Here is a 72089-nt window from a genome sequence, read left to right on the forward strand (position 1 = left end):
ACGACCTCTAGTCCTATGATGATGATAATCAGAATTAAACTTTAAAAATCTCTAAAATATTCAGGAGATAATCTATTAAGCACTTGGTAAGTAAACACTCCCGCCTGATGGTCCATGATCTGATGCACATTTAAAATTCTAAAACTCATAAAACATTCACGCGTGTGCTCATACTGAACAAACTCACCCAGTACTCGAAGCGCCTTATTCTGAAGAATCTGCAGTATTTTAATATTTGAAGAAAAATTAGATGCATAAATACAGCAACCATAAACAATAAAAGAATGAAAAACAGTATGATATATATTTCTTAAAACAGTTAAAGGTAACATGTGTTTCAAACGCCCGCATCACTCCAAGACCTCATGCAAGTTTAGAAAAAATCATATTTATGTGTTTCTTCCAACTAAAATTATTATCAACATAAAATCTCAAATATTTATTTTCAAAAACCTGTGAAAGCGACAAAATTTTCAAATACTATAGGAGCACTATTTACAATTTTTCCTACCCGACTAAAAATTATATAATTTTTCTTAGAAGTATTAACAGCAAGATAACTCAAGGAGGTAAGCACCAAAAGGTTTTCCAGCGTTTGGTTTGCTTTATCCACTAGTTCTTCCAGTGACCGTGCAGAAATCGTCAAAGCAGTATCATCTGGAAATGCTGTAACAGTTCCTTCAGGCTTGTAGAACCTCAGACTTCGACTAAACAAGAAAGAGTAAGGGACCCAGGACTGAGCCCTGTGGAACTCCACATTTTACAGGATAGACTCCACTAACGATGTTACCTAACATTACTTTAGTTGAACTTCCATACAAATATGATTTAAACCAATCCAAGCAAACATCTTTTATCCCCGGACTAGACAGGCGACATAGCAACACTTCAAAATCCACAGTGTCGAAGGCTTCTTTGAAGTCGACAAAAGTCGTTAAAGGAATAAAACCTTTTTCCAGAGCTCCATTAACTACATCCAGAAGATGGTGAACAGCATGGCTAGTATAATGTTTACTAGGGAATCTGAATTGGCTTTCACACAATATTCCTAGTTTATCCAAATATTCATAAAGTATCCTGTGAATTATATTTCCGTAGATTTTAGAAAAAATAGGCAATAACGAAATCCGTCGCCAATTTGATAGTTCTTGTTTGTTGCCTCTTTTATACAATGGTATTACCTTTGCCAGTATAAGACCACTAGGGAATTCACCGGTCTGGAGTGATCGATTTATCAAATGAAGTAGACAAGGTAATATGTAAACTAGGATAGCATTTACAGCCCTACGACTAAGTCCATCTATTCCGGCCGAGTTGGATTCAGTCCTTTCACTGTGCTCTCGATCTCTTTGGCTGTGCTCTTCTCGAACGAAAAACTGCGCCCTTCGCTTCGATTATCAATAAAGACTTTTCCAGATCTCTTCCAGACTTTTTAGCTACTTCTTCCTTAATACTTGCACCTATGCTCGTGAAATGTTTTCTGAATTCATCTGCCATTTCCTGTTTATCAGCGATTTCACTTCCATTCACTAAAAGACTCTTTACTCCATCATTATCATTAGTCTTCCTTTTTAAAACCTTATTTATTAATCGTCAGGTTCCTTTTGCATCACCACTTTTACTATCAAAAGTAGAAGTATAATATGTTTTTTTCTCACTGCGACAATTATGGTTAACTTTGTTTCTCACTCGCTTAAATTCTTCAAATAAACTCACATTTTCCGGGCTTTGTAAATGTTTTTCAAAAAGCTGGTTTCGCAATTACATCATTTCAAGCAATTCTATGGTCATCCCTGGCTTTCTTCGCTCATTTTTCTTTTTCCTCGTTTTCTTCAGAAGCCAAAACACCTCATATACCGGTAAGAGAATATTCATAAGCCTGTCGAACGCTATAGTTGCATTTTGCTCTTTGCTAACTTCATCCCATGCTATAGTACTAACTTGCTCTTTCAGCTTTCTCAAGTTAATATCTCTCATATCTCTATAAAATCTCTTACTTACGTTTTTAGCCGAAGTTGTAATACTATATATCATACAAACAATCAGGAGGTGGTCAGAAGCAGGTTGAAGGAGAACATCACAGAATGCTTGCCTCAGTAGATTTGAAGAAACAAATATGTTATCAATTAATGTTGCCGACTGAGCAGTGATACGGGAAGGAATCAGATTCACTGGGTACAAGTCATGAGATAATGCAAGATTTAAAAATTTTAACTTAAAACCATTTAAATTTAGTGAATCAAAGTCAAAATTACCTAGAATAATGCACTCCGATCGACTAGACTTTTTCTATTTCAATCTCAATAGAAAAAATTTCATTCTTACCTTCATTCCATAAATAAAGATCCTCCCTTTCCTTAAAAACCAATCCCTCTCTCACCAAAAATGCAAGTCCCCCGCGCCCCATTGACTGCCGCTACTTTGATAGCAGTTGTTAACCTGAAAAAGAGTAGGAAGATCGAAGACTGTACATACTCAAGAATGATTCACAAATTCCAAAAACATCAATCACACTATCAATATTACTTAAAAGCTGAACTATTTCTTCAACAGAAGACGTTATGTGGCAATTCCATTCAGCAACACAGAAACTATTCATCTCTTTTTTAATTTGACCAAACTCTTCAAAACGAACGCAGTGGCTAGGACGGAGTGGCTATAGGCATTCATCAACTCGAACTTGAAAATGAAGACCTATCTGATAAAACATCATCAACTGAGAGCGAATTTTTTTAAGCAACTCTTACCGAGATATTGGGAGTAGACTAACCATAATAAAAAAGTAAAATAAAAAGCCACGATCTTATTTTCATTAGGGATAAAACCCATACATAAGTGGAAAAAAAGGAAATAGGAAAAATTGAATAAAAATAATATGAATAAATAAACATATAAAAAGACTCAAAATTAAAATACAAAATAAAACAACAAAAAACAACAAAAAACAAAAACAGTCACTCAATCACGATCGAATAAGTCATTCAGAGACGAAAGTCTACGAGCAGAAGTTGTATTCTCCGGACGGACATAAATCCGACCTTGGTTTGACCACACGAACTTATTACCGTATTTTTCCCTTGCAGCATTCAACAATTCTCTTTTTTTCTTTGTTAGGTTCTCAGCCACAAAAATCTTGGGGTCACAAGTTTTTTTTTTTGCAAGCAAAAACTTTCACAGCTGTGTGTCGGTCTTTGAACTTCACTCAAACTGGAGCAATTTTATCAGAGCGGCTATCATCGGAGTTCAGCCGAAACCTATACACAGATATAACATTGCTATCAGCAAGACCTGAGAACGCCATCTTACTGCGTATAATATTCATTGTTGCATCTTTTACTTCATAACCGGGGGTCGCTTGACACCATTGAACAGTAGTGTATCCATTCTCAACTCTTGGTACACAGATATAACATCGCTATCAGCAAGACCTGAGAACGCCATCTTATTGCGTGTAATATTCATTGTTGCATCTTTTACTTCATAACCGGGGGGTTGCTTGACACCATTGAACAATAGTGTATCCAGTCTCAACTCTTGGTCAGCATCATCAAGCTTGGCTTCAACTCTAGCAATTCGATTTTCAAGTAATTCTAGTTGATTTTGACATATTTATCATTTTCAATCCTGTCAAACCTCGGAGTAAATTCTAATATTATCACATCGTGAACTACACGAATTATCTTTTCAATTTCAGCAGCGGATGGTGCGGTCGAGGGGTGAATTTTAAGTGCTTCGTTAACTTTCTGCGCAATAGCCCATTTCTTACTTTCTTTTGTTACTGCTACATCTTTAAGAGTTCGCTCAATAAGCCCCGAAGTATCTGAACTCGTGGCCGACTTTTTATAAACAAGCAGGCTGAGAGCAGGTTCCTCAAAAGCGCCTTTAACTCCCTTTCCAAGTTTTTTCATAGCTTCGGTTTTGTTTGCTTGGAAATTTTTTAAATTTTGTTCCAAAACCGTGTCAACTTCATACGATCCGTAGCAAAATACTTGGTACTTAAATCGACCAGATTTATCTGCGACAGAACGGAGAATTCTGACTGGTCATAAAGGATATCCTGCAAAGCTTTCCAGGGCATGGTCATCATCCTGAAACAAGGGCATCACGGCTTCGAAGAAAAGGCAAGAAAAAGAAAAAAAGGCAGGAAATACACTTATCTTTACGTGGGCAGGCCCACAGCTGCAGTGGCTATCAACTCTATGGAAAGCTGGCCCAGTGATCTGTGGAACCTGCTATGCTTCACCACCGTGACCTTTACTGAAGAAAATATAAATTTTTTTACTTTTATAACTTTAATAAATCAAATAATATTACCATTTTGATTTCTAAATATTAGTATATGTATATTAAACTGACAATGCCCATTCATTTGTATTTTTTCAGTAAAGTGCAAATTTTGTTCTGGCCTTAAGAAGGCATAGGGGTTTTGTGCCCAACTTATGTTAATTTCTGCTCCTTTGGAGTTTGACTTGGTTATTTATTGTAATTTCTGTTAGTTTTGGGTGTTATTTATTTATCAATGCTGATTTGTGATAGTTTCACGCTGGGTATATTATTTGATTTTATTTTTGCTCATTTTTTGTTTAATGGAGTTCTTTCTTTTCTGTGAAAAACTTATTTTGTGGAAAAAGTTTTTTTTAATTAATTTCTGTTCGTTATATATTGACAGCCTTTTCAGGGAAAAAGAAAATAATACTTTAGATCTTTTCGTTTTTTTTAGACTTTATAGTTTGGCCTGTTATTTGTATGCTGGAGAAAAATTTTCAGCACTTTTTAACAACATATACCCTTCTAAAAATCTGGACACAAATAGTACTATTTAATTTAGTTTCATAACTCGTCTAGTTTACCTGAAATGGAAAACTTGATACCATTCGCAAAAAAAATCTGTTTACTTCTTTTAATAGCTTGAATACTCTTACGCTATTTTTATATGATTAAATTTTAAGAGCAGAAGTAGCCCCGAAAGCTTGAACATAATACCCTCAGTCGTTCTTGAGATACTGCTGAGATGCCTTATTGGGAATTAGCATTAACACAGTGCATTTTGATTTAATCTTGAGCCAACATTTAGTTTTTATAAACAATAAGCAAACTGGAGGGTGGGGGTGGGAGGGGGATTAGTTGCCATCCAATCACTTTCGACTATTAAAAAGGGCATCAGCCTTTTCTATTTTCAATCGAATGAGTGCTTTTCGAAGTTCCCACGACAACTCCTTCGATACGAAGTGCCCTGGTATAAACAACAACAAACAACAAAAAATAACACATTATCAATTTTTACTATAAAAAATTCAAACCTTCCAATCACTTTCGACTATTAAAAAGGACACTAGGCCTTTCGATTTCCAATCGAATGAACCCTTTATGGAACGACAACGCTTTCTATAAACACCTTATATGCCCCCAGGGCATACATTAAAACCTTTACTCTAAGGTCTGTTACAATGTTTGTCATCCTCTAAGACCGAATTTCCAGAACTTTCAACTATGTTAACCAAAATAACTATCTCAAAATTTTGATTGGATGTGTTTGGGGAAATGGTGGGCGTGAGAGGGGTGGTAGTTGCTCTCCAGTCACTTTAAACTATTAAAAAAGGCACTAGCTCTTTCAATTTTCAATTGAATGAACCCTTTTGAAGTTTCTACGCTTTCAATAAAAACCTTATATGCCCCCAGGGGCATAACTTATACAACCCTTAGCCCTGACGGGGCTGAGTGGAGGGGGGGGGTTATCATCCTTAAAGATCTAATTTCCAAAACTTTCAATTACGTTGAATAAAATGGCTATCTAAAATATGGAGTGGATGTGTTTGGGGAAAATATGGACGTGAGGGGGGTTTAGTTGCCCTCAAATCACTTTCGATTACTATAAAGGGCACTAGCCCTTTGAATTTCCAATAGAATGAGCCCTTTTTTATGTTTCTATGACAAAGATTTTAATAAAAGCCTTATATGCCCCCAGGACTTAACTTATAACCCTTGCCCTGAAGACTGTGGGGGGGAATGTCCTGCTCAAAGGCCTAATTTTCTGAACTTTGAACTGCGTGGAACAAAATGGCTATCTCAAAATCTTTATTGGATGTGTTTGGGGAAATGGTGGGCGTGGAAGGGGTGTTAGTCAACTTCCAATCACTTTCGACTATTAAAAAGGGCACAAGCCATCCAATTTCCAATTTAATGAGCCCTTTTCGAAGTTTCTACGGCAACTTCTTCGATATGAACTGCCTTGCTCTAAAAGAATAAATTAATAAATAATACATTGTGCCAACATCGTTCTTATATGCCCCCAGGGCATAACTGAAAATCCTTGCCCTGAGGATTGTGGGGGAGTTTTCTCCCCAAAAGCCTATTTTCTATCTGGAAATAAACTACGCTGAACAAAATGGCTATCTCAAAATTTTGATTGGATGTGTTTGGGGGAATGATGAGCATGGGGGGGGGGCTAGTTGCCCTCCAATCACTTTCGACTATTAAAAAGGGCACTAGCCACTCCAATTTACAATCGAATGAGCCCTTTCCGAAGTTTCTACGACAACGCCTTCGTTAAGAAGTGCCCTGGTATGAAAAAAAATACACTGGGCCAACTTCGTTCTTTACTTATGCAGCTCGATTGTACTGCCTATGATTTATACAACAACTTTCTATATAAACCTTATATGCCCCCAGGGAATAACTTACAAACTTTGCACTTAGGGCTCTGAGGGGGTTATCCTCCTAAAAGACCTAATTTCCAGTACTTTCTACTACGTTGAACAAATGGATATCTCAAAATTTTGATTGGATGTGTTTGGAAGATTTGTGGGCGTGAGAGGGGTGTTAGTCGCTATCGAATCACTTTCAACTATTAAAAAAGGCATTTGCCCTTTCAATTTCCAATTGAATGAGCCCTTTGGAAGCTTCTACTACAACGCTTTCAATAAAAACTTGATATGCCCCCAGGGAATAACTGACAAACCTTACACTGAGGGCTCTGAGGGGGTTATCATCCTAAAAGACCTAATTTACAGAACTTTCAACTATGTTGAACAAAATGGATATCTCAAAATTTGGATTGGATGTGTTTGGGAAAATGTTGGGCGTGAGAGGGGCGTTAGTCGCTATTGCGCTGCCTATGATAAACTCACGGTCATTTAAATTTGCAATTTGTCTCACAGTAACACTCTAAATGGAGGTTTTCTAAATCTTTAGGAATTTCATGGAAATGTTTTTTTGCTATTCAGAGTAATGACTTTCTGGTGCATTCACCCCTATTTTAGAAAAGGTTGCCAACGACTTAATCTGACAGAGAACCTTACCATCATAGCTCTAGAAAACACTTGAAAATTCTTGGACTATGAAAGCTGTAGCTCACTTATAACTGCAAAATTTTAAGTTTTATACCACTCTGTTAACCCTATATTATAAATTACTTTTTGTCTTTAAAGGTATTTTAAAAGATAATTTTGTTCCTTAATCGCTACTTTATCCGTCCTAAACGTACATAACAATTGCATTCGAATACCGTTTATAACAAGATTTTGAATACCACCTCTTTTTAGAATTTTCATAAGGAAAGTTTGAAAAAAGGCCCCCTCCCCCTTGCCTAGCTTTATTTTTTTGTATCTTCATTAAAAAATGGTAAAAAACCTTGTACCCCCTCCCTTGAATTATTTTCTTAAATTGACGTTCCTGTTTGTATACTCACGAGAGAGAAGGGATACCTTAAATGTCTTACCTTCACCTTCAAAAACCAAATGCATACAAAAAAAACACATTTTTGACAATTTGAGTAATATGACACTTCTCTTGTTTCTTTTTTTATCAAATATTTATGCTATGCTCCATTAAAACTCTTTGTAAGCTAGATTTACTCCTTCTGGTGTCATTTTCAAAATACAACAATTTGTGTTAATTGATGTGTCTAACATTTTGAGAGTGCAATCGCATTAAAGCTATTCTCTCCTTCCCCTCTAACTCTTCTTCATGCGCTTTATCTCTATCTCACTTTTATCTTCTTTCTTTTTCACTCTCTCATTTTTTCTCTCATGCAGAAATTATTTATGGTCTAGTCTAAGTCTCTGCTTCTATTCCTTCTAAAACTTTATTGTTCCTTTAAATCAAGAAAAGTAAAAGCAATTGGTAAAATATCAACTTGAAGTCTCCAATGTAAATTTTGCTTGGTTTCTCTTTTTTGTTACGCTTCTCAGTCAAATTCACTTACTGGATAACAATTGGAAAGACCATGCATAAGTTAAAGCCATTTCCATCAAATCTCCATTTTACGTTATACTTTCTCTGAAAAAAAAAGAAGAAAAAGGTTTAAGCATTGAAAAATATTTCTAGCATCAAGGACAGATAAACAAAAAAATAAAATATGAAAAAAATTCAATTTTAAGTCATAAACTGCCCTAAATCAATAGATTCTAGTGTTTTACTGAAAAGCAAAAGACTAAGAATGAAATCAGTACAATTTGTGCTATCGTTTCTCGGCCTTTCTAGTGTCACAGCCCCTCTTCAACCTCCTCGAAGTTAATCATCTTTGTGTAATGAATAGTATTTTAAGTCGAATTATTTTTTTAACCTATTTAACCCCAAAAGTTATTTATTGATTGGCATTACGCAGCATGGAATTAATTCCCCCTGCGCAAGGCTAGGCAACAGGCTTGCAACTAGTCCATGTAAAACAGGACCCAGCAACAGAAACACTAATTTGAGGCCCTTAGCAACGTCAACGACTCTCCAGGATCTTCATTCTTTTATCTAGTTATTGATTGATACACAATCCTTCATTCTCTTAGTGTAGATTTGCACTAACGTGTTGGAATGACTGAAATCCATCATGGGTGCCGAATAAGACGCAAACCCCATCTCAAGGTTGTGGCGTTAGATTCAGCCTAGTAAAGAACAGACTCTAGCTCATAATAACCGATAATATAAATTTTTTTTTTAACAAAAACAGAACTGTAAAATGAGCATGAGTCGCCCTTTGAAGGTGATTCAGGAACAATAACTATTATATCAATAAATCTTAATAGTTTATTGCGAACAAATTTTCAAAAAGTTTCAAAAAATGGCATGGAACCCCCGAAAATGGCAACGTATCGTAATGAGCATCATACCATGGGAATCATCAGAGCCAAAAACCATCTTAGGAGAGTCATATTTCCCCATCTTGAGCAACAAGAAAAATCACTTTTTCGCATTGTTAGCAGTGGTGTATCTCTTTTTTCTTTTATGTTCTTCTTTTTTCTTCGCCAAAAGCGGGGCACAGAAAAATAATCGGAAGAAAAAAGGGTTTATTTTAAGGGTTTATTTGAAAGCTAATTTCTATGTCTAGTGCCTTTTGTAAGTAGCAAAAATTAATATTAAAATAAAATGGAATTTTTGACAAAAACTGCATTTTCCATATTCAGGTTAATGTAACACACGTATCTTTTGAAAAGTTACTTTTTTGGAATATTATATCATATTTGAGTGACTCCGCAACCTGATTTCAGTTGGTTTGTTCTTCACTGGTTTTCATCTAAGAGAAAGCTGAGGGCTTTTTCCTGTGTGCAATATATACACTAAATCATGGTTGCAGCGTCAGATGCAACCTAGTAAAAACCGAACTCAAGCCCATAGTAACAGACAATTTGAAAATACATTTTGTAAATACTTAACAAGGGTGGGCCAGGAAGTGACCCAACTAACTACTGACCAATAGCTTTGTTTTCTATGTCTAGCAAAAATATTGAAAGGAAAACTTTCTCGCTTAATAATTTTCTAAAATCAAAGGAATTTGGTCATTATTTTCAATTCGATTTTGATACATGACAATAAAAACACTCACTTCGTACTACCTCAGCATCCCAAGCATTGCACGATCACTTTTCATTCAAAAGCAATAGTGGGGCATTTCATTTGAAAGTTCTTAAAACTTTCTAAATACAGAAAAAAAGTTATATAAGATTTTAAACTTACAAACAACACAAATAGCTACGAATCGAAGGCATTAAACCTAAAACAGACAGACATTGCAGTGAACAATGAAGCCGAACAGGTAACCACAAATATGCACGATATTACAACTCTATGACCCCGCCCCTCCCTAAAAATATATAGAGTGCCATTCGCGGATTAATATGACATGAGAATGATAATTTACAAGTGTGCAGCCAAGGAAACTTTGATTAAGTTTTTTGGGCCGTTGACTTGTACGGCCATGAAGTTAGTAGAGTTCTACTAATAGCCATAACAGCCATCTACTACGTCAGCCATTACAGAATCACGTACTTAGCTAATTGTTATACCTCATGTTAGTTAAAAGTTAATTCAACTAGCCTGCTGCTATTACTAACATTATCCAGTTAGAGGTTATGTCTCTGCTTTAATCTGTACAAGTTATTAATCTGCAGAATTGTTCTGATTGTACTCTGCTTTTCCAAATATGTTATCATACTTTTTGCCACATTCTTTTATCATACTGGAAAGTTTGTTCACTAGCATAAATATTGCAAGATTTAAGCGTTTTGTATCAGAATTATTTTGGTCGTATCCTTGAACATCTAAAAAAAAAAAAAAAAAAAAAAAAAAAAAAAAAAAAATCATAAACCGTTATAAAGCAACTAGGTATTAATAACGATAGCCTAATATCTAAAAACTAGAAACAAATTTCTTGCCCTCTTCTGTAAAATTAATATTAAATGACTTAATGTCTTTTGAAAAATTCCGTTTTTATTCCCGTGAACAATCTTGTGTATTAACGAATTTATAATTTTTAACATCCATGTAAACTACATCATCTCGCATGATGTAGTTGCAGTTTTTTTTTTGTCAAAAATGCATTTTTTAACAATTCAAGCACTTCTGGCTCTTAAAAAGGGCACTAGAAATTTCGATTTTAAATCAAATGAGCCGTCTCCTATGCCTTTGCGAAAACAGCTTCTACACAAAGTTGCTGGAAAATAAAGGCCACTGGCTTAGATTACAAGATTACTTTTGGAAGGGAACTAGCTCAAACTGAAAATGCAGAAGATTCGCAAATAATTAAGTAAGTGAGATAGAATTCTAAATCTGTTGTAATTTCAGACTTACCTGCCATTTCGGTTCAAATTATTGTTCATTATTGCCTATCAGTGAGGAATTTCTTATTGGATTCAAATATTTTTGGCTGTTATCCTTTTTGCTTTTTAGGGGAGGCAGTAATAATTTTTTGTTGCTATGTTTTTTTTCAATAAATCTTCTTCTTCTTCTTCTTCTTCTTCTTCTTGATGAAATGGTTGGTGATTGAAAATGATGTGGTCTTGCATGGACTAAGACATGCTCTTATGACAAGTTGACCTAATGGTAGTAATTAAAAATGGTTGTTTTACTATGCCTTTGGCAATTACGTATCTCATACCAGGCACAGACAAAGGAATATATATTCGGGGATTGGGGCAAAGTTCATTCAGAACCCCCTACAAAGCATTTGAACTGGAAAAAGACATAGAAATATTTATAAGAATAGGGGCACCTTAGTGGGGGAGGATGGCTCATGAAACTATTTCCCACCGAAAATTTGACGAGACAGATTAGTCAGATTTGTGTGTACATGTGCTTGAATAGTCCTTATGAAACATATTTCATTTCTAAATGGGACTGATTTCTCATTAACCTGATACCTAATTATAAGCCCTTTTGTTTAACCTTTATTCATATAGCATGTTTCCGTAAAAAAATATTATCTGGGCCAAACTGAAGAATATATCTTGCTATTTATAGCCCTAAGACTTCCTCCATGGGCATATTTTTTAACTTTTTTATCAAAAACGTTACAGCCTGACGAGAAAATACGTTTTTGGGTGCCGTATCTCTGGCAAAAAAAATTTGTACTTACAAAGCTGCGAAACAAAGTCGTTTTCCCCGTAGATCCCATTTATGTATTTTCAATTTCGAATGGGTGAAGGAGCTTCCTCAGATAAGAGTTTTTAAACTCAAGAAAAGAAATGAGCGTTTAGTTCTCTGACTGTATCATTTCTGAATTAAATATATTTTGCCACAATAGCACCGCAACTTGCCACAATAAATACTTTTGATAAAGTTTGTCACAGCAAATTAGATATATTTGCCACAATATCACCGCAACTTGCCACAATAAATACTTTTGATAAAGTTTGTCAGAGCAAATTACATATATTTTGCCACAATAGCACCGCAACTTGCCACAATAAATACTTTTGATAAAGTTTGTCACAGCAAATTTGAAAACCAAGCTTATAGTAGCGTAAAATTACTTTCTAATGAGCCCTCATATAAATTTCTAACATTCCTATACCATAACACTAAAAAAAAAAAAAAAAACAATAATAAAGTGAAAAAGGTGGCAGCCAGTCACAATTAGCGGAAAATACTCTTAATAAAAGACTTAAAGACTTACTTTGGGATATGACTTTGCAATAAGTAAGTTGAACTTGTAGCTTGCTGGTTTACCATTTTCAAGTGGACAATCAGTAAAAGCACAGCCGTTTGCGTCCATGTTTGGCAAGGGAATGTTGCCAAACAATTTTGTGGCCCAGGCTGCTTTGGCTTCAAATTCATGAACGGTCTCTACAAGTAGAAAATCAAAATGATTTCATTGTTTTGCTTTTCCTTGGGACACTAAAAACGACGTGTAAGCAGAACTTTGATTAAAGAATGGTATAACTCATCTGCAAGACTATCAAAAACTGTTTAAAAAGCCTTAGAGTTTAGGAGGTCACACTCTCATGTAATAGCACTACTGTCCCTAAAAATATATGCTGTTAACTCAAGATGAATAAGGTATTGTACACAAATATTTGTAAGCTTCATTAAACTGAGTGGATTTACTTGAGGCGTAATTCATTTAAGTATAGTATTGCTTGAATACACGAGCTATTTGGTGAGGGAGTAGTTGCTATATTTTGAAGCCATGACAAATTTATTTACATGTTCACATTTTCAAACTTTCAATAAGGGGTTCTTTTGTCCAATAAGCAGGAGCAAATTCATCCTCTATACTTGATTTTGAAGAATATATTTGAACTAAGTATGCAATATGGGGCTGGAGGGAGTATCTCCCTATTATGTGCCAATTAGGGACGACATGTCCCTATTTTGCTGTTTTTTAATGTCCCTCTTTATCTTAATTCAAAAGCAAACTGGTTTATGTAATTTAATTACGTTTTAGAACATAAAAAATGCTGTTTTTTATTATTCTAATTGATTTTTTTTCGGCACTTCACCAGCTATTAAATGCAGACCATAGTTTTGAAAATTTGTTACTCTACTTAAAATATGAACTTATAAAATATTTCACTATGAGGGCTTGATATTGTTCAATGCCCTCCGGAAGAAACAGTTCCTAGTTTTGAGGTTTAAGCCTTGTCTTGAGGTTTTTGAATACTCTTCAGAATACTATTTCACTATTGAAAGTCCGTTTTTGTTATTTTTATTTTGTACCTGCAAATAAAATTTAACTACAAGTGTTTTAATTGAAAAACTCGTAAGAAAAACTAGATTAGATTTATGACATGTTCAAAGTGTAACTGATACAAACATATCTAATGCTTCTTCGAACTGCCTTGAGACATTGCAAGATATTCTGTGATTCAATCTTAACCAAGAGTAACGTTTAAAGCTGCCACTGAACTTAATAGCTAATTTTTTCAAATATCGATTATTTAGTTACTAACTTTCATGAGGAACTAAACAATGAACTACCCTACATGCCAACAAGGGACCTTGGAACTACTTCTGATGACCACTTTGACCTGTCGGCTGCACCTTCTTTGCCGAGCTTTAGCCAGTCTTTCTTCCATCTCCCAGCATGTCTTCGAAAGCTATGACATAGTTCAAAATTCTCGTTAAATTTTTGCCAGATATTTTCCCTTTGCCCTCATAGCTTTGTTTCTAGAAGGCTACTGGTTCACAGGCTAGGAAATATTAATATATTACACCCAGAGAACAAAGCAAAGGCTATGCTCACAAACTCAGTTATCAAGCATGATAATTGATTGTTTGCTATTATTTTCGTTCCAAGACAACGGATAACACAAAATTGTGACTACTTTGTTTTACTATAGGTTCAGGAAGGATTGCAATCTCAGTTTCTCAATACAAGTATTACAAGTATTTTAGGGAACAAATATGTTGTTATCTGCTATTTTAAGCAAAGGATAGATAGGGTTAAGGTATTAACGATAATTAATAATGACTGAGTTCTGGAAAATCCCCAAAGTGTGACCAGTGAAATTACGCTGATATCTTTTGATGATGAGCAATAGATCTTCCAAATGACCACAACGGCTCCCTATTTCGCTATTCGAAATACTGTCCTAACTATCAGTGTGCAGGATATATCAAAGACAGGATGGTTCACCGTGTTTGTTACTTAAAGACGATTGTTTAGTCAAGAGATGTTAAATATCCGCATCTTTTTGCAGATAAATAGTTGTTTCGGAATAACAGTCATTTGCCACATTTTGGAAAATCTTAGGGTTTCAGAAGATTGGGTTTGATACCTCCTGAGAACGTTACTGACCTTCAGTAAGTTCTTCATGGATCTTTTTTTCATCATCTCCTTTGCAGTAACCTCTAACTTCTTCTTGCACTGCTTATTGTACTTCTTCTGGCTAGTAATTTCTGTTAGTAATTTCACATCCTCTTCCAGAATATGAAACTATATCATAAATATCTTTTCTTGTCAAAATAAAAGTGAGGAAGGGATCCATTTAATCCTTGTAGCTCGTTAGATCAATAGAAAAAAGCGGTTTAATGTTATATAATTAATATGTTCGAATGTTATGAACGGTCTTCTTTTTAGTGCGGCAAATTCCTCCAGATTCAGAATAATAGTTTATCCCATGCTTGGAAATAGTCCTTTTCTGGGTAATTTCGGGCTAGAAGTCTATAAATCCTTCAACAATTCTTTTTATCTTTATTTTTGGACCTAAATTCAAATCGTCTTGTCGTGAAGCATTTAATAGAACAATAACATTCTACAATTTATTAAAAGATTTTCTCATGGAAATGTGCTTTGACTTGTCAAATGTATCTTACTGACATGTATTTACTGGAGAGCGAAAACCTGAAAAACTCAACTTGGCTTTTTTATGTGTTATTTACGGATAGTCCTCTGTGTACGATTCGTTTCGTATTGTTCTTCAAGATAGGACGAAATAAAATTTGACGCCAAAGGCTCAAAATTATAATTATTTCCACACATGAAAAAAGCGTTTTTATGTTATAAACACGTTGGTTTTAGATTTACTTCTCCCAGAAAAACATGTGGCATTGTCAGGTTTGACGTGTAGACCTTTTTGTTTTTTATCCTTTTCCTTTAATAATGACAATAAGCTTTAACTTTTATCTTGGAACCTTCTTCAATGTTAGGAATAATTCCTGCTGTTACAAAAGCTGTCGACAAAAGATTGTTTGAAGAGGAATAATAGCCTGTGGCAATACTTTGAAGAAGCAAAAATAATATTTAATTTTGTTATGAAATACCGTGTGTAAAATTGTCTGCGATATATACGGTATCTTGTCTCTTTGAAGGAGCAATAATTGTTTATTTATGTATGCATTTTTCTCGAAGATGTCTCCGTATTTTTTTGGGGGGGAGGGGGGGAATTGGCATCCTAAGACTCTCTGGCCTAAAGAACGTTCTATATAGGTCATGAGTTTGAGAAAATTCGGTAAGAGCCTTAATTTTAGACAAAAAATCCTGTGAGTGACGTCATATTTATGATTAAAATGAGGTAGACAAAAAAAAGAAGATAAAAGTCTAAAAGAGAACAAAAAATTACACATGTCTAGTATCTATGTCTAATTCAAATGAAAACTGAGCCTCTAAGATGCCACATAAAAGGAAATATGGTTTTAAACTTTCAAGTTATAACTCATCTCCCTGTTTAATCTTTTTTTCCTCTTTAATCCTACAGCAATATCGTTTATTAGGTCTTGGATTTTGAGGCATATTGAAATTCCCTTTTACAAACCTTAAACTTCATTTGAAGGAATTTCAACAATGTGGTATTTGAAGCATAAAAGGGAGGACATATGAACAAAACATTAATCTGATAATATTTCAAACTGTTCGTGGTAACAAACTGTAAGTAAGGAGTGACTCGGCAAATAATAACCGAAACTATAAAAAACAGAATTTTGAGAACAATAGATACATCAAAAGAGTCGGCTTTTAATAATAATTTCAAATATATAAAATTAATTAAGTTTAATGTGGCCCATCAAAAGCTACAAGCCTTGAAAAGTTTGTGTGGTTTTCGAAAAAGGAAAGAAAAAAAACAAACAAACAAGCATACAATTAATCTTAATGAAAATTGTACCAACAGATTTATCCCATCAGAGAGCCATACTATAGAGGTTTCAAGTTCCCTTCTGTATATAATATTTAATTTTGAATTTTTTACCAGAAGAAACATCATGGATGCGTGTTTATTTGTGTTTTATTGTTTTCCTTAGGTGAGATCTTATTGAACCGATTCGAACCGATTATTTAACCGCTCCGGGCCTTTCTTTCTAAGTAATTTGATCAAAAATTTGGGATAGCCATTTTGATCAACATAGTTGAAAGGTCCAGTAGCTATGCCTCTGGGAATGAAATGGCCCCCCGACAGCCCCGGGTAAAGGGCCGTAAGTTATGAAATTTACCAATTATTTTCATATAGGACTTTTTATTGGGGTGTATAGAGACATTTATCAGGGAGGGGGGGGGTAATTTCAGAAGAGGGGGATTTTCTATGGGAATAATTTTCTTCGGGGAGGAAAGTTTTTAGGGGTGAACACTCCAGGGGAAATTTTAGACAGAAGAATTTGCCAATATTCCTAAATGAAATTCTTTTCATTTGTCTTATTTTCTCTCTGGCGACTCAATTTTACATGTAGAGATGTTCCGGGGGGTATTTTCAGTGGGATTGGAATTTTCTGGGGAATTTTTTCACTGGGGACAGGGTATTTTCCGCGCGAAAATTTTCCATGGAGTATTTTATGCGGGAAAAATTTGCCATAGAAAATTTTCCGCGGGACAAACTATCTATTAGGCGGAGGGGATTCCAGGAAAAACTTCTCACCAATAGTGGGGAGAGGAGGGGTTTCTAGCATGATTTTTAAAATTATTAAACATTAAATAAAACTACAATATGTTGATCAAATGAAAGTAGGCCAAGGAGAATTTTCAAAGCGGAATTGTCCGTGGGAAATTTTCTTTGGGAACGTTTCAGCGAGGATGGAATTGTCCGGGGATAGGTTTCTGGGTGGGGGGGGGGATTTCACGTGAAAGAAAAAAATTACGTTTTAGAATTCTTAGGTGAGGGGGGAATTTTTGAGGAAGGATAAGTGGATTTCCAGGCAAAATTGGAAAACCATCAAACCATTATTTAAAAAGTTTTAATGTCGTTCCTTACTTTCGGTTGAAAAACTTGTCGTTTTTCATTAATAAAAAAATAAACTCATCGTTAAAACATGCAAGTTGGCTATACAACATCCCCAGGTGAATCAATTGCATATGCTAGAATCAGTGGAAATAAAAGGACTATTTACCAAAAAAATTGCCAGGTTTCCTGTTTTCTTGTCCCTTTGATTAGTTTTAGTTAGTTTCTGGGTTTGACACAAGTAAATCCATTATACATTGAGTTTTGGTGTATTTTGGTTAATTTTATATTGAACACAAATCACTACAATGTAATCCATTGGATTTAATTTACTGGAAACGTTCTGTATTGGATAAGAGTTACTATATTGTTTTGTCTTTTTACCTTTATTTTGATATTCCTTCGTAAATTTGTTTCTAATATTTTGACTCATATATCACAGGAGGGCAAAAAAAGAAGAAGGAAAAAAAACTCATAAAGAAGAGTGGAAAAAATTGATGAAGTTGTTAGCATTTATTATACGATTTTTGTCAGGGGCTCTTAACTTTATACTTGTCATGTCCATCAATTCTGTAAAAATCTGGATCTGTAAAAGAAGTAAATAAAAAAAAAATCACTATAACAAAGATTCATTATTCACCGGGGATACAAAAATAAAGATTGTACAGAAAATGATCTATATAATTCAGACAACTTTAGACACCTAACATTTTAACATACAAGACACCTAAAAAGAAGTTTTCAACAGGGTAGGCTCATTTTGCTCAAGTCAACTTCTATTTTTTCTTCTTTTAATCCCAATATACTAATAGCAATAATTTTAAAATGCATCTAAAATTAACCACAATCAGATATAAATTCTCTAGATGAAACATTGTTTCATATAATAAATAGCTTAGCTTTCATAGAACTTTCAAAGAATTACGTTTAAAAGGGTTTTGAGTCAATATATCACGGTACCCACCCCACTAAGGATGTGCAAATAATACGACCAGCCCCTGTGTTGGTGACTGTAGCCATTTGCAACAGTAAGAATAAGTACTAGTTCTGCTACAGGTTATTTCTACGCCTCGTTTTATCATTTCAGAGCATTCAATTTTGTTATTTTTCCGATGACTACCTTATGACTATTATAAATCCATTACTTTTGATATTTGGCGTAAAATCCAATTCAACAGTAACATTGTGTCCACGTTTTAAAACACACATCTTCCTCTTCTCTGCCTGTGGACACGGACTCACTCGAACTTCATTCAGTTTCACTGTGCCAAATGCTAAAATTAGAACCAGGTTGAGAAGTAGACCGAAATAACAGAGGTTTCTTAGTAAGAAAATAAAATAGGGCTAGTAGCGAAGCCTGTTACATGGATCCAAGAGACGAAAAACTTTTCAATTTCAAGTTATTGGTACCAAAACTTCCAAATATAAAGAAAAATATTAATTCGAGCTAAGGTACATGGATCCAAGAGACGAAAAAATATTTTAAATTCACATCCTTGGTAGCAAAATTACCAAATATAAAGAAAAATATTAGAAAATTACAGTTTTTAGGTATGATTGGACCCAAGAAACGTGGTTCCAAGAGATGAAACTTTTTTTTTTAATTTCATGTCCTTGTTACCGAAACTTCCAAATATAAAGAAAAATCTTAATTGGACCTAAGACACATGGATCCAAGAGACGAAAAAACTTTCATATCATTGCTACCAAAACTATCAAATATAAAGAAAATCTTAATTTGACCTAAATCACATGGATCCAAGAGACGAAAAAACATCATAATTTCATGTCCTTGATACCAAAACTTCCAAATATAAACAAAAATCTTAATTCGACTAAAGGAACATGGATCCAAGAGACGAAATAACTTTTTAATTTCATGCCATTGGTACCAAAACTACCCAATATCAAGAAAAAATCTTAATTTGGCCTAAGGCAATATGATCCAAGAGACAACATTTTTTTAAATTTCATGTCCTTGATACCAACACTTCCAAATATAAAGACAACTCTTAATTGGTCCTAAGGCACATGGATCCAAGAGATGAAATTTTGTTTTAATTTCACGTCCTTGGTACCAAAACTCCTAAATATAAAGAAAAATCTTAGAAAACCACAGTTCTTAGGCATGATTGGACTTAAGACACATGGGTTCAAGAAATGAGACACTTTTTAACTCCATGTTCATGGTACCAAAACTTCCAAATATAAAGAAAAATCTTAGTTAGACCAAAGGCACATGGATCCAAGAGAGGAAAAACTTTAATTCATATCCTTTGTACCAGAACTTCCAAATATAAAGAAAAATCTTTATTCGACCTAAGGCAAATGCATCCAAAAGACGAAAAAATATTTAATTTCATGCCCTTGGCACCAAAATTTCCAAAAATAAAGAAAATCTTAGAAAACCACGGTTCTTATGTATGATTGGACATCAGACACATGAGTCCAAGAGATGAAAAATGTTTTTTAATTTCGTTTTCTTGGTACCTAAACTTCCAAATATGAAGAAAAATCTTTATTGGACCTAAGGCACATGGATTCAAGAGACTAAAAACTTTTTAATTTCACGTCATTGGTACCGGAACTTCCAAATATAAAAAAAATCTTAATCTGACCCAAGGTACACGGCTCCAAAAGACGAAGAAACATTTTAACTTCGTGTCCCTAGTACTAAAACTTCCAAATAAAAAGAAAACTGTTAATTCGACCTAAGGTACATGGATTCAGGAGACGAAAAAATATTTTTAATTTCATGTCCTTGGTGGCAAAACTTCCAAATATAAAGAAAAATATTAGAAAACCACAGGTTTTAAGATATGATTGGACCTAAGACACATGGGTCCAAGAGATGAAAACTTTAATTTCATGTCCTTGATACCATAACTTCCAAATAAAGAAAAATCTTAATTCGACCTAAGGCCCATGGATCCAAGAGACGAAAAACTTTCTAACTTCATGTTATTGACATGAAAAATTTCACAAATAAGGTCCGCATTTAATTCAACTTAAGGTTAAGAGATTTAAAACACGAAAAAGCATTTTAATCTCATAGCCCTTGTAGCAAAATTACCAAATATAATCCGACCTAAGGTATATGGATCCAAGAGACGAAAAAACATTTTAATTTCATGTCCACGGTAGCAAAACGTCCCATTACTACCATCTTTTTTCACTAAAGTTACTGGTGGCAGCACAACTGGATTTTTCACTTAGGTTACATTATGTAGACTGATTTTGAGTTAGGTTCGTTTGGGCTCAGTAAGCGTGCCCACACGCTCAAGTTTGTACCTTAATTTTTTTAAAATTTATTTACGCAATTAAATTTCTTTTCATACTGCAGTCTATTCAAAGATATTTGATATCTGCGTGCACTCGGCAGGCAAAACGCTTCTATGTAACGATTCTTTATATGGATTCTCATTGTCGCTTGTCTTCTAACCGGAGACAATTTGTTGTCTTTTCATGCTACAGTTTTTTTCAAATATATTTGATTATTACAGCAAGTCCAATTTCTTACAAGGATTTCTACTAATATTTAAACTTTTGGTTTTCTTTTTTAAGGTTTTGGAATTGTTGTGATCCCTTGTTAAAATATATACGAATATTTTTGCATTTACCAGTTTTTTGTTCTTTAGGAAATTTAACGTTTTTTCATACTGAATCTATTAAAAAATATTTGGTTATTACAGCAAGTCTGATCTCTAACAACGATTTCTACTAAGCTTCAAACTTTTGGTTTTCTATTTAAGGTTTTGAAATTGTTGTAATCCCATGTCGAAATATATGCAAATATTTCTGCAATAGCCAGTTTTTGCTCTTTAAGCAATTTAATGTAATTCTTCATTTTTCTCGTAAGTGTGACAAGTGTGACGTGACAACGTCATTGCAATACTGATGTATATAGAAATGATGTCACTCACTAAATATTTTTTCCCGAAATTAAGGCTCTTAACGAACTTTCTCAAACTTCTGATCTATCTAAATCGTTTTTCTAGACCAGAATATACCAGGATGACAATCTTTCCAAAAAGAAAGATTTCTACTAAGCTTCTAACTTTTGGATTTCTTTTTAAGGTTTTTGAATTGTTGTAATTCCTTGTCAAAATATATACAAATATTTGTGTTAATTACCAGTTTTTTGGACTTTAAGCAATTAATTTTTATTCATACTGAGGTCTATTCAAAGATGTTTGACTATTAAGCAAGTCCAATCTCTAACAGCGATTCTGGTAAGCTTCAAACTTTTGGTTTTAGTTTTAAGGGTTTTGAATTGTTGTAATCCCTTGTTGAAATATATACAACTGTTTTTGCAAATGTGTTGGTGTGTTTGTGTGTGTGTGTGTGTGCACGTTTTGTGTGCGTGTGTTTTTTTTTGTGTGTGTGTGTGTGTTTTTGTGTGTGTGTTTTGTGTTCGTGTGTTGTTTTGTGTGTGTGTGTGTGTGTTTGTGTTTTTGTGTGTGTGTGTTTTTTGTGGGCTTGTGAGTTTATTTGTTTTTGTGTATGTTTTATTTTTTGTGTGTGTGTGTTCTTTTTTTTGTGTGTATGTGTATTTGTGCTCTTGTGTTTGTGTGTGTTTGCATATTTTGTGTGTGTTTGTGTTGTTTTTTTGTGTGTGTGTGTGTGTTTTTTTGGGTGTGTTTTGTGTTCGTGTGTTGTTTTGTGTGTGTGTGTGTGTGAATGTTATTCTTTTTTTGTGTGTGTGTTTGTTTGTGTGTGAGTGTGTGTTGTTTTGTGTGTGTTTGTGTGTGTATGTGTTTGTTTTTGTGTGTGTTGTTTTTGTGTGTATGTGTGTGTGTGTTTGTGTGTGTGTGTTTTTTTATGTGTGTGTTTGCGTGTTTCAAATGTTAGAAGACGCTTACAATGAGGATGGAAAGTGATGTAGGGATTCTAGAGAGTACTTATAGTGTGGTACTGTGGGAAGAATTGCTATCGAAAACCCGAATGAATGAGTTGAAAATAAGATTTTTAACAAAAAAATGACTGAAAAGTGTTTTTGGGAGATGGGACGATGGAAGAAGGGCGCCTAAGAGTAGTTATATTGTGATACTGTGGGCCGAATTACTCGCGAAAATTCAAATGATTGACTTGAAAATAAAATTTTAACGAGAAATTTCTGGAAAGTGTTTTGTGGGGAGAAGGTGTGAGGGCAAAAAAATGTCCTAGAATAGTTATATTGTGATACTGTGGCCCAAATTGCTTGCGAAAACCCGAATGAATGACTTGAAATAAAATTTTTAACGAGAAATGTCTGAAAACTGTTTTTGGGTAGATGGGGCGATGACAGGAGGGTGTCTTAGAGTAGTTATAGTAATGTACTCTGGCATGAATTACTTGCAAAAAACCATTGTGGATAACTTGAAAATAAAATTTTTAACAACAAATGTCTGAAAAGTGTTTTTGGGGAGATGGGACGATGGCATAAGGGTGTCTTAGAGTAGTTATAGTGCTGTACTGTGGCATGAGTTGCTTGCAAAAAACCCTAATGAATGAATTGAAATACAATTTTTAACAAGAGAGTAGTTATAGGGCTGTACTATCGGCCGAATTGGTCGCAAAAACCCGAATGAATGAGTTGAAATAAATTTTTTAACAAAAGATGTTTGAAAAGTGTATTATTGGGAGATGGGGCGATGACTGAGGGATGTCTTAGGTTAGCTATAGTGCTTTACTATGACACGAATTGCTCGAGAAAACCCGAATGAATGACTTGAAATAACATTTTTAACGAGAAATGTCTGAACAGTGTTTTTGGTGAGATGGGGTGATGACAGGGGTATGTCACAGAGGGAGTAATAGTGTAATATTGTGAGATGAAATACTTAGAGTATCAAACACTAGCAAAGAAAGGGGGCGGGGCTTCTCTGTTTTCAAAGGGGGGGGGTGGTAATGTGGGAGAGCTGATGCTAGTTTGAAAACAGTGTCGTAGTATCATTCCGCTCTGGACCATAGGTATACTTTTTATCGGTTTGGAAATCTACCCTTCTCGCAAAACGATCTTCTAAGCTTTCCCATTAGGTGTCTTTTCTTGAGATACACATCGCCGTTAATACGCAATACGCATGTGTATGTGCCGTGCGCTGGAGCTCTATGGGGTCCTTTTAGTCTTGTTTGTGATATATGATTGCGTCATTCATATTAAACATCATCACGGAAAATCCCGGGGTCTTCCAGAAAAACAATGTATCAATGACTGGAATTTTGCTAGTCCACGAATCTTGTTAGCTGAGCGCTAGAAACAGGGATGCTCTGATTTTAGAGGGTTGCCGTAGAAACTCGATGATAAATTTCCCTATTATTACTACCCTTAATTTATCTCGAGCAAGACCGTTTTTAGTCTCTTTTATCGCGTAGCCGAAGCCCGAAATCCGTCCCAGAAATGAGTAGAAACAGACCAAACTCCCCCACTGTTCTTAGGATGGCCGGATTCTGTCCCCCAAAAAGAGTAGACACAGAAGGACGACTTTTTGAGCTAGAAAATATCCCCTCAGATGTGGCAAGCATAATTAATAGCTCTATTGGGCATGTTAATAGTGATTTAACCACAATGAACCCTTCATTAATGAGTAAATACGTTTCTAATGTAAAGGAGGCTGTCAAAGGTAGGATGGATATTTTTCAGTGCTCCAGTTAAATAATCAGGGTCTTTGTTCTTCAATTGATCATCTAAGGGAGGACGGATATTTTTCAGTACTCCAGTTAAATATTCAGAGTCTTTGTTCTTCAATTGAACATCTAAAACAGATTGTTTCTGATGGACTACCTGATTTTCTTGATTTATGCGAGACTTTCTTAGATTTTAAAAATTATATGCTTTTGGATTTGCAAGGCTATAAAATGGAGATTGAACCACCATAAGATGGCCAAGGGTGGTCTTGCGTTGTATATTTCTAATAATCTCCCACATTCTCTTAGAATAGATTTATCCAGAAATATTGAAGGTGTCTTTGAGTCACTGTTCGTAGATATTAAATGTGGAGGTAAGGATTTAGTCGTTGGTATTATTTATCAATCTCCTAGTGACTGTATTCCGCTGTTTCTACTCTTAATGATCTACTGGATACCATCCTCAAACTGTCCACTGAGTTAATTGTTATAGGGGATTTTAATATAAATTTGATGGATATAAGGTCTTCTGTATCTTTGGATTTTCTGTCGTCCATGCTTGCCACAAGTACTTTGCCATCTGTATGTATCCCATATCGCATAGCAAAGAGTAAGTCATCTCTGATTGACAATATTTTCTGTACGGCTACCTTGATCCAAGATTATGCTTTAGTGAGTGGTATTTCTGATCATTTCCCTGTCTATTCTAGATACTGTTTTGGTCAACTGGCTATTGAGAGGACTGGTGAGTCTGGTAAGAGGCCTATTAGATTTGGTGAACTGAAATTGACACTTCTTAGGTCAAGATTTGCAGAAATTTCTCTTCTGTTCTATTAGCTCGAACCCACGCAGTGAAGATAATAAAAGAAACTAGTCAAACGGGTTCTTTCAATGGAGAATTGGATTGCAAATAGTGTTTTGTCACTGCGTTTACAATATTTAAACTTTTGTTTTTTGGGGTTTAGGGGGAAAAAGGTACCTAATGTTAGTTTAGGTTATTTTACGTATTTAAAATATGCTATGCCTTACTCCCCATCCCCATAATGTGCAAATATATAGCCGAAGTTCGTTTTTAAACAATTATATTTTTATCATATTTTGTTTTGCTTCATTAGCATTAACCAAACTTCACTTCTCGCGTGGGTTCAACCTAATAGTACAGTACCAAATTTCTTAGGGGAAATTTTGAGAGTGACTCTGATTTTTGTAGTTTATTTGATACTTTTTATGAGTCTTTTAAGGAAGCTGCTCTTGATATTTGTTCTGTTTCATCTTCTAATCGTAAGTATAAGATGGCTTTTCCTCTAAATCCTTGGATCACCCCTGGTTTCCTTAGGAGTTGTAGGAGAAAAATAATCTCTGGAGGGCCTTTAAGTCTGCTAGCCCCTTAATGAAAGCTATTAGCTATCACCGATTTAAAATTTACAGGAATATTTACAATTCTGTGCGTCAAAAGACCAAGTCCCAGTATTATTTTAATTGTTTTTCAGATTGTGGTAAAGATATACGAGAATTTTGGTAGGTTATAAGTTCTGTCCTTAGGCCCTCTTTTCAGTCTCCATCAGTCCTTTCTTTTTTGGATTTCGATGGCAAAATTATCGAAGGTGAGCTGAATGTTCAAAATGCATTTACTTCATATTTTGATAATATTGGTAAAATGATCGCTTTGGCAGTTAGTTCTTCTCCTTTAACATCCAACTTCGGGTCTTATCTTGGATTACCTTGTATTAAATCAATGTTTATGGAACCAGCGACGGAGAAAGAAATTACTAAAATTATTATGGGATTGAAAAATTCTTCATCATATGGCCCTGATAATATTCCTAATAAAACAAATAAGTTCATACTTCCTTCCATTATTTCTCTCTTAACGAAACGTATAGACCTTTCCTTTCAGCATGGTATTTTCCCGAGTAGTCCCAAGCGTGCTCGAGTCATCATATTGTATAAGGAGGGGGGTACGAAATGATCCAACCAACTATCAGCCAATTTCTTTGTTGTCTGTGTTTAGCAAAATATTTGAGAACACGATGCTATAGTATTGTATTAATAGATACATGCCGTGCTCTGTACCTAACCTAACCTAACGACCAAACAAGTGATCTATTACTTTAACAAGAGCCCTATCCCCCCATGAAAGAAGCCTATTACTTTAAGTCGTGCCCTGTCTCTACATTCTGAGCGGTGCCCTGTCCCACCATACAACAAGAGCCCTATTACGAGTGGTGCCCAGTCCCACCATACAACAAGGGCCCTATTATAAGTGGTGCCCTTTTCCATCATACAACAAAATCCTTTTACGAGCGCAGCCCTATCCCATCATACAAACACAGCCCTATACAATACAAGTGCATCCATATTGGAGTTAACAATCCCTTTTATCCTCTCTCTTAACGACACACATACTTCACAAGATCAATCATTTCTTTGGAAACTAATTTTCTCAGCGATAGAAATACTATTATTTCAACAAGATACATAGGATACCCTTTCAAGCGCACATCCTTAGCTCAAATTTTCCGATATGGAATTTTTCCCTAGTGTTGCCAAGATTCTGAGCGGGGCCTTGTCCATGTCTCAAGTAAATGTTTCGTTACAAAAAAAAAACAAAGGAAATTGCTTTTATTCAGCGGATTAATTGAATTTGATCTATTAAAATGGATTCTAACAAAAGCAATTGTGAGGATGAATGCTATAAGCAAGAAGTAAGGGATATATCATCTCAAATTTAAGTTATTTTCGTTGAAGATACGGCAGTGGAGGAGGATGTAATATATTTAATAAGCATTATAAAAATCTATTTAAAGAATCAATAAATGATTAGAAGGATGATTTTATCTAAATTGCATTGATGAAAAAAGAAATGGTTGATTTCTTAAGAAAAAAATACATTACACTGCTAACTTCTATGAATTTTTTTTATCTTTTATATTTTATTTTAGAAGTCTCTGCTGGTATCCTTACTCTAGACTTATCGAGTAAGAGAAAATTAATATAGTACAAATAAATTTATTGTATGATTACAATATAAAACTTAACAATCATGACAATAATCAGATTCATCGTAAAATGATTTTTGAGAACTCTTCCAGTACGATTGTTGATGTTCTTAATCCATCCCATAGAATAATCTTCTATGTTCTCTCTTAAAGGACCACTTTTTCTCTTCTTTTAAATCATATTCATCATGATATTCACTGTTATATTTTGCACTATGCACATTTTTCTTTGAGTTTTCATCACTATCTTTTATACTATATTTTGAGATATCTCTGTAGAGATAGCCCTCTTTTCCATGTCTCTTCTTTTGATGTTCTTCTTCCTTTTCTTTCACATTGAACCTTGTTTTATGCGAGTTTGCTTGCAATCTGTATAAATTTCTCTCCATATCATGTATGATTTTCTCCTAATTTACACCAGATTCTTCTCCTCTATTCTAGAGTCTACACTGTCTAAACATGTTGTAGTAGGTTCACGAGAATGCTCAAAATCATGATGATGTTCTTTACATATAGAACAGTCACAAAAAAAATGATATTTCTAACTCGACAAGATCAACCAAAGGATCAGGCATCTCATGATCAGGGGCCTTCCTTATATTCACTGCAATCCTGTCCCGTTAGCGGATCAATACATTTAGAAAAATCCTCTGATTGGCCTAGAAAGAGACACGTGATCCTGTTCCCGTTATCGGATCAATACATTGCCCCGTTAGTATTCAGTGCGCAGGCGCGAACTTCGTCCCGGAGTCAATACACTTAGAAACATCCCCTGATTGACCTTGAAAAAGACACGCGATCTAGCCCCGTTAAACTCGATTATAGATGGCAGCAGAGGTGCCCCGTTTGGAGTAGTGTACCCCTTTCTACTGGCGTTCCTAATTTGCCAGTAAAAAGGACCACAAATTTTAGATATGGCATAAAATAGTAAAATATACACGCAAAAAATGGTACTTATGCTAATGAAATAAAACAAAGTATGATAAAAATATAACGGTTCAGAAACAAATTTGGGCTATATATTTACACAATAGAGGGGGTGGGGGTAAAGCCTAGAAAATATTAAATACGTAAAATAACCTAAGCGAGGTACCTTCTTTTCTACTGCTTCAACCCAAAAAAAAACTAAATTTTAAATCCTTGTCACGGAGTATGCAATACCTCACTAGTGAGCAAAAACCTATTTTTCATTCAGCATCTTTGAGATTTCGATTCCGTCTTTCTCGCGTGTTTACCGGATTATTAATAAGTACTGAAAAAAAAACAAAAAAACACCATATCTAATCACAATCTACGAATGATCGAATCTGTCGTATCATTGATTGACCAGGTGGCTTGACCAAAATTTGCCCACAGTCAGTCCATACATTAGATTTACCGAAACAATCTCTTGCCGCATTTAAAACTTCAAAACGCTTTTTTGAAAGCGATTCTGACAAAAGTATTCCACTTTTTGCTAGTTTAATCTTTGCTTTGAAAATAATTCGAGCTATTTCAGCATTTTTGAAGCGTGTTAGTAATGGAGACACTTTGATTGATCGTTAGAGTCATTCAAACTAAATTGATAAACATTTACAATATTATTGACTTCAAAAACAGGGACCAGCATTTTGTCTTTAATGATAACCGATACTTCTTTCTTTAGATCATTTCCAAGCCTCTGCTTTACTCCACTCATCACCAACATCTTTTCTTGCTCTAAATCATCCACTTTCGACTCCAATGACAAATTCCTCCTTTCTAAGGTTTTAACCATTGAAAATAGTCCTTTGAGCGATTTTTTTATTTCTTGGAATTTTGGGTTGCAATCAATGGAAACAGCATCATGAAATTTTTTGACTATAATATCAATTGCTTAATATGCTGTATCAGGGTCTGATAGTTTTGCCTTAACTTGTCGGGAAATCTCAGCTGTAAGATTCGCTTGTGTGCTATTTAATTCATCCTGGATAAAAGTTATTTTATGCAGGATTAGGCTAGGTGTCAGTGAATATCTGCAATAACGCTCGCTCGGTTTAATGCTATATAAGTAGGTGATGACGATTTATAAATGTCTGGAAACGAAACCAATTCGGTAAATGCTTAACCAACATCTTTGTCCATTCTTTTGCGATTACTAAGGTTATCCGAAAGTAATTTCAAATTAGTCTCTGCCACTTGGTGCTCAGAATGACTGCCGTAGCAAAAACTGTATATCTCGATATTCCTTTAGCACCAGTTTTTGACTACAAAACAATTGCTGGCCAAAGGGGGTAACTGTTGAAACTAGCGAGAACAATATCAAAAGGCTTGAATTTTGACATGAACGTAGCAATAGTATTGGGGGCAAAGTACATGCTGTGAGTCAGATAGGGAATTAGCATAAGATTTCTGTGAGTCAGATAGGGGGTGCATAAATGGAGCTACTAGTCGCTCAAGACGTTGCACCTGCGCAATGCAGTAGGGGAGATTGGCTATAACTAAGGCACCTTTATTACTGGGACAACTTTTTAGTGTCTTAATGTTCCGTAAAAAATCTGAAAATGCAATTGAAGAACTGCCATCTAGTAGCCCAAATGTGAGTGAGTTCGGTCAAGATGACTAAAAGTTTTTTTTAAACAAGTTTGAAAAAGTAAGTTTTTATGGTTGCTTTGTAATTCTTTTCAGAATTTTCAATGCTTGGCCATTCCTTAACGCCTGAGGGTAGGAAATCCATATTATTTTTAGTTGACAGTGTATTCGTTAAGGTTTAGAACAGTGATGCCAGGTGCCTGACTTAAGAATGCGCACCAAGGGAAGTCGAAAATACGCCATCGGCGTATTTTCGCTATATATTTTTTGGGTGCAGTTTGAAATTCAGGGTAAATTAGATCTTGCAGGGATGAGTGCAAAAAAAAAATAAATCCGGCAACAATGTTACCAGAAAGTGTGAATTTTGCTTTTCAGAATACTAGAACTCAGAATTGGTAGGATTCAGTCTTCATTGACAGATTTCGGCACCATATTCCGAAACCTGAAACAGTGAAGCATTTTTTACTGATTACATGCGCTTTTGTGGTCGAAAATTTCTGTTCTCAGTCTCTGGGTTGACGAGAAGGATATTTTCCTTAGTTCTCTGCTATGTCAGAGAATTAAATAAAAAAGGGAATTAAAGATGATCTAACAAAAAAAAATACTTGCCAATATCTAAAGTAGTATTTTACATTACTTTTTGGCTAATATGCTGAATTATTCCCTATCAACAATAGAAATTGCGATTAAAAAACTAAAAAAAGAAATAGGTAGGCCTACTCAGTATATTGGTCTTGCAATATAGATAAGTTATACAAAAACGTGGAAGTTAAAGGCGCATTTGATAAAGATAACTAATAGATAGGATTATTAACAAACTTAGTTATGAGTACAAAATGTTTCGTAGCTTTCAAAATATAAATTAAAACGACGAGAACGACCAAGTCAAAGATAAGAAATTAGACCGACCCTTATTAATGCAACTATCTATAAAATCGCAGGCTAAGGACAACGTTCTGAGATTTTGTCATGAAATAGAAGCCAAAGACATATACATATGAGACAAAATTATACTTGGCAAGGTCCTTCAATAGTTCCGATTGTTATTTTATTTGTGTTTTCCTTTTAATGAACTTCGAATTAGTTTTGTACATTTTTAATCATATATTGTATTTGTCTTAGACTAGTATTCAAGATCATTTTCAAAGTTAAATAACAGACCCTTCTTCTATATCGCCCAAAATTTCCCCAAGAGTTTCATCTTCATTTTCATTGTCATTCGATGGGTTTTTAATGTCATACATGGCAATGGTAAATCTATTCAGCATAGCGGGTGTAGGATCAAAGCCCCTGCAGTACTTTCCTTGGCTATTTAGCTTAATTCGGATGGTCACAGTAGAGTTAAGTATTTAAAGGTGCATCCTGTTTCGAATTTTGTACTTGACAAGATTCATAACAGAAAGCACTCTCTCGACGAAGGGGTTACTGATGGGTAAGCTTAAGACAGAAAGAGCTGCTTGAGCTATGTCGAACAAAGGTCAGCTTTTCCAACTCTTGTCTGTATTTTTTTTTTTATCGAAATTTGACCACCTTCCTATTTGGTTTTTCACGCTAAGGATAATGCACGTTTTAATATTTGAAATTTAGGCTGGGAAGCGAGAAGAAAAAAAGAAAAGTAAATACTAAAAAACCAAAGAGGATTTGAAGAAAATGAATATTCAAGAAATCAAGAAAAAGGGGTAAAAGTTAAGAGACTGGACCTTGGGCAAGACTCAGAACTTAGGGAGGTGTCATCTGATGAATATGGTGACAGTTCTGACGAATTGCTTCATGTTGGAAGCAACGAAGAAGAAGAAGACTTGTCAATTACCATTTTTGATTTTGTCATTTTTGAAAAGTTTTTTAGTGATGTCTTTTAAGATGTATCTAACTGAAAACCGTCTGGCCGGCTGGCAAGATCCCAATGACATTTCGGGGTTCCAGGTGTTATGATGCAATCTTGTTTCACTACTAGAAGGAACACATCTGGCAAGATTCCCAAGACACACCCATGTGCATTTAGTGACGTCAAATAACACACCCCTGTTTCCAGGTGTAATATGGATGACACAAACTTGTTTAACCTTGCTTCAGGACCCATGGAGAATCACCGCTTGTAACTTAACGACAGCGCGCACTTGGATCTTACGTAATGACGACATACACATGGGTCTTATGTAATAATGGTGCACATCTTATGTCATGACAGCGCAGTTGTGATGTAATGACAGCGCAAATCTCACGTAATAGCAGCGCCCATATCACTGTCACATACTACTTTTTGGGGATTTTAGTTTCCGCCAAAACGTTCAAAGCGTTTTTTTATTATTATTATTTTTTCCTTCCTTTCAAGACGTTTTCTTCTTTTTTCTTTAGTTCTTTGTTCTCGCTGGGACTCGAAAGGTATATTTCCTTCAAATGGAACAACGTTCCAGGCGCCCAGACTAGCCTGCTATTGCCTGTATTTTGTCCTGGTTAATATATTCTAGAAATAACCTATTGCACGACTCCTGAGATTTCCGTGACGTCACAAGACACACCCCAAGGATTCTGACAACATGTTTTGTTTCAAGCTCATGCCATGTTTTCTTGACCATGTGTAATGTGGACGACGCAGAAAGCGCGGAGGGGAAATTCTATTTCTAGACACCATTGTTTCCAACCTTGTCTTAGAGAATGGTACCAGATAATGCTGTGGATTGTTCTTGATATATTTTTACTGATAAAGAAAAAAGGGGACTAAAAGATGTTTAAATTATGTAAACGCTTAGGTATTGAAGATTTGTCCTAAACAACAAATCTTAAGACACAGAGCTTTGTAAATAAAATTTCAATTAATTCAAAAAAATTGACAACAGTGCTAAAACCCAGTAAAAGCACTTAAAAACATGACTAATCGAAAAACCAAAAACATGCGTGAATATAAGAAAGTTCTGAGTCCTAGCAGGACAATTTCAGGGAGGGAGGGTTGATATTAGATGCAAATCTGTAGGCACTATTGAGGTATTTCCGAAAGCTATTAATGAAAACGGCACGTTTTCTTTGAGCTAAGCTTATGAATATTCACACCACCATGACAGTACGTGCATTTGAATAATATTTTCTCATCACTCCCAAAGATATTTTTTCAGACATTTTTTTGTAAGACAACATGCATTAAATCCATTGATTCAAGTTTTCGCAAGCCATTCATGAATCTCGTCAAAACACCCCCACGCCACCACTCCATAACGTGCCTCCTCCTACGGTCTACGTAGCATTGAACAGAGAGAACTCGGCAATTCATTGCTAGAACATGACACTCCAAGCAATTCACGCCATAGTGCCACACTACTACTGCTCTATGGCACCTTGAGACATCCATCATCAACAACTTTAGTGTCTTCAGTCGTATAAACATCCTCAATAGATATATTTACTATCTCTATTGTATTGCGACGATTTTTAGCCCTGCGCCAAACTATTACTGCTCTGCGACACCCTCTGACATCACATCATTATTCCTAATACATTTTTCAGACTTTTTTTATAAAAAATTATGCTTTCAAACCTCTGATTAAAGTTTTTCACAAGCCTAGTCTTTCATAATAACCTCCAAAAGACACCCAGCGAACACGGGATTACAAGCCAGCCTGCTACCATCCACGTGGCATTGAACTGTGGAACCTGGCATTTCATTACCAGAACGTGATACTCCAAGGAATTTACGCCACAGTGCCACACCATTACTGCTCTGCGGCACCCTATTACACCCCATTCATCATTCTTAAGACATGTTCAGACGTTTCATGTTAATTTTTACACATTCAATCCGATGATTCAAGTTTTTCCAAACCAAGCCTTTCATAACAGCCTCCAAAACAAATCAAGCCACTACGCCATTATACGCCTGCCCCATACCATCCACGTACCATTGAACAGCGGAACTTGCCATTTCATTACCAGAACGTGACACTTCAAGCAATTCACGCCACAGTGCCACACTATTACTAATCTGCGGCACCTTCTGTCCCCTCATTCATCATTCCCAAAATATTGTCAGACGTTTCATGTTAAAAATTACACATTCAATGCCATGATTCAAGTTTTTGCAAACCAGGCCTACCATAATAACTTCTTAAAAACATCCCACCACCACGGCATTACACGGCTGGTAAATTTCAGCCCTATTTAGAGGTATTTCTGAGAACTTTTAACGAAAATGGTGCATTTCCTTGAGTCAAGACTATGAATATTTCACACCATCGTGCCACACTATTACTGGCCCTCTGCCAAAATTTTGTAGTGTTGTGTCGTGGTTTATCCTTGGTTTTAAAATACATTTTGGAAGTTTTTTCGTTTGAAAACTATGACTCAGGATGTTTTTATAGCGTTGTGTCGTGGTATATCTTGACTGTGTTACCTCTCATGATGTTTCGAAGTGCATTTTGGAAGTTTCTTGTTTGAAACGTTTGACTCGGTATATTTTTTGCAGTGTTGTATCGTGGTTTATCTTGTCAGTGCTACTTCTCTTGATGTTTTCAAAGTGCATTTTGGAAGTTATTTTTGTTTTTTTTTGCTTGAAATAGGATGCATTTTGTAGTGTTGTGTCGTGGTTTATCTTCTCTGTGTTACTTTTCTTGATACTTTTAAAGTGTATTTTGGAAGGTTTCTCGTTTGAAACATATGACTTAGGATATCTTTATGGTGTCGGAAAGGGGGTTTATCTTGTCAGTGGTACCTCTCTAGATGCTTGCAAAGTGCATTTTGAAAGTTTTTTTCTTTTGAAACGTAGGACTCAGAATGTTTTTATAGTGTTATTTTGTGGTTTATGTTAATTCTTTAGATGTTAATTCTCGTAGTTATGTTAATTCTTTCAAAGTGCATTTTGAAAGTTTTTTTCGTTTCAAACATATGAATTGGGATATTTTTATAGTTTTGTATCGTGGTTTATCTTGTCAGTGTTACCTCTGTTAATGATTTCAAAGCGCATTTTGGAAGTACTTCGTTTGAAAAGTATGACTCTGGATGTTTCGTTGTGTTGTAGATACGGCTCAAATGAAAAACTTCCAAAATACACTTGGAAAACATCAATAAACCACGACACAACACAATAAAACATTCTGAGTTTTAAACACAATAAAACATTCAAACATAACACAATAAAAAATTCAAACAAAAAAATATCAAAAATGCACTTTGAAATATCAACAGATTTAATACTGACAAGATAAACCACGACACAACACTCCAAAAATATTTTGTGTCATAGGTTTCAAACAAAACACTTCCAAAATGCACTTTAAAACTTCAACAGAAGTAACACAGACAAGATATACCATACCACAACACTACAAAGCATCCGAGTCACACTTCAAACGAGATACTTCCAAAATGCACTTTGAAAGCATTAACAGAGGTAACACTGACAAGATAAACCTCAAAATAATACTACAAAAAATATTCTGAGTCATACTTTTTAAACAAAAAGACTTCCAAAATGTAATTTGAAAGCACTATGAGAGGTAACACTGATAAGATAACCCCATTACAACACTATAAGGATATCCTAAGTCATATATTTCAAACGAGAAAACTTTGAAAACACACTTTGAAATTTTCAGGACAAGTAACACTGACAAGATAAACCACGAAAACACACACCAAAAATATCTTATTTCAAACGAAAAAAAAACTTCCAAAATGCACTTTGAAAACACCAAGAGAGGTAATACAGACAAGATATACCACGACACAACACTATAAAAAAAATCCTGAGTCATAGTTTTTAAACGAAAAAACTTCGAAAATGCACTTTGAAAACAAGAATAAACCATGACGAAACACTACAAAATGTTGGCAGAGGGCCTGTAATAGTGTGGCACGATGGTGTAAAATGTTCATAGTCTTGACTCAAAGAAATGCGCCATTTTCATTTAAAGCTTTCAGAAGTACCTCTTTATAGGGCTGAAATTTACCAGCCGTGCAATGCCGCGGTGATGGGATTTGTTTAAGAGGTTATTATGATAGGCCTGGTTTGCGAAAACTTGAATAACCGGATTGAATGTGTAATTTTTAACATGAAACGTCTGAAAATGTCTTAGGAATAATGAATGGAGTGTCAGAGGGTACCGCAGAGCAGTAATAGTGTGGCACTGCGTCGTGAATTGCTTGGAGTGTCACGTTCCACTAATGAAATGCCAATTTCTGCTGTTCAATGCCCCCTTGATGATATGGGGCTGGTGTGTAATGCCTTAGTGGCGCGATGTGTTCTGGAGGTTATTATGAAAGGCTTGGTTGGTGAAAACTTGAATCATCGGATTGAACGTGTAATGTTTAACATGAAATGTCTAAAAAAAAGTCTTAAGAATGATGAATGGGGTGTCATAGAGTATCGCAGAGCAGTAATAGTGTGGCGTGAATTGTTTTGAGAATCAAGTTCTGCTAATCAAATACCAAGTTCTGCTGTTCAACGCCACTTGGATGGTAGGGGACAGGCGTGTAATGCCGTGGTGGCGGGATGTATTTTGGAGGTTATTACGAAAGGCCTGGTTTGTGAAAACTTGAATCTTCTTATTGAATGTTTAATGTTTAACATGAAACGTCTGAAAATGTCTTAAGAATGATGAATGCGGTGTCACAGGGTGCCGCAGAGCAGTAATAGTGTGACAGTGTGGCGTGAATTGCTTGGAGTATAACGTTCTGGTAATGAAATGCCAAGTTCCACTGTTCATTGCCACCTGGATGGTAGGGGGCAGTCGTGTAATGACTTAGAGGCGGGGTGTCTTTTGGAGGTTATTATGAAAGGCTTGGCTTGCGAAAAATCTTCAATCAATGGGTTGAAAGCATAATTTTTAAAATAAAATGTCCGAAAAATGTCTTAGGAATAATGATGTGGTGTCAGAGGGTGGCATAGAGCAGTAATAGTGTGGAACAGGAATGGGAATCGTTAGAAAATAATAGTAATAGAAAATGTATCCATTAAGGGTGTTCAAACGCTAAAAGACGCTTAAAATGTTGATGACGGGTGTCGCAGGGTGCCAAAGAGCAGTAATAGTGTGGCACTACGGCGTGAGTTGCTTGGAATGTCACGTTCTAGGAATGAAATACCAAGTTCTCTCTATTCAATGCTTCGTGGATGGTAGGGGTTAGGCGCTTAATGGCGTGATAGTGTGGTGTTTTGAGGAGCACCATGAATGCCTTGCAAAAACTTGAATCAATGGATTTAATACGGGATGTTTTACAGGAAATGTCTGAAAAATATGTCTTTGAGGGTAATGAGAAAATATTATTCAAATGCACGTATTGTCATGATGGGGTTCATAAGCTTAGCTCAAAGAAAACTTGCCGTTTTCATCAATAGCTCCTGGAAATACCTCAATAGTGTCTAAAAATTTGCATCTGATATCAACCCTCTCTCCCTTGAATGGCCCTGCTAGGACTCATATCTTTCTTCTATTCACGTATGTTTTTGTTTCTTCCATTTGTCATGTTTTTAAGTGCTTTTTCTGTGTTTTGATACTGTTGTAAATTTGTTTGAATTAATAGTAATTTTATTTACAAAGCTCTGTGTTTTTAAGATTTGTTATTTGGGACAAATCCTCAATACCTAAGCGTTTACATAATTTAAGCACTTTGTAGTCCTCTTTCGCCACTATTAGTAAAAATATATTAAAATCAATCCTCAGTATTATCTGGTATCATTCTCAAAGAAAACAATGGAAACAAAGAGGGGAAATAGAATTTCCCCTCTGTGCGTTTTGCGTCATCTATGTTACACTTGGTCACGACAACATGGGATGCGCTTGAAACAGGACATGCTGACGGAATCCTGGGGGTTTGTCTTTTGCCGTCACGGGAATCTAAGGTGTCGTGCAATAAGTTATTTCTGGAATATATTAACCAGGACAAATTACTGGGATTAGCAGGCTACTCCTGGCGTCTGGAGCGTTGTTCCATTGGAAGGAAATTGACCTTTAGAGTCCCAGCAAGGACAAAGAACTAAGGAAAAAAACGTCTTCAAAGGAAGAAAAAAACGCTTTCAATGTTTCGGTAAAAAATAAAATCCCAAAAAAGTATTATGTGACAGTGATGTGTGTGCAGCTATTACGGGAGATGTGCGCAGTCATTACGCAATAATTGCACTTTCATTTCATTTGCGCTGATCCGCCATTACATAAGACTCATGTGTGTGTCATTACGTAAGATCCACGTGCGTGCTGTCTTTAAGTTACAAGCGGTGATTCCCAATGGGTCCTGATGCAAGGACACACAAGATCACGTCATACATATTACACCTGGAAACAGGGGGGTGTTATTTGACATCATGGAATGCACAGGGGTGTGTCGTGGGAATCTTGCCAGCTGTGTTCCTTCTAATTGTGAAACAAGATTGCATCATAACACCTTGAATCCCGGGATGTCATGGGAATCTTGACTGTCGGCCGGTAGAAACAGATACCACATCGCGCAGCTGTGATGTCTTGAGGGACTAGTAGATCAATTTATACACCCCCTATCTGGCTCACGGAGATCCTATGCTAATTTCCTTTGTGACTCACAGAATATATTATGCCCCTACTACTAGCAATGAGAATAAATAATTACTTATCTTTGAGTGGGCCAAGTAATCCAGTACTTTGCAAGTAATTGCAAGCTTTCCAAGTATTTCAATGCACGACTCAAATGATAATAGTGTTGAATACTAACTCGGAGCAACAATCCATAAATAATCTTTAAGTCGTAATCACATACAAGTTTATAAATTTATCTAACAAGTTCCAATTATAATTTCAAAAATGATGCAATGCGAGTCCATTTTTCCCGCAAACCAAAGTCACTGGCAAAAGGTTTTGCAAACAATCCAAGAATTTCACTTTAGATGTTGTTTGTTTGAACGAAATGAAACATAATTCGATTAGTTAGATGTTGAAACCTTGAAAACTAGTTCATTACTGAAAACTAATCTGTTATGCAGACAAAATTTGAACTTGGCACGATTCAGGATCTTAGTAAAGTTTTCACGTTGCTACTATCCGAGTATGTGGAATTTAAATTTCGGTTTAAAAACGAGAAGTCCAAAATTATGTTCTACAATTGGAATGAAGCTCCACCAGAAGAAGTTTCTCTTGGCATCAAATCATTGCCTAGACTCCACATTGGCTCCTCAAAATACTAAACAAGGCTACTCCTTTTAGCTGACATAAAATACAGTCTCACATAAACTCAGTCTATCATATTCAATCTATGTCATGCCTGAGCTAGAATTCAACCGCAGTCTCCTTTCAAAGCTTTGATCGTTTCTCCCCTGGGATCCACAGCTCGTATGTTGTTAGAAAATCTAACATTTTCATCCTAATTATTTTCGTAGAAAATCAAGTTTCCGTATTCGATAGCCCAAATCAAAAAATACCGAACCGAATTCAGTCTTTACTGACCTTGTAAAGACTGGATAGACTTCTGACCTACTTTTGACCATGTAGTACTTCTGACCTTGTAGTATGCTTTAGTATTTGTTTTATTTTTAGTTATTTGTCTTTATTCAGTAATTGCAGTTAAATCACTCTTGGTCTTTGTACTGACCCTAAATTTCATTAAAGCATTTTCTGTGTGGGGATCTTTTTATTTTTGCATTTAGTTTCTTTTTTCTTGTGTTTAAGCTCTGTCTTTAAGCTCTTTTTTAATACTAATTTCGACAGCCTTTTCCACAAAAAAGTGTTTCGAAGCATTTTATATATTTGGAATTCTCGGTAAAATAATTCTTTTGATGCAAATACTGTATAGTTCTTATTTAGTTTTGTTTACAATAGACGCATGTCGTTCTTTACTTGCAGTTTTTTGTACCACAAAATGATTGACAAGAGTTAAGATGGTTTGGTCAGGTTTGACTTACAAAGGTTGATCTATTGCCAAAGATCAGTCTTTTTTTGCAATCGTGTTAGAGTCAAGCGAAATTCAGGACTCCCTAACATAGGCTGGGAAAAGACTAAAAGAAAAAAATACAAAGGACATTGGAGCATCATTGGAGGGAGTTGAGAATGAACCTGTGAATTTTGCAGGAAATGGGGTGAGTTTGTGCTGCTTTGTTGACTTTAAGTTGCATTGATCTATGCTAAAATTAGCTCTACAGAAACTCTAGTTTCACTTTTTTTCATATCTTAAATAGCCTATTTGGCTGAATCACTTCCTCAGTTTATGCGTAGCCAACCGGAAGAGAGGATTGGGAATAGAGGATTGAGAAGATTAGAAAATTATTTTTCAGAAGAGAGGATTGGAAAAAATCAAAAAAATATGCGAAATCATATGAAAGAAATGAAAAATTCTGCATGCGAGTAAGGAATGTAAAAATGGTGGCACTAAAGGTCCAACCGTATAAAAGGACTAGTTAGGTTATCTGTAACGCAATATAAGATATCACATTTTAATGAAAGAAGAGTGGCGGTCAACAACGTTCTACATGGGTAAAGGTCAATGTTCTATGATAAAGGTCAAAATAAGGTCCGAAGCTTTTCAAATTACGTAGAAAAAAGACAAAAGTATATTATTACAGGGTGACAATGAAATTTTTCTACAATTTTTGACTCATATTTTCAAAAACAATTTTGGATCCTAGAACTCTTCGTGTAACAATTTTAATTGTTTGTCTGAGTCCGTTCAATATGAATTCTTTAACCCTCCTGCATACGTAGATTTACAAAAGAAGTCCATTATTCTCCGCGAAGTATAAAAAAAAGGAAGAAAACGACAAAACAGAAAAAAAAAGCAGAATGACTTATTAATATGCTCTTAATTTACTCTTGAAGTGCAAGCTTTTCATTATTCAATTATCTTAGAAGAAGAAAAACTTTTCGTCTTTTAAAATAATTTCGTGTTTTCAAATACTTACATTTGGATTTTCCACAGGGCTTATATAGCTTGGTTACCTCGCAGTAAGCGGCAGTACATATCAAGAAGAGAACTAGTACATTTAACATATTTCAATATAACTTACACTGGAACGCAGTTGCAACTGTTACAATATCTCTTAGAATTAAATGCCCCAGAAACCTTTGGCTTGGGGCATATTAATAATGTTTAAGTTGCAAGATTAAAAATTGTAAAAATTGCAATTTTTAACTGCAACTCTTGCAAAGTTGCAATTAAAAATTACAACTTAAAAGTAAAAAATCTTACAACTCTTGCAAGAGTTACAAGAGTTGCAACTCTAAAAATTGCAAAAATTAATCTTGCAACTCTTGCAAGATTAAAAATCTCGTAAAATGTCTGTTACTGGAACAAAATATTCAACCCATCATAATAATAAATTCTACATAAATTGTTTAAACCGTTACCGGTTTTCCATTTGGAGAATTGAATTCCTTGTCGGTTTGAAAGCATAGGCAACAGATAGCATTTCTCAAATATAAATTCATGACTTTCTAAACTTAAAGAAGAGAGTAACAATGTAAGAGAATGGGCTAGGACAGGAGCGTAATATGCAGCCAGAAAAAAACTGTTTTAACAACTTTAGAGACAAGCCGTTCCAAAATAAAGTAAAATGAATTAAAGAACACGTATTGGGAGATGGGTCTAGGTGTATTCTCCCCGGAAAATTCCACCCGGTGTATTCCCCACAGAACATTCCAACGGTTTTTCCCCAAGACCCCCCCCCCCGCAGAAAGTTCCCCTCGGATAAACCCCCTACTAATTTTCCCTGGATAATTCCGGATGTTCATTAGAAGCGAAATTGAAAGTCATTTATTGCTGTTAAAGTGTATCCACCAAACTTCTAAACTGATTGGTAGCTTCCCGCTTTTTTAAATTTCCTGCTTGAAAATTCAAATGTTGGGTGTTAAGTAAAGTTTTGGACAGGACTTCATTATTTTTTCAAAATTTTCGATGAAGAGTAGTCTTGTTGCATAAGTTTTTAATATTCGGGGAATATTCAGGCAGATGTTGAACTAAATCAAAACTAAATATGAGCATGTAGATTTGTGGAGGTTGTGATGGCTACAGCTACGTAGAAGACCAAGTCATGCAGAAATTCCATCCACATGAATAATAATACCCGTTTCTGTCCACCTGAATTTCCTGTTCAAAAAGTCCCGAATTTCCTGATAAGATTGGCCTTTGTTAAGGAATTATTTTTGGTTTTAACGGTTTCTCAAGAGAAAAGTAATCCAATATTAGAAAGAAAAAACAAGAAAAAAAGAAGACAAACAGATAATGTAGCATCAAGAGATTTACGCAGACACTTTTTCAAGCCGTTAATATAAGTTCGTTACTGAAGCTCTTTAAATAAGCTATCCCCGCCTGTACATCTTCTGGATTTGTAAGGCTTTGGAACGAAGCAATTTTTTCTCGCCATCACCAATGTTCTCCTTTAAATAAGCTACCTTATCAACTGTTGGATACGGAAATGGGATCAGTTTATTTAATTGTTCCTAATTGGATTTAATTGAAAAAAGGCTTTTTCACAAAACATAGCCTACAGAGCAAATTTGAAACTTAAAAATTAGCAAAAATAGCTTATCTGACGCATTAGTTCAAAAATCTTTTCCACAAAATAAGATTTCAGAGAAAAGTAAAACGCTAAATTAAACAAAAGACGTGCAAAAATAAATTCAAATAACTTGTCAAGCGTAAAACTGCAACAGATCACTGTCAATGAATAAATGAAACCCAAAACGGACAGAAGCTAGAATAAGTAACCAAATCAAAGTCAAAACGAGCAGAAACCACTACAAAGAGTAGTAGGCCTAACTAAAGAGTAGTAGTAGGCTTAAGATGAGAACGTAATTGGCTTTTTTACTGATAAATAAAAATCTGTATTCCAAGTTATGTGTTTTATTTCTTATAAAAAAAATAGTTTCTGTTCTTCTTTGTGCTAGTTTCCGGTCGTTTTGTGTTTGATTTGGTTACTTATTGTAATTTCTATTGCACAAAAAATTATTTCACTCTATTTCTTCTCATCTTTGGTTTAATGTACTTCTCTTTGAAAAACTTCCTTTGTGATTTTTTTTTATATTATAGCTTATGTAGGGCAAGTCATTAACAGGTAGGGAAACAGTACCGCCTAAGTCAAGAGCAATGTGGTCAAAATGTTTTTTTTTTAGAACAGGGTAATTTATATAGAAAGATTGATCATTGAGAGGCAGAGCAGCGTCCTGTCAAAATAAAAGTAAAGTAAAGCTACTTTTAATACTACTATCCCTGCTAAATTTACTACTACTACTGCTAATACAACTTCAACTACAACTTCTATGCCAACTTTTTGAAAGATTAAGAGCATTGAGATAAAAATTTCGAGAAGTATATGAACATAGAGGTTATCAAAAGGATATATCGGCAATTTTATAGCAATGGCTAGTTATATCAAGTTAAAACTTCCAGGACTTGATGAGAAGGATGTTTTACTGACCAAAACACAATACGTTAGTACTACTGCTGCTACTAGGACTATTGATATTACTATTAATACTGCTACTAATAATATCATTACTATTAATGTGACTACTATTACAACTAAGCCTAAGGGTATGAAGATGAAATTTTCAAGGAATTTTGAGAGAAGGTGAATCACAACGCGCTATCTCTTTGCAAGTTGATAAGAGGGCGTAACACCAATATCTTTGGAACAGTTACGTGTGAAGTTGAAACTAACAGGGCTTATTGTGGGGGATGTTTAACCAACCAAAAGGATATTATCGTTTCCTGATAATACTCCGAACAAATACTTAAGCATACTACAAGGTCAGTACAAGGTCAGAAGTAGTACACGGTCAGAAGTAGGTCAGAAGTCTATTCAGTCTTTACAAGGTCAGCAAAGACTGAATTTGGTTCGGGATCTTTTGGTTTGGGTTATCGAATATAATATGCGGAAACTTGATTTTCTATGAAAATATTTGGGATGGAAATGTTGGATTTTACAACAACATAGGAGCTGAAGCTCGAAGGGGAGAAACGATCAAAGCTTTGAAAGAAGACTGCGGTTGAATCCTAGCTCAGGCATGACATGGAATGAATATAATAGACTGACTTTATGTGAAACTATATATTATGAGAGCTAAAAGAAGTAGCCTTGTGTAGTATTTTGAGGAGCCAATGGGGAGACCAAACCAACGTACGTAGTCTAGGCAATAATTTGATCCCAAGAGAAACTTCTTTGGTGGAGCTTCATTCTAATTGTAGAACATAATTTCGGACTTCTTGTTTTTAAACCCAAATGTAAATCCCGCATACTAGGATAGTAGCAATGATAAAACTTTACAAAGGTGCTGAATCGTATCAAGTTCAAATTGTGTCTACATAACAGATTAGCAATATCTAAAGAGCGGTTACAGAGAAAATAATGCATCAAGAGCTCCATTGCTGACGAGTGAAGGGGAACAAACGGCACTATTACAGGTGCATTTCTCAACCTGAATAAGAATAGCACGATGCGCTTTATGGATGGAAGAATACACGGTGCACACAAGGACCTTTCCATCTGGAAGATAAATAAAGCACTAGAGAAACTTTAAGATGATAATGCACATCTTTATTAGCAAGAGCATGAGAAAAGATCCCTTTTGCTGCATGAAACAGCATAGCGACGCGAATGAAAGAATCATACACTTCAGGCATGTTGAGACTGGATATCCCAATAAATTCATCTGAAAAATTTGTGTCAATCAAGGGGTTCGCAATAATGGACGAGACGTGGGGGTAAACAAGGGGTGATTTGGATTTAGAGTTGGTATCGTGGAACATAACACTTTGAATTCGGATGGAAGACGAAAAGAAGTTCAAAGACTGCTTTGAACTGTTTCTGTCAGCTATTCTTCTTAACAAGTTTTTCACGAGCACAACTTGTTAGCTAAAAATCTCGTTTTTGAAAAATGTATATTCCCCTAGTTTTTCACATTCTTTTCCACTTGCAATAACAAAATGCAAAATTTTGAGCTCTTAAAGTATAGGGTAGAAACTTTTCTGACGCATCAAAATTAAATGTGTAATAGGTTGAAAACTAAAAAACAAATTGTTTGGACCAGCATTGATAGGGTTTTCTTTTCTCGGTGGTTTCTATTTACGAAAACTAAGGAGGGAGGGGGGGGTAGGCAAAGTTTTGTTTTCAAAATCTAAGGAAGGAGAGTAATTTTGTTTTTCTTAAAAATATTTTCAGTGAAACTACAAAAAATTTTGTTTGGTATTTATCCTACCACAAGAGCTTCAACTGAAGAATCGGTATCGATCAAGGCGTTCGCAATAACGAACAAGGCGTGGATGCAAACAAGACGTGATTCGAATCAGAGTTGGTATCGAGGAACATAAGACTGCATTCAGATGGTCGACGAAAAGCAATTCAATGACTGTGTTGAACTGTTTCTCCCATCTATTTTTCTTTCACAAGTTATTTCATTTTTTACCCATTAAAACGTAATTATAGGCTAGGTGTTATGGACACTGCTTGTTTGCAAAAAAGCTCGTTTTTGTAAAGTGTATCCTCCTCCCGTTTTTCACATTCTTTTCCACTTACTACAACGAAACTCGAATTTTGAGCACTTAAAGTGTAAGATAAAAACCTTTATTACGCATCAAAATTAAACTTACAATAGGTTAAAGTCCAAAAACAAATTGTTTGGACCATCATTCATAGGTGTTTTTTGTCCGATTGGCCTTGATTCATGAAAAATAAGGAGGAGGGGGGAGGGGGGAAAAATGTGGTTTTCAAAATCTAAAAGGGGGAGGGTATTTTTTTTTATTAAAAATTTGTTCGAAAAAAATATCAGACTCACTCATAATAATATTAAATTATTCTATATATATAATTGATTTTAGAGCGAAGTTAACAACTAAAGTTATTAGCAAAAGGCTCCTGCAGCGTGACACTGCTATATTTAGTAAACCTATTAAGCACAGGCTGTTTCTAATACGCCTACTGAATACACCAGTGTGACATAGCATTAAAAAAAGAAGCACATTTCAAAAATATTAGAGCTATGTTTTAATTTCCTGGAAAGACATGGTTTAATTTTATTTTCACTACTTTATTATTTGAATGTTTTGGTGTGAACAGGCTCTCAAAATACAAATCTTTATAAATAAAAGCGATTGTATATCTATCTATCTGTCCTGTCTGCATTGTTACACTAAGCATCCAATCCCAGATGTTGTTGAGTACACGCTTGCGATGGTTTTTGCCCCAGTGTCCTTTTATACAGGTAATGGAGCATTGTTGGGGATCAGCGCATAATTATGTGTTTTATGAATCTTTTCATGCAAAATAAGTTTTATTTTAAATACATTAAACATCCAAGTATATTAAAGTACGTAAGTAATATACAAGACCTTTTTATTGCAATATCAATTGTGGCTGAAAATTGGAACTCTTCAGAAGGAAACATGTTAAGAAAACGAATCTTTCTTTATAATATCCCAAAAAGTGTAGCTGCCTTATTTTGACTGTAATTCTTCTATGCTTTTCGCTTTTTAAAATTATCTCAGATTTCCTATTTTTGCACAAAAAATTCTTTTAGACAAAAATTTATATTTGTCGTGTTTAAAAAAAAGACTAAAGAACACAGAATTATAATTAAGAACAGCGTAAACAACTTGAAATATTGGATTTATTTACTTTTTAATAAAGAAACCAGGTTTCAGATATCTCTTAGAACAGCGGTAGCCAGCCTCTGGTCCGTGGACCACTAGTGGTCCATGAAAATGTTTATGTGGTCCATGAAAAAAAGGGACTATTATCGTCAAATGTTGCTTTTTTATATTTTATGAACATGAAAAAATCAAGAAAACTTATCATAGATTAAAAATTTAAAAGTTATATTTATATCTTTATTACGACTGAAAAAGGCTAAAAAAATGGCATGGAGGTTCTGTTGACAAATTTAACGATTTCTGATTGTAATAAAGACTCTTTGTCAACACATATCTATGTAAGGATGCATTTAACGGTTTCTACTGCTGTACAATTTTGAATGAGCATACATCTAGGACAGGATGCATTTCTGTTTGGCTTTCTATTTTCGCAAAAAGTTTTCATTCTGTTGCAATTTTCAATTCACTCTTCAGTATGGCAGGGCTAGATTTTCATAAGCAGGGCCAGATTTAAGTCTCTAGTGCCCCTAGGCCCAAGACGTTCTGTAAAAATATGTGGATTATGTACAAATAAGTGTTTTCTATTGTGTCATTTATATTTTTACTATATTCGCTATTAAGCCGACTTGTTCCTTATTTTTACAGCTCGTCACCACGAATCGCTTAATTAAGAAGTGTTTATTTGTATTTCACTTCTACGGTTCCTAGTCAGTTAGTTAAACATTAAGTTGCCACCATACTTCAGAGTTACCTTCAGTAAAAGCGAAACAGCTTTTCAAAATCTTTTAGATTGAAAATTCTTGTACATGGTAGTCATGGTCTTATAAAAAATCTTGTTATGCAGTTTTTCAATATGTAGCATATTATGCAGTTTTTCAATTTCAGAGACGATGCTATAAAATTGGACACCTATACGCCATTTAAAAAATGAGAACCTATTAGAATAGAGGACATGACACATCAAGCCTCAGGATGTCTATTTGTACTTCAAGGGTCAAAAATTTCTATGAAAGGCTCTTCAGACCAATTGGGAGAAACATTTCTCCCTTTAGCCTCATTCTGTAGGTATATATTTGGAGTGTGCTTACGAAATGAGTGTCGTCAAAAACTAGTTCGAGACTGCTTTTTATTGCTTCTGCTATCTATTTTTCTTTCAAAAGCTTATTAATTTCTTAACAATTAAAACATAATTATAGGCTACCTGTTATAAACACTGCTTGTTTGTCAAAAATCACGTTTTTTGAAAGGTGTATGGACCCCGGGTTTCTCGCATTTTTTCCAATAACAGCCACAAAGCTTGAATTTTGAGCTCATAAAGTATTGGGGAGAAACCTTTTAACCGCATCAAAATTAAATGTATAGTAGGTTAATATTCAAAAACAAATTGCCTGGACCATTCAAATACTAACAGGTTTTGACTGTCCCAGTGGCCCTGATTATAAGAAATTAAGATGAGAGGAGGAGTTTAAAATGTTGTATTCAAAATCTAACCAGGAGGGAGGAGGGGGCAACTTTTTTAATGTTTTCGATGAGAACACCAAAAAGATGTTTTTTTTCAAAATTTATAGGGGTTATTAGGAGGGGAGTGAAATCTAAGGGAGGCTATTACCCCCTGGCCCCAAAAATTCTACATGTGCCTCCTTCTTCATCTACTAAACAAATATTATACTACCATTCACAATAAAGTTTAAATCCTGTTAGATTTACTCATAATAAAATTGAATGATTCTAATTACAATTCATTTTAAAAAGAAGTTACTAACTATAGTTAATATCAAAAGGCTCCTAAAGCTTAGAGCTGCTATATTCAGTAAGTATATTAGACAAAATAGTAAAAAAAGAAGCATACACCAAAATTTTTAGAACCATGACTCACCTACTTGGAAGAACGTAGTTTAGTGTTATTTATACCACTTTATTATTTGAATCCTTATGTGTGAAAAGGGAAAAATTCTCAAAATACAAATCTCTATAAATAAACATTATGCTTATCTATATGTCCGCTATGCATTGCTACAATGTGCATCCAATCCCAAGAAACTTTTAGGGGTTGTCGAATACACTTATGCAATGGTTTTGGGTATTGCAAACCCAAGGCTCTCTTGATACTTTTCACTCTAACTGAAATTAGAGATCCCTCAACACAAATACTTGACAGTTACTTCTGGTCAAATTATTCACATTTTCTGGACATTCAATAAACGGGCTAGTTAATTACAGATTATGTATTACAACAAACTTATAAAGAAACTATAAAATTCTTTTTTAATAAATTATCTATGTTCGGCATTTAGTATTTTTATAAATTAAGCATTCTGCCTCACTTTTCAAACACATTTAAATTTAAAAATATATCGTTAGTTTACGTCTGGGGAAATTTCTCCGTATTGGAATTGTCTTGAAGGGGATTCCACGAGAGGGGGGGGGGGTGTCAAATTAAATTCCAACTCTTTTCACGCTCAATCGAGTAAATTAATAAGTCAATCTCACATAAATGAAAGCAAACGTATTTCTGTTTATCCCTTATTCATTAATACACTGTTCATCTCATCGCCCAGAAACCTTAAGAAGCTGCTGAGCACACACTTGCCGTTGCTCTAGTTATAATCCCCGCCCTCAAGGCCCTCTTAATCTTTTAAATACTTTTCGTGCAATAATGCCCGATGGATAAACTAATGCTTCTAGCCCAGTTTTCCAAATACTGTTTGGGTCAATACTTTTGGATAAAATTTAATTTTTCAAAACTACTAGGTCAGCATCGAAGGCCAAATTCGGTTTAGGGCTTTTTGGTTTAGTTTATTTATCAAATATAAAAACTTAGATTTTGTAAGAAAAAGAACAAGATGGATATGTTGCATTTTCTGACAACATATGAACTACTAGTGAAAGGGGAGAAGCAAAGGAAATATTTCACAATTAGGAAGACTACAGGTGAAATTTTTGATTAGTTAGAATTTAAAGCAGTGCTGTTTATCAATAATGCAGCAGTGCTGCAGAGTTTGAAAGTTTCGAAAAGAGACTGCGGTTGAAACCCAGCTTATTCTGATGAAAGATGGATATGATAGACTAACCTTATATTTTATGTGCGCTAAAAGTAATCGCCGTGTATTTTTTTTTAAGGTGCCAATGGCATTGGCCCGATAGGGAGACAAAGGCAAGTTACGTGACAAACGTAATAACTTTACCCCCCCCCCCCCAAAAAAAAAAAAATTATCTTTTTGAAACCTGGATTCAAACTGTAAAATGCAATTTTGGACTTTTCGGTATTAAACTCAAATCTCCTCCCCACATACTTGGATAGTAGTGATGCCAAAACCTTACTATAATGCTGGATAGTCTGACTTAAGCTCATAAATTAGTCTACATTTCAGATTAGCGATATGAAGACCAATGAGTATTAACCCCCTATGCCTTCTCAAGACCAGAACACAATTTGCGCTTTACTGAAAAAACAAACTAATAAATGACTGTGGATTGTCAGTTAAAATTACATATACTGACATTTCCTTGTTAAGGTATTGATATTTTTCCATTTATAAAAGTAAGAAAGGTGAAACCATTTCAAATGTACTTTGTTTTCAGTAAGGCGCAAATTGTGTTTTGGTCTTGAGGAGGCATAGGGGTTATCAGCCCTACTCATGTTAATATTTGCTCGTTTTGAGTCTGACTCGGCTATTTATTGTAATTTCTGCTCGTTTTGAGTTTCCTTTATTTATTGATAGTGATTTGTGGTAGTTTTATGCTTGGAAGATTATTTGACTTTGTTTTTTGCTGATTCTTGGCTTAATGGAGCTCTTTACTTTCCTTTGAAAAACTTGTCTTGTGGAAAAAGATTTTTAAATTAATTTCTGTTTGTTTTTTATTGACATAGTCTTTTTCATGAAAAAACTAATATTGTATATATTTTCAGTTCTCTTCTGCAATAATCCATAGTATGGGTTGCTATTTGTGTGTTGGAGAAACTCTTTCAACAATTTTTAATCCTGACACAAACAGTATTTTTTTATTGAATTTAATAGCATCTGAAGTTGTCCTGAAAAATAAAACTTAATATCATTCACAAAAGATTCCATCTATGCTCCTTGACAACTTGGATACACTTACACTCTTTTTGTTTATTTAAATTGTAAGAGTAGAAGTAGTAACAGTAGTATCCGTAAAAGTTCTTGATATATTGCTGAGTTGTCTTATTGGCAACAATTTAACACAATGCCTTTTGATTTATTTTAAAGCAAAATTTAGTTTTAAAGTATGATGGACCAATTGCATAATTGTGGTTGGTTGACATGCCTAATATCACTAAAGACATAGTTGCTGGACCATTCTACTATGCTGAACAAAATGGCTGTTTCAAAATTTTGATTGATTGTATTTGGAAAATGAATGGACTTGAAAGAAAGGCTGCTTGTCCTCCAATCTCTTTTTACTCTTAAAAAGGGCTCTTGACGCACATATTGTAATTGGAGTGCAAGGGGGAGGAGTTCCCCCTTCAAATATCTAACAAAAACATTTTAAACAAGTAAAAAGAAAGTGAAAACATTTAAACTGTATTTTGTTTTCCGTAAAGTACAAATTATATTCTGGTCTTGAGAAGGCATGGGGGTGTTAAGCCCTACTGATTATAATTTTTGCTCGTTTTGAGTTTGACTCGGTTATTTATTGTATGATTTAAATAAACAAAATACATTTAAAATGTTTTAACTTTTTTAACTTTAATGAATAAAAATAATTAAAATTTAAGGAATATATATCAGTGTATGTATACTAAACTAACAATCCACAGCCATTTCTTTTCAGCAAAGTGCAAATTATGTTTTGGTCTTGAGAAGGTATGGGGGATGTCAAAGACATAATTTCCAGACCTTTCAACTATACTGAACAAAATGGCTATCTTAAAATTTTAATTAGATGTGTTTTGGAAATTTATTGGCGTGGGGGGGGGGGAATTGTCGCCCTTCAATTACTTTTGACTAAAAAAAGGGCACTAGCCCTTTCAAGTACCAATTGAATGAGCCTTTTTCGAAGTTTATACAACAACAAATGGCCCTCCCAAAATTTTTATAAGATGCATTACGGGAAAATAAGAGGTCTGGGGGTGGGTGGGGAGGGGGGGGGGTTATCCACCCTTCGACCACTCTTGATCCTAAAAAGGGCACTAAAACTTCTGATTACAAATCCAATGAGCCTCTCCAAAGTTTATACGATCACCCTTTATATATACACAACTTAAAACTCTTCCTCTGAGGGCTATGGGGGGTTGTCATCCTCAACGACATAATTTCTGGACCTTTCAATTACGTTGAACAAAATGATTATCTCAAAATTCTTATTGAATATGTTTGGGGAGATAGTGGGCGTATTAAGGGGGTTAGTTGCATTGCAATGACTTTCGACTGTTTTTTAAAGGCACTGACTCTTTCAATTTCGAAATGAATGAGCTATTTTCAAAGTTTTTTTGACAACAAAAGGCCATCTCAAAATCTCTATCAGATGCATTTTGGGAAAATACAATGTATGGAGGGGGGTATTCACCCTCTGATCCCTTCAAGTCCTAAAAAAGGACATTAGAACTTCTAATTACCAATCCAACGAGCCCCTTCCAAAGTTTATACGATAACCCTTTCTATACATACCTTATATACCCCTAGGAAATAAATTACCTTGCTCTTAGTGCCAAAACCTTTATTTAAGCGCCGAAACCTGTAAGGGCAAGTGAGTTTTCCTCTGAGGAGCCCTGATATGTGGTTATTACTTGGGGAATATTAAATTTGGTAGACTTAAGGTGCTTTGGCTCAGTGTTGGGACAACGATTTATATTTATTAATGTTGAATTGGCTCTGTTTTGGACATGATTTTTGGACTATTGGTTTGGATTTACTGTTTTGTCCTAGGTGATTGGATGGATGAGTAATTGAACTTTGTTCAAGTGCTCATTTATCTCAGTTACTAAATTAGGAAGACAGTTTTTTTTGTTTTTTTTAACCAAGTAATTACCTTTAATACATTATATGATTTCTGGTCCTTTGAATTACGTTGAACAAAATGACTATCTAGAAAATTTGATTAGATGTCTTTGGGGAAATTGTGGGTGTGTGAGGGGGATTAATTGCCCTCCAATCACTTACAACTATTACAAAAGGCCCTGGCCCTTTCAATTTCCAATCGAATGAGCTGTCTTCGAAGTTTCTACGACAACAAATGACCATCTCAAAATTTCTATCAGATTCATTTTTGAAAAATACGAGGTGGGGGGGTGTGTCCACCCTCCAATCACTCTCTGTCTTAAAAACGGCACTAGAACTTCTGATTACTAATACAAAGACCCCCTCCGAAGTTTACGTGATCACCCTTTTTATATATGCCTTATATACCCCAAGGGAATAACTTTAACCTCTTACCCTGAGGGCTGGGGGGAGAGGTCTGCTGTCCTCAAAGACATAATTTCTGGACCTTTCAATTACTTTGAACAAAATGGCTATGTCGAAATTTTTATTGGATCTGTTTGGAGAAATGGCAGGCTAGAAAAGGGTGTTAGTTGCCCTCCAGTCCCTTTCGACTATTAAGAAGGGCACTGACCCTTTCAATTTACAATCAAATGAGCTATTTTTGAAGTTTCTACTCCAAAAAATGGCCATCTCAAAATTAATTTGCGCTTTACTAAAAACAAGAGACGCTTGAAATGTTTTCACCTTTCTTAAATTTCATAAATGAAAAATTATCAAAACCTTAACAAAGAAATTTCAGCATATGCCAATTTAACTGACAATCAACAGTCATTTCTTGGTTGGTACTTTTTAGTAAAGCGCATAATTGTGGTCTGGTCTTAAGAAGGAATAGAGGTTCCAGCCCTACCAATGTAATTTTTGCTCGTTTTGAGTTTGACTTGGCTATTTATTGCAATTTCTGCTCGTTTTGAGTTTCATTTACTTATTGATAGTGATTTGTGGTAATTTTACGCTTAGAAAATTATTTGACTTTATTTTGGCTTATTCTTGGCTTAATGGAGCTCTTTACTTTTGTTTGAAAAAGATATCTTGTGGAAAAAGTTTTTAAAATTAGTCATTATATATGGCCGTGATTGTAAGCTCCGACTTGAATCCAGAGTTACCTTCTTTCAAGCCTCTGCAGCTATTCAAAATTGTGAAATTACTAGTAGTTAGTGTTGGGCGATATTCAAAATCTACATTGTTAAATAAATATATTGTATTAAATATTAATATCAAAACGCAAATATCGAAATCGAAAACGACATTGGAAAGTTTTGACTATTTTCAACTTTTTCTTTTATCTACCGTTAAACGTCCTGCAGAAAAAATCTAACATAGAAAATTATTTCGGAAATGGCCAAGAAGAAGAACAATGATTTATTCAATCCATTGAGTCATACTTGCTGATACACAGCATACATACCTGTATCTATAAGTTGGTATGACTTATTCTCAAATTCAAAATAAATTTATTGAGAGAGGACTTTCAAATGTAGCTGAGGAACTCAAAGGACTTTGCTGTATAAAACTGTCTTGGCTTTTCCTCCAATTAGCCACGGCTTTCAAGTACTCCATCACAGTCCATCGAGTTGATTTTGATTCAAATGGATGAAACACTTATGATGCTTAAAAACTTTAAGAGCTCAAATTTCAAGTTTTGTTGCTTCAATTGGAAAAGAATGCTTAAAACCCGGGGAGCATGCACTTTTCAAAAACGAGCTTATTTGCAAACAAAATGTGCTCGTAACAGCTAGTCTATAATTATATTTTAATGTTTTCAAATGAAATAACTTATGAAAGAAAAAAAAATGGCAGAAGCAGTTAGAAGCTATCTTTGAACTGCTTTTCGTCGACACACACCACCCCCTTTGTTTTCATATTCCCAAATATACCTAAGAAGTGGGACTAAGGGTGAATTTTTTCTCGTCATTGGCCTAAAGAGCCTTTCGAAAGAGCCAAATTTTTGACCCTTACGTACGAACACTCTTCTTGAGGCTTTGTGGGTCCTCTCCTCTAATAGGTTCTCTTTTTATAAATGTTATGCAGCAGTACAGTCCTATAGTACCTTTTCAGAAACGTAAATGCTGCTTAACTAGATTTTTGATGAACCCATTGTGAATTGTCACTCTAATAACTTTTGAAAAGCCGTTTTCCTTTCATTGACGGCAACTCTGAAGGTAGGTGAAACAAAAATTTCTGAAAAAAATATTCTGTAAACTTATTGAGCAACTCCGTCCAATAGTATCCAAACTCTAAAAAAGAAACTTTAAGCCTTTGCGTGCCCTCTTCACGCATAGCTATTGCACAGCGATGCAACGCATTATTATCGTAAATATTACTACGTTCATGGTACATAAAAGCCATTCATGTATAAAAATTTTTCTTTCTAGAATTCCAATCATGCCTTGGTTACACTTAAGGCTTATCCGTTATTGCAAACACTTTTATCGATTCTTATTTTTCAGGTGAAGCTTTTGTGGAAGTCGGTCTTGACGTATAGGAAGCGCATTATTCTTTCATTTACGCCGCTATTTTGATGCACATAGTAAAAAGTGAGCTCATTCTTTTGCTCTTCAAGATACGTATTACCCTCCAAAGCTCGTGCAGTACTTCGTTCATTGTCTAAAGGTGACAGCCCTAAAATTTAACACCTACCTTCTATTCATAAAACTTCTTTTTGTATCTTTATTGGGGTTGAGAAAAGTACCCATCAGATTGCTCTTTCTTCTGCTTTACACATCAGCAATAGTGCTCTTGATGAATAATCTTCTGCTTCCTCGTCTTTCATCCTCATCGGTCTTTATATTGCTAATCTGTTATGTAGACTAAATTTTGAGCTTAAGTCACACTAGCCAGCATCTTAGTAAGGTTTTGGTATCACTACTATCCAAGTATGCGGGGAGGGGATTTGAGTTTAATACTCAAAAGTCCAAAATTACATTTTACAGTTGGAATCCATGCTTCAAAAGAATAATTTTTTTTTGGGGGGGGGATAAAAAGATTAAATTTATTACGTAACTTGCCGTGGTCTCCTCATTGGGCCAATGTCATTAGCACCTTGAAAAAACCATACACGGCGATTACTTTTAGCACACATTAAACATAAGGTTATTCTATCATATCCATCTTTTTTTTAGAATAAGCTGGGTTTCAACCGCAGTCTCTTTTCGAAACTTTCTAACTCTGCAGCACTGCTTTATTATTGATTAATAGCCCTGTTTTAAATTCTGACCAATCAAAAATTTCACGTGTAGTCTTCCTGATTGTGAAATATCTCCTTTGTGTCTCCCTTTTCACTAGTAGTTCATAAGTTGTCAGAAAATTAGAAATATCCATCTTGTTCTTTTTCACAGAAAATCTAAGTTTTTTTGTTGGAAAAAAAAACTAAATCAAAAAGCCCTAAGCCAAATTCTGCCTTCAATGCTGACCTAGTAGTTTTGAAACATTACATTTCATTCGAAACTAGGCTATTGACCCAAAGAGTATTTGGAAAACTAGACTAGAAGCATTAGTTTGTACATCGGGCATTATTGCACAAAAAGTATTCGAAAGATTAAAAGGGCCTTGAGGGAGGAAATTATAACTAAATCAACGTCAAGTGTGTGCTCAGCAACTTCTTAAGGTTTCTGGGCGAGCAGATGAACAGTGCAGTAATGAATAGAGGATAAACAGACATACATTTACTTTTATTTTTACTTTTCTTTTATTTTAGATTGACTTATTAATTTATTTTCATTGAGCGTGAAAACGGTTATGATTTAATTTGAAAAAAAAACCTCGTGGAATCCCCTGAAGACAATTCCCCTCTGGAGAAATTTCTCCAGACGTAAACTAATGATATATGTCTAAGTATAAATGTATTTGAAAAGTGAGGCGGGAATGCTTAATTGACGAAAATAATAAATACCGAACACAGATAATATATTGAAAAAGAATTTTATAGTTTTTTTTATGAGTTTGTTATAAGACAGAATCTGTAATTAACTAACCCGTTGATTGAATATCCAGAAAATGTGTATAATTTGACAAGAAGTAACTGTCAAGTATTTGTGTTGAGGGATCTTTAATTTCAGTTAGACTGAAAATTATTAAGAGAGCCTTGGGTTTGCAATACCCAAAACCATGAAAAGCTTACTTTAAATGATAGTAACTCTGAAATCAGGTAATAGCTTAAGCAACGTTTTTATTTCTACTTGTTTTTTAAGTAAATTACTTGTTTTTTAATTCATTTCTTTTGAAATACCTACCTACTTTCGGTCTTGGAATATGCTTTGGAATATTAAACGAGCTTAATACGTGCTCATTAAACGAACTTAGTACGAGCCCAAAAGACCAGTGGCTATCTGACCAAACATGGGTACTCATTGAGACAAGGAAAAAAGTAAAAGCATCACTTATCCAAAGACAAATCCCCGAACAACAGATCCTCAGAAACGATGAATACAGAGCCACGGATAAAGAGGCAAAGAAGAGTGCCAGAAAAGACCAGAGAAACCTGCTGGAGCGAAAAGCAGCGCAGGCAGAAGAGGCGGCGGAGAGAGGTGATTCAAGAGCCGTCTATAAAATCACTAATGAGATTATTGGAAAGAAATTCTCTATTCAACATGGACCAGTAACAGACCCCTCGGGCATCCTGATAACACAGCAGTCTGACGTAAACGAAGTTTGGGCTAGTCACTTCAAGAAGCTGTTGAATAGACCTCCACCAGAGGATCCCCCAGAGATCCCAGCAACAACACTGTTTTCCTTAGATATCAGCACGGATCCGCCGTCATCCACCGAAATTATAGCAGCAGCAAAGAAGATGAAAAATGGGAAGTCGCCTGGCAAAGACAGGATATCCGCGGAAATAATAAAAGTGACTGTTCTGACCTGCCTCAAGTTCTGGACAGTGCTGTTCACAGTAATCTGGGCGACCACCAAAATACCTTCAGATTGGAAACACAGCACGCTTGTGAGGATCTTTAAGAAAGGCGATACGTCCTTCCCAGGCAACTGGCGAGGAATTTGCTTGCTTTCCATACCTAGAAAATTGCTGACGCACATTTTACTGCAGAGAATCAGCTCGCAGTTCGACAGACGCCTTCGCGACGAGCAACATGGATTCAGACCGAACCATTCATGTGCAGACTTGATATTCACCCTACGGCTACTGACGGAAGAAAGCAGAGAATGGTGCTCCAAAATCTTATGATATTCATCGATTTTGAGAAGGCATTTGATTCAGTAGACCGCCAAAGTCTGTGGAAGGTCCTACTGCATTACGGAATCCCTGAAAAGATAGTTTCACTGATTGTTGCGTTGACATCGCCGTCTTAGAATCATGCAAGCAAAGACTCCAAGAAATCCTTGACAAAGTGAGGGAGAGAGGCGGCCATGTCGGCCTAAAAATAAATAATGAGAAAACAAAATGCATGGCTACCACAGATTCACCCCTGAGCATCACTTGCGGAGACCAACACATAGAGCATGTCGTCCATTTCAAATACTTGAGAAGCATAATAGAAAGTACCGGATGGACCACAAAAGAAGTGCTCACAAGAATCGGCCAAGCCAATGGGGCCTTCAATAGATTACGGAAAGTATGGCGGTCCCAAAGCTTCTCTATACGGCTAGAGTCACGACTCTTCAATAGCAATGTTATGCCAGTGCTGCTTTACGCTGCCGAAACCTGGCACCTGAACTAGGAACAATAGCGAAGAATACTTGCTTTCGAAAACACATGTCTCAGAAGAATTCTCAACATCCGTTGGCAGCAGATAAAAACAAACCAATCCATCAGTGACAAGACTGGCCAGCCTCTTGTGACACATATCACAAGAGTCCATCGATGGAGATACCTTGGCCATGTACTACGTATGGACAATCTCCGACTACTAAATGCAGCATTCCATTGGCAGCCATCGGGTCCACGCTGCAGGGGCAGACCTAGAAACACCCTGCGTCGAACGTACCAGACAGATCTCCGTAACCTGCACACATCAATCCAACCTCAGTGGGAGGACATACTTGCAGCAGCAAACCGGCGGGAATATTGGCGGCTCCTTCTTGATGCCCTGGGTGCCTTTGGAGGCACAGGCGGATCTAAGGTCTAAGGTAAGGTAATACGTGTTTTTAGAGTAAATTACAAATTTTTTAGGGATAGAAAATTGGAGAATTTTTACATGAGCTTTGTCACTCTTTATTACCTTAGAAACCAAAAGAAGGTTAAGGATATAAACGTGATCAAATAAAGCCAATAATCTTACACTTGACCTAGTGTAGATAGGTTTGAATGCTGAAAGTTGCCTTGCTGATTTGAAGTATGATATCCATTTCACTGAAAATACGTAGAATTTCTCTCAGAGAAGTCTGCTAAAATGCTTGAGAAAAGCATTTGAAACTGGTCAAATCAAATGCAACAGCTTCAGTATGCTGAAGAAAATTTAGATTTCTTGAGCTGTTGTGTCACCCCCTGTCGTTTTTTCTATTTGTATAATTAGAGCAATGCTTTAAATTGAAAAGAATCTTTTCTCAGACCTTGAATACCCAAACTACACAAACTGAATTACCAATACACTTCTGAGATATTGATGGTGCACTGTTTTGATAACCTCTATGAGAATAGTGGGATTTGACTATAACCAAAAATCCTTCAACATATCCTGAAATATTCTTTTTACTACCCTTTTCCTTTTTGGTGACCAAGGCTCAAGTATGACCCCTTTCCCGATAACAATTCCTATATATAAACAACAGGTCATTTCCATAGTTTAAAGTCTTCACCCAGGGGTTGTGGGGGTGTTTTCATCCCTAGAGGTACAATTGTTGGATCTTTCGACTATTTTAGAGGAAACGGCAATCTCAAAATTATGGTCATATGTCTTTTATGATAAGTCAGCAAGAAGGACGTGAGAAGGCTAGAGGTTGCGTTCTAATTACTTTTGATTCTTAAAACGCGAGGCGGAATTGTCAATTTCCAGTTGAATGAGACCCCTTTCAAGTTTTTATAACAATTCATTACATAGAAAGTGGCCCGGGAGAAAAAAAAATAACACATTGAAGCCATATTGATGTTTACTTAGCCATTGCTATTGCGCTGCTTATAATGTGTTCCATAATCATTAAAAAAATATTTTATGTAGAAATTAAATAAAAAAAAAACAAGTTTTTCAACTTAAATCAAGGAGCAACATTGAAACTTAAAACCAATACAAATTATTATGCATATAAGGGCATAATATCTGGCATTATGACGCTAAAGTATCTGGCATTAATATCTGGCATTTGACGCTAAAGTTCGAATTTTGTCCAAATCCCTAAAGAATAACTCCTGAATCACAAAGGCGGTTTAATTAGAAAAAAAGCTCTTTTAAAAGTACTACAAAACAATAGTGTAAAAAGTGAGGTATTGACGAAGGGGTGGCCATCCTCATATACATAATAATTTTTGTTCGTTCTAAGTTTTTGTCTTGCTCCTTAATTTCACTTGACAAAAGAAGCACTTTTAAAAGTACTACAAAAAATTAGCGTAAAAAGCAAAGTATTGGCAAAAGGGTGAACCCCCTCATTTATGTAATAATTTCGATTCATTCTAAGTTTTTATTTTGCTTCTTACTTTCAGTTGAAAAAACTTGCTTTTATTTAATTTCTGATCATTTTTGAAATATTGCTGAAAAATCCAGCTCCTCCTCCATGGAAAATTCCCTTCCCCATGACTCTATGGATTATCCTCCCATGTATCTCACCCCCTCTACCAGAAAAATCCCATCAGAAAATGTCTGTATGCTTCCCAATAACCAGTAGGCTACTATATGTAAAAAATGGGCTAAGTTCATATTTTGCAGACCATCTCCCGGGGAGTGTGAGGGCAAAGCCATCCTCAAGGAATAGTTGCTAGGTTTTCGACTGTGGTGAAAATCATGGCTATCTCAAATTTCTGATTTGGTTAACTTGGAGAAAAAAGTACCGTGGGTGGGGGGCTAGCTGCCCTCTATAATTTTTGTCTCTTAAAAAGGGCACTATAACTTTTGATTTCTGATAAAAATGAGCCCTCTCTCGAACTTCTACGATCACTGGTTTGATAGGATCACCCACTGGGAAAAAAATTAAATAAACACGCATCCGTGGTCTTTCTTCGGACAAAAAATGTAAAATTCCTCATTTTTGTCCATAGGAGCTTGAAACCTCTACAGTTCGATTCTCTGGTGGTTTTGGGGATGTTCCCCCCCAAACTCACTCCCTCTGACCTGTTCCAATATCCAAATATGTATTTAAGTTTTACTCTATTGTAGTAAATTGGATTGATGCTCGAATTAGGAATACGAGGCCCAAGGGTCGATCTCTGCTGCAGCAATTATGGGTCACCGGCTTTCTAATTGTCCCTGTAACAAAAACCCCACAACTGAAACGTCGATTCGACACCCTATGCGCCAGTAATGGCTTTGGAGGATCTTTATTCTCCAAAAAATTGTGATAAACACGGTAACTTACGGACTGAAAGGAGTAGCAGCTGCCTTTTTTAAAAAGGAAAAATAAGTGAAGAAGTATGTATGTGTCGTTCAAAATCAAAATTCAGAGGATAATATGTGGCCAAAGATAGCTGAATTAAGAATTATCACCTTCACCCACATATCACAGGCACTAAGAGGAATAAATTATAATAAAAAAGGAACGGTCAATTACAATTTATAAGGATTTTCCAAAACGGTTGCTGTTTAGAAACAATGTAACATTTCCATGAAATTAGAATTTTGACAGATTAAAGTAGTTGAAATGCAGCTTATTCGTGACAAAGGATGTTTAAGAAAGACCGATCGCCGTTTGATGTACGCGTACCATGGCTTGTGCCGTAACACGCGCATGGTCCGTTTAATTGTGCTTGGTTTAATTTTAGGTCAATTTTTTTTATCTTTTTCATGTTGTGTTATTTCAAACTTAGTGCCAATCTTTTGAAACACACGCGGGATAAAGGCAGTCCACACTTTTTGTCGATTTCTCTGCTTTTTACCAAAACCTCATTATTTCGTTCAAGAGAACAAGGACAAATTGTAGCACAAAACTGCATATTTTTTGTCATTTAATGTAGTGCTTGCCAGTGCGTGTAACTATATAATATTATATTATAATATAATAATATTATATAACAAGGATAAATTATAGCACGAAAGTGCAAATTTTTCGTCATTCAATGTAGTGCGTGCCAAAATGCTACACATGATGAAATGGTGCTAAATTAGCACAATGGTGCTACGGGTGGCAACACTGGGTAAATATATAATATTCTAAGAAATGTCAACAAAAGCGATACCTTATATATTAAAACTGGACGTAAAAAGTAATTTCAAAAATATGTCGATTTTGACACTGTGCTTTTTCAAGAGAGATTTTAAACCCCTCATTAAACTGTGATCTTTACCTCTAAATTAAATAAAAAAAAAACAAGTTTGTTAAACTGAAAGTAAGGAGCGGCAATGACAGAGAAAACCTGTGTTTGTCAACACAGAAAAAAAACTTTTTGCGGATATGAATAAAATTTCTAGAAAACGTTTTTGGAATATTCAACGAATTTAGTACGTTTTTTTAAGAGTGAGTTACCGATTATTTCAGGATAGAAACTGAATTCGTATGAACTTTCTCCCTCTTTATTAGCTTAGAAATCAAAAGCAGGTTAAGGATGTACATATAATCAATAAAGACAATTATCTCACACTTTACCCAGTGCACATGGGTTTGTTTGCTGAAATTTGCTTTTTAATGCCCTTTTCCGTTTCGGGGACCAAGGTTAAAACATGACCCCTTTCCCAATAACAAACCCTCTATGTAAACAATGGGCAACTTCCATAACTTATGGTATTTACGCTAGGGGTTGTGGTGGTGTTTTAATGCTGGGAGGTACAATTGTTGAATTTTTCAAGTGTTTTAAACGAAATGACAATCTCAAAATTTTGAACAACTGCCTTTAAGGGTCGAGCAGCTAAATGGGGTGTGAGAGGGTCACCGTTTCCAATCTAATTACTTTCGATTCTTAAAAAGGGAGGTAGAATTGGCAATTTCCAATTGAATGAGACCTCTTCAAAGTTTGTTGGACAACATTTTTCATGCATGGTGGCCCGGAAAAAAAAATATTAGAGTTTCCGGGTTTACAATGTCTAAGTAAACACCATATTGGTGCTTAATTAGACATTGCTATATCGCTGCTTATGATATTAAATAGAATAAAAAAAGTTTTTTACAACAGTTTAATATTTTTTATAGAATTAAAAAAAAGTTATTATTCTAATTTAACTACCCTTGTGTTTTAGGAGTCGGTCTTAAAGATTTGGGACAAAAAGTCAAGGTTTAGTGCGAAGAGTGGGGTCTTGAGGAGGGAGGAGCCTCTTTTATATACGTAATAATTTCTGTTCTTTTTAAGTTTTGATGTTGTTCTTTACTTTCCCTTGGAAAAAACTTGTATTTTTTGTTTAAGTTCTAATCGTTCCTAAGGAATACCAGAAAATTTGCCCCCCCCTGCTCAAAAAGGTTCCTCCCCCACATAAAATTTCTCCGTGGATATTTCTTTCCTAGGAAAATACAACCTTCCCCTGCCAGGGAAATTACCCCCAGACAGTTCCATTCTAGCCGAAAATTACACCCGGAAAATTTCTTGTAACGGATTCCAGGTGGAAAATTTTTCTTACCGCACTTTCATTTGGAAAAGGACTTTTAATATTTTTTCTTATAAAGGATTTTTAATAATCTTTAGTAGTATGCCGGAAAACTCTTCCTCTCTGGAACAGTTTTCCCGTAAATAGCCCCTTGCCGCCTCCTAGTAGAAAGTTGCTCCCGCAGAAAGTCCCCAATAGAAAATTTTCCGGTTGAAAACTTCCCCAAATAGAATTTCTCCCCGGAAAATCCCCCCTCCCCTACGGGAAGACACTCTAGACAATTCCAACCCGGTTAAAATTTCCCCCGGACGATTTTCCTCAACATATTTGCACATAAAATTAAGTCGGCAAAGAGGAAGCAAGACAAGTTAAATAATTTTGTATAGGAATTCTGGCTAATTCCCCCAGTGTCAAATTTCCCTTGGAAAGTTTAATTTCCGGCAACTTTTCACCCCACAGATAAATTCTCCACGTGAAAAATCCCCATAGCAGAAAGTACACTCCTCTCTGAAAATTGTCTGTATACTTCCCGATAACTGATACTAAACATAAACAACGGGCAAACTTCATAACTTAAAAGATATAAATAAATAAATAAACAATCCGTGATCTTTCTTCTGGCCAAACACAAAATATTCCACATTTTTGGACATAGGAGCTTGAAACATCTGCACTAATGTTCTCAGATACGCTGAATTTTATGGTGAGATTTTCATTAAGATTCCTTGACTTTTAAGGAATGTTATCTCCTTTTTTTTGAAAATCAGGCAAATTTTCTCCGGCTCGTGGCTTTTGATGGGCAAAACGAAATTTTATGACGCTTATATATCTGGAATCAGCATAATAAGTCTAATCTTTTGATATACCTATTATTTATATGCATTAGTTTCGGTTACTATTGAGCCGAAATGCTCCTTACTTACAGTGTGTTACCACGAACTGTTTGACATTCTGTAATGATTAAAAAGGACAAGTCCTAAAGTGATTATAAAGAGATTAATTGATTTTTGTTAATAGCATAAAGTGAAGTGCCAACATGTATGATATATGTCAGACAGTTCGTGGGAACAAACTGTAAGTAAGGAATGACCCGGCGCAATAGTAACCAAAACTCTAAGAAATGGAATTATAATACAAATAGATAAATTAGAATAATATGATGTTTATGCTAATTTCAAATGTATAAGTTTCATCAAGTTTAGTCTTACCCATCAAAAGTTACGAGCCTGAGAAAATTTGCCCTATTTGTAGAAAAAAGGGGGAAACACCGCCTAAAAGTCATAGAATCTTAATGAAATCACACCATCAGATCTAGCGTATCAGAGAACCCTTTTGTAGAGGTTTCAAGCTCCTATCTACAAAAATGTGGAATTTTGCATTTTTTTGCCAGAAGAAAGATCACGAATGTGTGTCTTTCCCCCAGGGATAATCTTATCAACCCAGTAATCCTAGAATATTACAAGAGGGCTCACTCGAATGGAAATTAAAAGTTCTAGTGCCCTTTTTAAGTGACCAAAAAAATAGAGGGCAACTAGGCCCCCTCCCGCGCTCATTTTTTCCCAATGCTACTCGATCAAAATTTTGAGATAGCCATTTTTTTCACGATAGTCGAAAAATCTAAGAACTATTTCTTTGAGGATGACTTAATCCCCCACAGCCCTCGGGGGAAGGGCTGCAATTTATGAACTTTACCCATTGTTTGCATATAGTATTGGTTATTGGGAAGCATACAGACGTTTTCAGAACGGATTTTCTGGTGTTTGTTGGGGGGGGGGGGTCACGAGAGGGGGTTATGTGGGAGGATCTTTCCGTGGAGTAAATTTTCATCGGGGAAAGATATTTTTATGAAGGGGGTTACGGATATCCCAGCATTATTGAAAAAACGATTAGAAATTAGATAAAAAAAACAATTTTTTTCAACTGAAAGTAAGAAGAGACAATAAAACGAACAGGAATTATTACGTAAGTGAGGGGGTTCGCCCCCTAGTTAATACCTCGCTTTTTAAGCTGAAATTTTTACAGTACTTGCAAAAGAGCAATTTATTCTAATTTAACGGCTTTTGAGATTTAGGGGTCATTCTTAAAGAATTAGAACAAAATTTTGAATTTTAGCGTAAAGAGCTATGTATTGACTAGGGGGAGAACCTTCTCATATACATAATAGTTCCTGTTCGTTTTAATATTGTTCCTAACTTTCATGTAAAAAAACTTTTTCTTTAATTTAATTTTACTAAGGAGCATTTCACTTTAGTCTATTCAGAAAACAGCACAACTCGGGCACGGAGTATAAGCATTGCTATTGTGAATCATTTCTGACGATTAATAGCTGCAACCTGAATTTAAAATTACCTTCTTTCAAGCCCCTGCAGCTAATTCAAAAATTGTTCTGTTGTGTGTAATTAGTGTAATTAGTTCAACACTTACAGTGTATATATAAATTTTTAAGGTGAAAATATATTTGACATTGATATCATGTTGAAAAAATTTTCCTTTTGAATATTTTTTTAACCAACAATAAAGTATTATTTTCGCCTGTAAAATATTTTTCAATGCAAAATATTGTCAGTTTACGGTTAAATATAAACTCAATGCTTCTGATATTAATTTTGATGCATATTTCTGCAACATGAACGATAAAACCAGAGGCTGTAGCATCAATAAAAATATTATCTGATTAATAACTTTATTAGCTTAATGACAAAACAAACTAACCAAATGCCTTTCAAGCAAGGCCGTATCTAGGGATGTATAGGGGGTTTGAACCCCAACCCCTCACTAAGAAAGTTTTTCGTTCAAATCATAAAAGCACAAGGAATTTGATAAGATTGAAAAGTTTGTTTGTTCTTCACTCGGAAAAAGTACCCACCCCTGAATTAAAATATGCCTAAGGTCTTGCTTTCAAGGGTAAGAAAAAAGACCCAATTTAAATTCAGACCTCATAATCAGAATACTTATTTTTGAAACAGGAAACCAAAAATGTTGAATTGTTGACAATAAACAACCAGATCAAGGATGTCTCAGTGACAGTCTGGATTAAGAAAGCGTGATTCTTATTGTTTTACTATAATTCTAATTTTATCTCTATTGAGGGTTGGTATTGATTTGTCCAAGGATCCAATCTGAGGATTCTGTCTCTAATCTTCGAAATTGGACTTTATTTCAAATGTGTCTTGTCGGTAGTAATCGAAGGTTTGAGATCGACATAATTAAGCAGTTAAGTAAGTAGCTTTGGTAAGTTAGGAGCAATTTTTGTAAATTGTAAACATAACACTGAAGAAACAGAAGTCCCCCCAAATGAAAAGAGCAAAACTCTGGAAATCGGCTAAGTCACGTGAAGGAAATGGCTAGGATTAGCTCTGATGTGCAAATTATTCCGGTTTTAATCCAGACTATTACAACCAAATCTATATCAAAAGAATCTATTATTTATGTGTATTTAAATAATTGAAAAATATCAATTTTAAATTTACTAGAACACAGGATGTTTTGACATTGAATGTCCTCTACAGAAAAAACTTAAGTTTAAGAAAAAAAAATGCAAAAGAAACGAACAATTTTTTAAATTTGTTTTTAAACAATTTGGACCAAAAAATTAGTTTTTGAACATTAACCTACTATGTATTTAATTGTGTTGCGGTAGAAAGGTTTCTCTCCAATACTTTAAGGGCTCAAAAGTCGCTGTTAAGTCGCTGTTATTAGTTTAAGTCGCTGTTTTTAGAAAAGAATGGGAAAAACTCGGGTAGCATACACCTTTCAAAAAACGGAATATTTTGCAAACAAGCAGTGGTTATAACAACTAGCCTATTATTATGTTTTAAAAAATAAAGTTTTGAGACAGAGTCAAACTTTAGCGTAAAGAGCGAGGCGTTGAGGAGAGGACAGCCCCTTTCATATACGGAATAATTTTATTTCGTTTTAAGTTTTAATGTCGCTCCTTACTTTCAGTTTAAACAACTTGTTTTTTTTATTTAATTTCTGATCGTTTTTTAGTTAATGCAGCTTTTATTTTGGCTCACCGTCATTGAATAAGTAAATAAAATTTTCATAAAAATTTTACTTTTCTTTTGCTAAATGGCTGTCTCTAAATTTTGTTCTGACGTAATTTACAAATTAACTTACGTAACGAACTTCTATATTCGTATATTTTTCTTCGGCCAAAAAATACAAAATTGCAAATTTTTGCAGATATGAGCTTGAAACCTATGTAACAAGGTTTTCTGATACGCTGAATCTGACGGTGTGATTTTCATTAAAATTCTTTCACTTGTAGGGGATGTTTCCTCCCTCGTTAAAAAATCAGGTTTTTTTTCAGGCTCGTAGACTTTGATGAGTAATACTAAACTGAATAAAATTTATATATTTAGAATCAGCATTATAAGCCTATACTTTTGATACATTTATTGACATCAAAATTCCGTTTTTAAAAGTTCCGATTACTATTGAGCCGTATCGCTTGTTTTTTTTTATTGTTTTGTTTATTACGTATATGTTATTACGTATATGAGGGGGTTCTCCCCTTAGTCAATACCACGCTCTTTACGTTAAAAGTTAAAAAAATTTTAATTCACAAACCCCTGAATCACAAAGGCCGTTTAATTAGAATAGATAGCTCTTTTGAAAGAACTAAAAATAAAACTGTAGCGTAAACAGTGAAGTATTGACTTTGGGGCAAGCCCCCTCATATACGTAATAATTTCTGTTTGTTTTAATTTTTAATGTTGCTTCTTACGTTCAGTTGAAAAAACTTGTTTTTTTTTAAATTTAATTTCTGATCGTTTTTGAAATAATGCTCGAAAATCTGGCGCCCCCTTCATAGAAATGTCCCTTACCCAAAAGAAACATCCTCCACGGAAAGGTTCTCACGAGTAACCCCCTCCTCCAGCCCCCCCCCCACCAGAAAAAAATCCTTCCTGAAAATGTCTGTATACATCCCAATAACCAATACAGTATGTAAGAATGGGCAGAGTTCATAACTTGCAGCCCTTCCCCTGGGAACTGTGGGGGATTCAGTCATCCTAAAAGAAAAATTTATTAAATATTCGACTATGCTGAACAAAATGGCTATCTCAAAATTTTAATTGGGTGACTTTGAGAAAAAAATGAGCGTGAAAGGGGGCCTAGTTGCCCTCCATTTTTTTGGTCACTTAAAAAGGGCGCTAGAATTTTTAATTTCCATTCCAATGAGCCCTCCTACAATATTCTAGGACCACTGGATCAATACGATTACCACTAGGGAAAAGAAAAAACAAACAAAACAAAAAACAAATAAAAACGCATCCGTGATCTTTCTTCTGGCAAAAAATGGAAAATTCAACATTTTTGTAGATAGGAGCTTGAAACCTCTACAGTAGGGTTCTATGATACGCTGAATATAACGGTGTGATTTTCATTAAGGTTCTTTAACTTTTAGGGGGTCATTCCTCCTTTTTTTGAAAATCAGCCAAATTTTTTCAGGCGCGTAAATTTTGATGGGTAAAACTAAACTTGATGAAACCTATATATGTGAAATCAGCATTAAAGTTGATTCTTTTGATGTATATATTGGTATAAAAATTCGTTTTTTTAGAGTTTCGGTTACCATTGAGCCGGGTCGCTCCTTACTTACAGTTCGTTACCACGAACTGTTTGAAAGCATAGTGTTAATTTTTGTCAGAAAATTGTGTACATCTTCTTATTGTTGTAGGCCTATATTTTATAGCTAAGTTAAAAATCTAAAAAAAATCTTTAAGAAAACTATAGGAAATCTAAAATGAATCTAGAAAACTAAAAAAAAAAATCTAAAAGAAAACCCGGCTCTATGTAGCCGGAATTATATATTTCCCATGCGTTTTTCAGCATTTCAATTTTGTCACAGTTAGTTCAACTTACGGTTACACGGGCTGAAACAAGACTGACGCATGGCAAAATGCATGGAAAATACTTAACTTGGGCTATAAGTTAGCACATTATGGGGGAGGGGGTTAAATATAGTGGAATTACAGTTAAAATATTGCAACTACAATATCTTGCATATTATAAAGTTTTTTTTTCTTAACATTCTTCCTTCTGAGCAAATCCAATTCTAGCCCAATTCACAGCCACAATTAATGCTGTAATAGCATGGTTTTTATATTACTTAAGTAGTTTATGATATTCAGACATTTAATATAATTAAAATAAGACGTGTTTTGTATAAAAAGGAAATAATAAAACACCATAATTATGCACTGATCTCCATAAATACTCCATTACCTATTTGAACGATTACCTGTTTCATGTATGATGGAACTCGTCATTTCAGCAATAAGATTTTCAGTTTATGTTTTCATGTGTCTCAAAACTATAGACGTAAAACATTTTCTTATTGTAACAAATAAAAATCACTTTATGGAGCGACGATTACATATTTAATTTGTTTTGTTAAGTTTAGTGATAATTTTATGCCAGTGAAATTTAATAGTATGAGATATTTGGTTTCTAACATCGAAAGAAATCTTTTTATTATTGCTTCAACCTCTTGGCTTTTATACAATAAACTATCAGAGGTGTGCTAGAGCCCTGGAACACCTTGAAAATTTACTGAACAGATTTAGCAGTTGAAGACCCTTCTGACAACAATGACAGAGAAAGGGTTTTCTCTGTGTTTGTCAACACAGAGAAAACCCTTTTTGTGGATATGAATGAAATTTCTTGAAAACATTCTTGTAATGTTCAACAAATTTAATACGTTTTTTTAGTAGGGTGAGTTACCGATTTTTTCAGGATAGGAACTGAAATTGAATAAGTATTAAAGAATTTTCGTATGAACTCTCTCCATCTTTATTAGCTTAGAAATCAAAAGCAGGCTAAGGATGTACACACAATCAATAAAGACAATTATCTTAGATTTTACACAGTGCACATGGGTTTGTCAGCTGAATTTACTTTTTAATACCCTTTTCCGTTTCGAGGACCAAGGGTCAAACATTACCCCTTTCCTAATAACAAACCCTCTATGTAAACAATGGGTAACTTGTATAACTTGCGGTCTTTACACTAGGGGTTGTGGGGGTGTTTTAATATTTCGAAGTAAAATTGTTGTATCTTTTAAGTAATTTAAAAGAAATGACAATCTCAAAATTTTGAACAAATGTCTTTGAGGGTCTAGCAGCAAGAAGGGATGTGGGCAGTGTTACCAACACTTGAAAACAAAATTCACCACAAATTGTACGAAAAATATACAAAAGACAAAAAACATTGTACCATGTTCCAATTGTTTTCCGTGTGTTACGCTTCGGAATGGAAAATCCGGTCCCAGCAACTTCTTTTGGGAAATATCATGGTTGCAGCGGCAGCTGCAACCAAGTAAAGAGTGAACCACGGCCCATTATAACCAAAAGTTAAAAAACAAGTTTAGAAAAGAACTTCCTAGTGAAAAAAATTGCCATCTGACACTGATTCAGGAATGATAACTATTATTTAAGTTTGTATTAAAAATAAAAGTTTATTGCGAAAAGAATTTTATTGTCATTTCGAAAAAAAGCCTGAAACCCCTTGAAAATAGCGTCAGATCAAAATGAAAAGTATACCATTGGAATTAGCATAGCTGAATACCTTGCTCAGGAAAATTACAGTCCCCAACCTTGAAAAACGAGAAAAATCACTTTTTTGTATGTGTAGCACTGATCTGTCTCCCTTTTTTTCTTTTTCTGTTTTTTTTTTTCAGGGCTAGCGGTTTACCAGAACATCATAGAGCGATGCTTAAAAGCAAATTCAAAAGCTGTTTCTCACATCTACGTGCTTTTAATAATTTACACCATCTGCAAGTGCCATATGGTACAAAAATGGCACATTCTGTGCCATTTCTCAAGGGACGGGGCGAGCGGGCTACAAAAGCATCTTAGACAGATGTTTAATTACTCACATAAAAGCTATTTCTCAAATCAACATTTTATTGATAAATTCTACCACTTGCAACTGCCAAATGGCACAAAAATGGCACTATTGATGCCATGTCGGAAGTGGAAAAGCTAGGGGCTTGTGGGCTGCCAGAAATTCTAAGAGAGATGTTTAATTGCTGATTTGAAAGCTATTGCTCATATCTGAGTACTTTTTTAATCAGTTTTGCCATCTGTAAGTGCCAAAAAGTACAAAAACAGCACCTTTTGTGCCACTTCTTAAGTTGGAAAAGTTCAAAGTGTAAAACAATACTATTGTAATAATTATTGTCCAGAACCCTTAACTAGAGATTACAAGGGACCCTTCCCGTATACTCCCCCTCCCAGCCCCCTCAGTAAGTCTCATTGGTCTGTTGGGAGAATTTACTATGAACTCTTTAACACAGTCAGAATCAAAAGTAAAAAACATGCTTAGGAAAAAACAGCCTAGTGGAAACAAATTGCCATCTGGCAGGGATTGAGGAATGGTGGCTATTATTTTGTTTGTCTTAGAAGTAAAAGTTTATTGCGAAAAGAAATTTATGGCGATTTAAAAATAAGCCTGAAACCCGTCAAAAATGGTGACAGATCAAAATGAAAAGTGTACCATTGGAATCAGCATCTGGCGGTTACAGTCGGAAAGTTGTCCAAACCTTAGCACCTGAAAATCTACCAGAATCCCCTAATTTGTTGGTTATTAATTTTGTCTGTCCATTTTCCAGATTACTCGTGGTTGCGGAACAAAATTTTTACATGACCCGTTGGGAATATGAGAACCCAAATCTGAACTGTCATCGTAGTTCCATTTGAGATAGGAAGAGCTGGAATATCTGTAACGAACGGTAAAACAGTATATCTGATTGATATGCTTATATGAAGTTACGTGAGGGGTTATCCTCACAAAAAAACCCCAAGTTGTAATGACAATATCATGGTTGCAGCAGTAGCTGCAACCTAGTAAAGAGCGAACAAAAGCCCATAGTAACTAAAAGTAAATAAAAAAAAACACTTAGAGAAAAACTACCTAGTGAAAAAAAATTTTCATCTGACACTGATTCAGGAATGATAACTATCATTTCGGTTCGTAATAAAAATATAAGTTTATTGCGAAAAGATATTTATGGTGATTTCGAAAAAAAGCCTGAAACCCCTTGAATTTGGGGTCAAATCAAAATGAAAAGTGTACCATTGGAATCAGCATAGTCGAAAACCACACTCAGGGGAATTACAGTCCCCAACCTTGAACAACAAGGAAAATCACATTTTTGCATGGGTAGCACTTATCTGTCTCCCGCTTTTTTTTTCGTTTTTTTTTCCAGGGCTAACAGTTTACCAAAAAATCGTATAGAGATGCTAAATGGCTCATTCAAAAGTTGTTTCTCACATCTACGTATTTTTCATAAATTCCACCATCTGCAAGTCTGATATGGCACAAAAATGGCACATTCTGTGCCATTTCTCAAAGGTCTGGGCTAGCGGGCTACAAAATATCGTAGACAAATGTTAAATAACTCACATAAACGCTATTTCTCCGATCTACGTTTTC

General features: G+C 35.1%; 1 protein-coding gene across 1 annotated transcript; it reads right to left on the reverse strand.

Moving 5' to 3' along the window:
• Nucleotides 1–8050: 8050 nt before the first annotated feature.
• On the reverse strand, nt 8051–40492 carry LOC148941898 (ecdysteroid-regulated 16 kDa protein-like). The gene is made up of 4 exons (XM_089103437.1): nt 40353–40492; nt 18500–18628; nt 12383–12552; nt 8051–8277 (listed from the first exon to the last, which is right to left on the reverse strand). Exons 1-4 carry the CDS (start codon nt 40438–40440, stop codon nt 8200–8202), a joined length of 465 nt encoding a protein of 154 aa, XP_088959563.1. The 5' UTR covers nt 40441–40492; the 3' UTR covers nt 8051–8199.
• Nucleotides 40493–72089: the final 31597 nt, after the last annotated feature.

This window comes from Artemia sp. Qi Xiang Cuo, chromosome 17 (genome assembly GCF_049724085.1).
Source record: "Artemia sp. Qi Xiang Cuo chromosome 17, ASM4972408v1, whole genome shotgun sequence".
Lineage (NCBI taxonomy): Eukaryota > Metazoa > Arthropoda > Branchiopoda > Anostraca > Artemiidae > Artemia > Artemia sp. Qi Xiang Cuo.

Excerpts from the sequence above, each read along its gene's own strand:
- LOC148941898 (XM_089103437.1), bottom strand. The coding sequence starts at position 40,440 with ATGTTAAATGTACTAGTTCTCTTCTTGATATGTACTGCCGCTTACTGC. Across the intron at positions 18,629-40,352 it reads GCCCTGTGGAAAATCCAAAT|CATTTGGCACAGTGAAACTG; the intron begins GTAAGTATTTGA and ends TTCTAATTTTAG. Across the intron at positions 8,278-12,382 it reads TTGCAAAGTCATATCCCAAA|AGAAAGTATAACGTAAAATG; the intron begins GTAAGTCTTTAA and ends TTTTTTTTTCAG.